The 68,378-nt window shown below is 50.6% G+C and overlaps 4 protein-coding genes and 1 pseudogene across 26 annotated transcripts in view; 3 read left to right on the top strand and 2 right to left on the bottom strand.

The window, feature by feature from the left end:
* Positions 1-12,071, top strand: part of SELENON (selenoprotein N) — a 14,828-nt gene extending 2,757 nt beyond the window's left edge. For both annotated transcript variants that reach the window (XM_037135914.2, XM_037135915.2), the window contains exons 3-12: positions 1,209-1,342; positions 3,771-3,983; positions 4,164-4,288; positions 4,774-4,911; positions 6,207-6,288; positions 6,722-6,910; positions 7,210-7,315; positions 8,336-8,448; positions 8,542-8,643; positions 9,589-12,071. In XM_037135914.2, coding sequence (XP_036991809.2) covers positions 1,209-1,342; positions 3,771-3,983; positions 4,164-4,288; positions 4,774-4,911; positions 6,207-6,288; positions 6,722-6,910; positions 7,210-7,315; positions 8,336-8,448; positions 8,542-8,643; positions 9,589-9,759 — 1,373 coding nt within the window. In that variant the 3' untranslated portion in view covers positions 9,760-12,071. The remainder of the gene's footprint in view (positions 1-1,208; positions 1,343-3,770; positions 3,984-4,163; positions 4,289-4,773; positions 4,912-6,206; positions 6,289-6,721; positions 6,911-7,209; positions 7,316-8,335; positions 8,449-8,541; positions 8,644-9,588) is intronic.
* A 1,598-nt stretch (positions 12,072-13,669) lies between these two features.
* On the top strand, positions 13,670-25,437 carry MTFR1L (mitochondrial fission regulator 1 like). 10 transcript variants are annotated; one of them, XM_037135865.2, is made up of 8 exons: positions 13,689-13,754; positions 16,520-16,580; positions 16,775-16,898; positions 17,393-17,497; positions 20,509-20,618; positions 20,805-21,016; positions 22,140-22,467; positions 24,444-25,437. In XM_037135865.2, the coding sequence occupies exons 3-8, from the start codon at positions 16,875-16,877 to the stop codon at positions 24,547-24,549; spliced, it is 885 nt and encodes a 294-aa protein (XP_036991760.1). In that variant the 5' UTR covers positions 13,689-13,754; positions 16,520-16,580; positions 16,775-16,874; the 3' UTR covers positions 24,550-25,437. The 10 variants fall into 10 exon arrangements, with proteins under 10 accessions (XP_036991758.1, XP_036991757.1, XP_036991760.1 ...); XM_037135861.2 differs by having other exon boundaries at positions 16,712-16,898; XM_037135859.2 differs by lacking the exon at positions 13,689-13,754 and adding an exon at positions 14,442-14,627 and having other exon boundaries at positions 16,712-16,898.
* Positions 25,438-25,538: 101 nt separating this feature from the next.
* On the bottom strand, positions 25,539-33,332 carry AUNIP (aurora kinase A and ninein interacting protein). Of its 4 annotated transcripts, XM_037135846.2 has the most exons (4): positions 33,170-33,200; positions 32,173-32,322; positions 28,813-28,951; positions 25,539-27,280 (listed from the first exon to the last, which is right to left on the bottom strand). In XM_037135846.2, exons 3-4 carry the CDS (start codon positions 28,922-28,924, stop codon positions 26,430-26,432), a joined length of 963 nt encoding a protein of 320 aa, XP_036991741.2. In that variant the 5' UTR covers positions 28,925-28,951; positions 32,173-32,322; positions 33,170-33,200; the 3' UTR covers positions 25,539-26,429. The 4 variants fall into 4 exon arrangements, with proteins under 4 accessions (XP_036991741.2, XP_036991743.2, XP_053516424.1 ...); XM_037135848.2 differs by lacking the exon at positions 32,173-32,322 and having other exon boundaries at positions 33,170-33,332; XM_053660449.1 differs by lacking the exon at positions 32,173-32,322 and having other exon boundaries at positions 25,539-26,140; positions 33,170-33,332.
* Positions 33,333-34,422: 1,090 nt separating this feature from the next.
* On the bottom strand, positions 34,423-46,773 carry PAQR7 (progestin and adipoQ receptor family member 7). Of its 10 annotated transcripts, XM_053660450.1 has the most exons (5): positions 46,298-46,610; positions 45,812-45,874; positions 43,659-43,755; positions 42,636-42,730; positions 34,423-36,502 (listed from the first exon to the last, which is right to left on the bottom strand). In XM_053660450.1, the coding sequence occupies exon 5, from the start codon at positions 36,479-36,481 to the stop codon at positions 35,435-35,437; it is 1,047 nt and encodes a 348-aa protein (XP_053516425.1). In that variant the 5' UTR covers positions 36,482-36,502; positions 42,636-42,730; positions 43,659-43,755; positions 45,812-45,874; positions 46,298-46,610; the 3' UTR covers positions 34,423-35,434. The 10 variants fall into 10 exon arrangements, with proteins under 10 accessions (XP_053516425.1, XP_036991747.2, XP_036991745.2 ...); XM_037135852.2 differs by lacking the exons at positions 43,659-43,755; positions 46,298-46,610 and adding an exon at positions 46,655-46,773; XM_037135850.2 differs by lacking the exons at positions 45,812-45,874; positions 46,298-46,610 and adding an exon at positions 46,655-46,773.
* Positions 46,774-55,759: 8,986 nt separating this feature from the next.
* On the top strand, positions 55,760-56,483 carry LOC119042182 (40S ribosomal protein S18-like; annotated as a pseudogene).
* Positions 56,484-68,378: the final 11,895 nt, after the last annotated feature.

Here is a 68,378-nt window from a genome sequence, read left to right as displayed (position 1 = left end):
ATAGACTTGCAGACACCTGGACCTCCATCACACCTCCACACTTGAAAGATTACAGATTTGGCTCATCTCTGAGCAGGACAAGATCTGAGAAGTCCAGGTCAGCCACTGCCAGTCCAGCCCTCCTCATGCAGATGGGGAAACGGCAGCTCCCAGAAAATCAGGGAGAAGTGTGTCTCCTCACTCCCACCCCAGTGCTCCTTCTGTGATACCAAAGATGGTCTCATTCTGTTTCTTCCTTCATTCACTGCTTCGGGTCCGGCCACCGAGCGCCTCTCTGAGCAGGGTTTGTCGCTTCATGCGGCCTCATGACCGAGTGCTCTCCCTTCCTGGGAAAGCAAAGGAGGCTGAGAGCTCTGCCCCAGATGGGCCAGGAAGTGGCGCCAACCTCAGCTTGGAGCTGGGCTCTGTTCTCCTCTCCCGGTGCCGGTAAATAGCTCCTCTCTGTCTTTGGTGCTGGGGATCCCAGCTGCTGGGCGGGGCAGCTGCCTGCCCACTTGCCACCTTTGGTGGGCCCAGCACCCAGTTCATCTGGGACTCGGTCTGGAGAACACAGGGGAGGGTGACAGTGAGCACGGCCTTTCTGCAGCCAGCCTGGCCTTCCGGAAAGAGCAGAGGTTGGCGTCGGGAGAACTAGGTTTGAGCCTCAGCTCCCTGGCTCGCTGACCCTGAAACTTCTGGTAATAGTAACACAGTTAAAGTTTAGTGTGGGCTTGCTCTCCGCCAGGCCCTCTGCTAAAACAACGTGGATTGTTTAATCCTTGTAACAAGCCACGGGCCAACCGAGCACAGCTGGTGAGGGGTAGGGCTGGGACTGGAACCTAGGCCACCTGGTTCCCGAGCCTGTGAGGAAACTGAGATGCTGGGGTCTCAGCTCCCCGCGAAGAGGGTCGTGGTGACTGGGTTTGGAGTAAAACAGGCCTGGGTTTGAATCCTGACTCCCTGCTACCTAGCTGTGTGACCTTGGGGAAGTGACATCACCTCCGAGCCTCCCAATTTCTCATTCATAAAACAGGAGTTGGTAGTAACACTGTCTGCCTCATGGGAGGCAGACGCTGAAACCCAAATGCCATGCATATTGGTTGTTGCTCCGGCGATTGGTTCCGGCGATTGGTAACTGTTTCCCCTCAGCTCCAAGCTGGCCGCCTCAGCCACTGGCCAGAGTGGAAGCCTAAGGGCGGCCCCCCCCCCCGGCGGTCTGTGTCTTCCAGGGTCAGCTCCCACGGCCAGCTACGAGGAGGAGGAGCTGCCGCCTGACCCCAGCGAGGAGACGCTCACCATAGAAGCCCGGTTCCAGCCTCTGCTCCCTGAGTCCATGACCAAGAGCAAAGATGGATTCCTAGGGGTGAGTCTGGGTGGGGGCGAGCCCGCAGGTGGGGCCACAGATGGAGGGCCACCTGCGCGCACCTTCCCTTTCCTCGTTCCTTCACCAGCTGCCCTCCCTGCGCCCAGTGCACCAGGCCTGGGGGCCCAGAAGTGGGTGTGTTGCCGTCCCCGCCCCCCAGGGGGCGGGAGCAGGAGGGATAAGCACGGAGCCTCTCACCCCCGGGGGAATCTGGGATGGCTTCCTGGAGGAGTGGCCTCTGCCGGGGATTGCAGGAGGAGGAGAGGGGTTTAGCCAGATGAGGCAGGACCGACCCCACTTCGTTGCAGCCGCCTCACTTAGAATCATTCCTTTTAGCAGGTCGGTCTTTTCCCCACAGGCTGTGAGTTTGCTGAGGGCCAGGCCTGTGTCCCCACATCTGAGCACCCCAGACCCCTCGCAGGGGGCTGGGGGGTGGGGAGGGCACCTGACAAGTGCTTTGCTAACCAGCCTGCCCCGAACCTAAGACCCGGTGGATGAGGTCTCAGGCCCATCAGGGGACCTAAGCACCCCCACACCCTGCCTGCCTCTCCCCCCCACCCCCCTCTCCCCCACGCTCCCCCTGGGCTCTCTCTATTCCAGCCACGAGCCTTCTCTGTGCTGCTTCCCCAGCCAGGAATTTCGCCCCACGCCCAGCCCACTCCTCAGCCTTTACTTCTCAGCTGAAGTGTCACTTTGGCATGAACAAAGGCCTGAAGGCAGAAAGTGCCGGGCGGTCACCTGAGGGCAGGGAGCAGGGAGCCTGGACGCAGGGCACTTGGGACAGTGGGCTGGACAAGAAGTTGCCACACCTAGAAGGGCCTGAGTTGCCTGGCTGTGACCCTCATTCTGCAGCAGCAAAACACCGTAGCAGATTTTTAAATAGGACAGCTCCCTGATCAGGTCTGTGCTTCCCGGGATGGCAGCTGGAGCTGAAGGGATGGATGGGAAGCAAGAAGATGAGCTCCTGGGAGGAGGGTGGGCAGGCAGGGGAGGCAGTGCCCATGGAGGACTGACGGCCACGGACGGCAGGATGGGGGCCGGGAGGAGACAGGGTGTGGCTGCTAATGGGAAGTGACAGGCTTCCTGCTGGTGACCAGGAGGCCGGCTGCCATTTGCCCCATGGGGACTGCGACAGGAAGCAGGTCTGGTGGAGTCAGAATTGGAGCAGTTTGGGCAGGTTGGAGCTGAAGTACCCAGGGGGTGTCACAGGGAGGGTCCCATAAGTGGTCTGAAACACAGGTTTGGCCTTCCATGGAAAGCTCCCGGTGGAGATGGGTTTGGTGCCAGTGAGCCTGGAGTTGAGGTTGAAGCTGCCTGAGCAAATGAGTCCCCCACAGAGCAGCGAGAACCCACACTTGCAGGGGAGATAGGTCTGGAGCGGCACCCCAGGCCCACCCAGCCTCCCTCAAAGAGCCCCGCAGAGCCCAGCCCCCCAGCCTGGGAGCAGGGCCCAGCCCCCCAGCCTGGGAGCAGGGCCCCGCACAACAGTGCTGCTGTGAGCACCTGCCTGCTCAGCCCCCTCAGTGGGAGCTCCCTGCTCCTCTCTCTTCCCACCTCCACTTCCCATTGGACCTTTGAGGTGGGGAAGGGAGAGAGGACCTGCTGCTGTCAAAGACAGGGCAGCTCCCTGGCCCCTGAGCACCCCTGAGGGGTGCCAGGCACTCACGGTCATGGGGCTGATGCCTCAGTGGGAAGGAACCCCCCCTGTAGCCCAGAAGGGCAGGGAGCAGCTACAGAAGGTGGTGCCTATGTGCTCCTGGGTCCCACCTGCGCACCAGGCAGGTGTGCACAGGCCTGCATGGTCCCAGACCCTCACTCTCTCCTGCGCATCAGGTAGAAGTGAGGTGGGCACCCATCCACTGGGGCCTGGGTGCTCCCTGGTGGGTGGCCTTCCTTCCCTGTCTCTTATCCTGCTCTTGACCCTGGAGATTTCACCCAAAAGGTGGCGACTGCCTCTATCCACAGGCTCAGCTCCAACCCCGAGCACTACCCTGGTCTGTAGGACAGTCGCCGCCTCTGGGATCAGACTTGGAGGGGGGAAATCATGGGACAGAAACAGGGTGGGTGGCAAGGGTCAGGAAGGCTCCCCCTACCTTCCTGTTCCAGTCCCGGGTGGCCCTCCGGCCCCCCATGCTCCAGTGAGCTGCTTCTGCCTGGACTAGGCCCGAGTGGGACTTAGGGTGCTGCTTCTCAGGTGGGGGGGGGGGCAGGAGGGCTGGGTGGAGATGAGCCTCAGCTCTGGCAGGACGGTGCCAGGCCTGTGGCCGTCACCAGGGCAGGACCCCCGCCCCCCGTACCCCGAGGTCCCTGTGCATCCTTGGCTCATGGGCTGGCTCAGGGCTAAAAAAACTACCTCCACCCACGCATGGGACAAGGGACCCCAAGTTGTGTTCTCAGTGCCCGAGAGCTTCAGCTTCCCCTGCCCCAGGTCTCCCGCATGGCCCTGTCTGGCCTCCGCAACTGGACAGCCGCAGCCTCGCCAAACGCTGTGTTTGCCGCCCGCCACTTCCGGCCCTTCCTTCCCCCTCCGGGCAAGGCAGAGCTGGGCGAGCCCTGGTGGATCATCCCCAGTGAACTGAGTGTCTTCACCGGTTATTTGTCCAACAACCGCTTCTACCCGCCACCGCCCAAGGGCAAGGAGGTGAGGGCAGCCCACGGTGAGCCCCGGGCCCTGCGCCCCAGCCCCTGTCCAGGCACGGCCCCTGCCCATCTGCACCTGGACCCCCATGCCAGCCCTGCCCCACCTGCTGCCCACCTCCACCCCGAACCCTAGGTCTGCAGGGCCCAGCAGCCAGCCTGGGTCCCACTGCCCTTCCCCCAGGTCATCATCCACCGGCTCCTGAGCATGTTCCACCCGAGGCCCTTCGTGAAGACCCGTTTTGCCCCTCAGGGGGCCGTCGCCTGCCTGACCGCCATCAGCGACTTCTACTACACCGTGATGTTCCGGTGAGTGGTCCTTGCAGCCCCACCCTTGCCTCCCACCCAGGTCCGGGACTCCAGGGCAGGGCAGAAGGGCTCAGCAAGGGGAGGGCAGGCCTGGATGGAAGCCCCACTTACACCCTGTGTTCCTGGGCCCTCTGTGCCTCAGTTTCCTCATGTGAGGATCAGGGTACCGGTGACTTGCTCCTGGAAGGAAGAGAAAAGGTGTGGAGCGTGCTTAGCACAGGCTGGTGGCTGTGACTTGTCACCCACACAGAAGAGGGGTGTTTAGAGCTGGGAGGAGGGTCCGACAAGGCCCCGAAGGCAGCCTGTGGACTGGGCCTTGAGCAGGGCGGCGCCCTTGTGCCTTCTCCCTGCCACACACACTCTGCGCGCCCCCTGCCCAGCCCTGTCCCCACAGACTGGCCAAGGGTCCCCAGGCTTTGGAGCAGATATGGGAGGGTGGGCTCCAGCTCAGCAGGGCCTGCTCCCAGATGGGCCTCTTCCCCCAGGATCCACGCCGAGTTCCAGCTCAGCGAGCCACCCGACTTCCCCTTCTGGTTCTCGCCCGGCCAGTTCACCGGCCACATCATCCTCTCCAAAGATGCCACCCATGTCCGTGACTTCCGGCTCTTCGTACCCAACCACAGGTGGGAGCTTTGGCCCGAGCCCCCTGGCTCCAGGATCAAAAGCAGGTGCCCAGAGGCCCCCTCAGTCTCTGGCCATTTTGTGCTCCCCAGAACCACATCTCCTGGGGGAGGCCTGGAGCCGACCCAGGAGTGGGCAGCCTGAGGCAGGCCGAGGGTCCTCTCAGCATCCGACAGTATGTGCCAGGTGCTGCATGAGCCTGGCCCACCAGCTGTGACCCCATTCAGTAGGGCAGACCCTCCTTGAAGCCGAGCCTCCCCACCCCCACAGCACTGACCCCTAACCCCAGCCTGCTCGGGCCACCCTAGGTGCAGGCCAACAAGTGGGCAGGGTCCTGGCCAGTAGGGTCTAGGAAGGCTTCTCGGAGGAAGGGACATCCCCGCAGAGACCTAGAGGGTGAGGAGGGTGTAGCAGGCGGAGGGAACTGCAAGTGCGCTCCACCGCCTGGGCGGCAACCACCGGGCCTCGGGGGAGGGGGAGGGAGGCGTTTCAGGTCTTCTTGATTCCTAAGTGGCCACTTAGTGACTCAGGACAGGGTCAAGACCTGGGCTGGGAGCAGGGAGACCCAGAGTTAAGTCACTCTGCCATGACGCCAGCGGGTTGCATCTGTGGTTAAGACTTTGGCCCTACTGTGCCTCAGTTTCCTCATTTTCTAGATAGGAGGCTGGCAGGAGCGAGAGGATGGTTGGAATAACCTGGGGAGAGAAGGCTGCCCCCTGGGAAGAGTGGCTTCCTCCCTCTCCTTTTACGGCTGGCTCAGCCCAGGTTTCATCTCCTGCCCCAGGGTTGAAGGTCGGGGGTCCTGGACTGGAGGGAACAGAAGGAGAAGGGCAAATGTGCAGCCCCAGGACCAGGCCACAAGGGACTGCTGACACCAACCCCCCACCCCACCCCCAGGGCACATAGTGGTTAATTGTTAGTCCTGGGGCGCCCTCATGTGGCAGATCTGCAGATGGCATCTGGTCAGGTCAGACTTCCTGCTGAAGGACGGTGTCAGGGTTTCAGGTCTCCATGGCGCCCTGAGGAGATGCACTGATGACCTCTGCCTGGAAGAGTCGAGGGCAGTCCAGGGGCCGGGGATATGGAAGCCCTTTGTGAACTGTGAGGGCTGGGCTGGTGGAAGGTGATGCGATTGCAATGGCTCAGGAAGAGCACCCCAGGGGAGAGCCAGGCAGCTCTGAGACCTTGGGTTCAACCTGCCAACACTCCGTGTTCTCATCTGTAAAATGGAGACAGCTGTGCACTTTCAACAAGATCATGTCTGACATCTCCTGGCCACCCTCTCCCCGGCCCCCAGGTCTCTGAATGTGGACATGGAGTGGCTATATGGGGCCAGTGAGAACAGCAATATGGAGGTGGACATCGGTTACATACCCCAGGTGAGCACACGATGGTCCCCACGGATGGGCTAGGAAGGCAGGGGCTCAGCCGCAGGGCTCCGTCACAGGACTTCGGAGCCTGGCTCCGGGGAGGGCCCAGGCAGCCAGGAGCTCCAGGACAGAGCTCTGAAGGACAGAGCTCCCGCAGGCTGAGGCCAACTGTTCCCAGAGCAGGATTCTGGGAAACCACCCATTTCTGCACACGGAACCGACCATCTGCCATGGTCCTCAGATAGCTTCCCGCAGTGGAAGGAGCCCTGGTTGGACACTGGCTCTGTCCCAGACTCACTGCATAGCCCTGACTGGGCCCCGCCCTCCCCTGGACCTCAGTTTCCTCACCTTTGCAATGAGTGGGGGGTCTTTGAGGGTCTCTCCAGGCCCCTTGAGGATTCTTGCCCATCTCTGAGACATCCCTCGCTGACCTCCGTCCTAGATGGAGCTGGAGGCCACAGGCCCCTCAATACCTTCCGTGATCCTGGACGAGGATGGCAACATGATTGACAGCCGCCTGCCCTCGGGGGAGCCCCTCCAGTTTGTGTTTGAGGAGATCAAGTGGCAGCAGGAGCTGAGCTGGGAGGAGGCTGCCCGGCGCCTGGAGGTGGCCATGTACCCCTTCAAGAAGGTGAGGCCGGGCAGGAGTGGGGCGGGTGTCAGGATCCGTGGGGCTGGGGCTGCAGCAGGGAGCAGCAGGCGGGCACAGGGCTCTGGGCTCCGTGTAGGGCCTGCTCCTGAGGCTCCTGCCCTGCAGGGCTCAGCAGGGCCGGGACGGGGGGCTCCCTTAGCTACTCAGAACTCGGGGAGGCATCCCCCACCCCAGCAACACCCCTTCACAGACACACGCGCACACACGGTACATACTCAGCCCCTGAATGGGACCCTGGCTGCACACAGTAGCTTCTCTCTGTCTCGGCTTGGCCCCAGGTCACCTACCTGCCATTCACCGAGGCCTTCGACCAAGCCAAGGCCCAGAACAAGCTGGTGCACTCGATCCTGTTGTGGGGGGCCCTGGATGACCAGTCCTGCTGAGGTGAGGGAGACCCGGCCATCCAAGGGGAGAAACGGGGAACCTTACACTTTGTGGGGTACAGGAGGCTCTAAGACCAATGATCTCCTCTGTTAGAATATGGGGGACTCGGGACTGCACGGGGTAGGGGCTCGGGCTCAGGGCTCAGGAGGTCTCTGTGCTGAGCTCAGAGGAAGATGCTGGATGCAGCAGAGAGCCCAGCTCAGCCATCTCCACCTTAGAAACTGTGGCCAAGTGACTTCCCCTCCCTGAGCCTCAGTTCTCTCAACAGTAGAGGAGGGGAACATGCTCACCTCCCAGAGCTGTAGGAAATGGATGTGTGGGTGCCTGTGCTCCATAAAAGGTGGCACACAGGTGAGATAAAAACAGAAGTAGTGCCAGAGGCAGGGCGTGCATTCACATCATCGGAAATTCACTGAAGACCTGCTGGATGCAAAACTCTTTGGGCGTCAGACAGACGGTGGGCCCCAAGATGAGTAAGACAGTGAGCCTGTCCCCATCGGATCAATCAGCAAGCATGCTGGGCCCCCTGTGCCACGCCACAGGCCGAGCGCCGGAGTCCTGCAGTCAGGAAGTCAGAAGCGGCCCTTGTCCTTGGGGAGCGCAGTGTGGTGCAGAGGGCAGACGTTGGGTGAATAAGTGCAAGCATTGTGAGTGTGTGGTCCGGTGCAAGGCCCAGAGTGGCATGTGGGTGTGTAACTGGGGGATCAGGACAGGCTTCTTAGAGAAAGTGACATTAAGTTGAGACTGAGGATGAGCAGGAGTTTGTCAAGTGACAGGAGAGAGAGTATTTGAGAGGAAGAGCAGGCTGGGCAAAGGCCCTGGGATGGAGCTTTGTGGACCCAAGGCTGCAAGTCCCAGGATGCCGACGAGTGACAGCTGCCACTGACTCAGCACCGCAGTCTCCGAGTCTGCGTTCCACGGCACACAGCCCACGCCATTGCCCGTGAGGGTTACTGCTGGGTGAAGCCTGGGGAGACACGCGGGTGCCTCACACTTCCAGCCGCATGTCTCCCTGAACAGGTTCAGGGCGGACTCTCCGGGAGACAGTCCTGGAAAGTTCGCCCATTCTTGCCCTCCTCAACGAGAGCTTCATTAGCACCTGGTCCCTGGTGAAGGAGCTGGAGGACCTGCAGGTGAGTGGAGGGGAGTTGGAAACAGCCCCTTGGGAGCCCCAAGGACAGTGCTGGGGGCCAGGGCGTCAGGAGTGTGCCCATCTGTCCCCACAGAACAACCTGGAGAACCCATCCCACAAGGAGCTGGCCGACCTGCACCTGGAGAAGTACAGCTTCCCGGTGGAAATGATGATCTGTCTGCCCAATGGCACCGTGGTAGGTCACTCCCTCCACCTGCACCCCAGGGCCAGGCAGTGGGTAGAGGAGGCCACCAGCCGCGGGCACAGACTCACAGACCTCATCAGGCTTTGGGTCTGGCTGCACCCCTTCCTGGCTGTCTCAGCCAGGCTGAGCCCCCGTCATCACATCTGTAAAAGAGGGATCTCGATGCCCAGTCTGCCTGCCTCGTGCAGGCGTCAGGATGCTGCTGCAGGGAAGGGGACCTCAACAGTACTTCGGGGACCGAGGAGCAGTAGGCACAGTGTGGCAGCGGAGTGGAAAGGGGCACAGCCTGGAAGAGAAAGCTCACCTTGGACCACTGCAGTCAGCCCTGGGGTGGAAGGAGGGACAAGCCAGGCCTTGTGACAGGTAGAGAGGACCAGGGACCTCCCCCCAACCCTCCTCACCCCGTCCCCCTGCTGGGCAGACTTCAAGGCCTTGCTGCTCCCCAAGGGCCCCTCGAAGCACTCACGCCCGTCCCCCAGGCGGGTCTCACAGCCGCTCTGGGGGCTAGAGGACCACAGACACCCTGCTACACACGAGGAAGCGGAGGCTCAAATGTCGCCCAAGTAGGAAGTGCAGCTTTGAAAGCCGGCCCGGCCACCTGGGAGCCTGGCATCTCCTGCTCCTCCTGACAGAAGCAGGGTGTGGGCGGAGCAAAGCAGTGGGGGCGGGGACAGGGAAAGTGTGACAGAAGGCGTGGGGTTTCCTTCGCTGGCAGAAGAGGCGTGGAGCATGGTGGTCAGAGGGCCTTGAGAGGGCAGAGGCAGGAGCAGGGGGCAGCCCGGGCCAGGGTTCTGGCAAGGGTTCCGCCTGTCCGCCATCTGCCTCGGGGAGGACAGTTGTGGCCTGAGAGTGGCTACTTCTCCCGAGAGAGGCTGAGCGGACAGCAGAGGGGCTCTGAGCCCGAACGGGCCCCGCCTCACCCAGTCCTTCTCCAAGGTCCACCACATCAACGCCAACTACTTCCTGGACATCACCTCCATGAAGCCCGAGGACATGGAGAACGACGCCTTCAGCTTCTCATCCACCTTTGAGGACCCGTCCACGGCCACCTACATGCAGTTCCTGCAGGAGGGCCTCCGGCGAGGCCTGCCCCTCCTCCGGCCCTAGAGGGGAGGCCCCACCTGGGCCTGGAGGAGCCAGGCTGAGGGCAGAGCTGCAGAGAAGGGCCTCCAGCAACAACGGACAGGCCCCTCGGCCCCAGAGCCGTAGTGGTCCTCACACGTTTCAACGACCGGGCGTTCACACCCCACCGCTCCCAGGCTGCCTGTGAGGTCGGAGGTCAGCTAAGGTGGCTGGCCTAGCTCTGCACCTGTTATGGCTGACAGGTGTGTGAACCTGAAGCTCCAGCTGCCACCATCGGCCCTTTACTACCCACCTGGCTCCAGAAGCTGCTTGAGACCCCCTGACATGGAGTGTGGGGTCATTTCACTAGAGGTCACCCTCTCAGGCACATGGTCCAGGCCCTTGTGGGGTGAAGAATAGGGAGAAGTGAGTGCGAGGAAAACAGGGTCACCCCTTTCTCCTTCCTTTCACCTCTCCCCATAAGGAACACCAAGAAGCCCTGGCGTGGCGGGAGGGGCTCGGGCCAGAGAAGTGTCCTGTTTTTGTCTGGAGCCTTCTTCCTGGCCATCGCTCTAGCTGCCCTCCTGTGCCTGGTGTCCCCCGTGGGGCTGGTCTCAGCGAGAGACAGCCATCTGGAGGCTCTGGGCAGAACCCACCCTTCTTCAGAAGGGGAAACCGTTCAGTCCCCCAGAACTTGGCTCCCAGACCAGTCTATCCGACCTGATGATAGGACCCCCCAACCACCCGGGGACCTGCCAGAGGCCAGCTGACTGGAAAGCTTTTCTGTGAAGCAGGCTGCTGCCCTCAGCCAGGGGTTCCACGGGGGAGTCCCCGAGGCCCAGGCCCAAAGCATCCCGAGCCCACCACCGCAGCACAGGGTCACAGTAGGGCTGCAGGAGCCAGAGCCCTGGTACTGCCTCCCGCCCTGAGACCTCAGCTCCACCGAAGATCGCCCAGCCAAAAGGGCGGAGCCTCCCCAGAGCCGGCACCATCCCAGCAGGCAGGGCGGCCCGACCATCCTGTCCACTGCTGCACAGCTGCTGACCGTCCTCGGCCCCTCTTAGGGCCTTGGTTCATATCCCAAGCCACTGACCACGGCCAGTCTCTTTTTTATACATGCAGAGAAGTGTTTTTATGTTACCTTTCTCACAGTTTGTAGGTATTTTTGATAACCCCAGCACTAAGGAGAAGGAAGGGGCCCAGCCTCCCTCCAGCAGCTGCCCCATGATGGCTGGGTCTGAAATCCTAGGTGGATCCAGTTTGATGTCTTCGCAGTTGCACCTGTGGGAAGAAATACACCGCTCTTCCTTCTCCTGTTTTTTTTTAAACAGTCCTCAGGGGGTCAGTGTACCCTTGCTCTCCACTCAGGCCCACAAGACCCCTAAGGCTTTCGTTAAGGCCCTTGGGGCCAAGCCTGCTCCCCGACCCTACCCCGCGGGGTTCTCTCTTAGACCTGGAGGAGGAAGGCAGGCAGACATTTCCTCAGACACATTCCCAGGCCTTCCATCTGCTGAGCTCTCCTGCCTGCCACTGGAGTAGCCACACTGAACTTTCTCCATTGGAGGCATTTTGTTAAGATTACGTGTCTTTTCTCATTTAATCCTTACAACAAGCCCATGAGGCAGATATTATCTGTTCCCATTTTTCAGATGAAGAAACTGAGTCTCACCCTGGCTGGAGTAGGTCAGTGGATTGAACTTAGACCTGCAAACCAAAAGGTCTCCAGTTCGATTCCCAGTCAGGGCACGTGCCTGGGTTGCAGGCCAGGCCCCCAGTTGGGGTTACGTGAGAGGCAACTGATCGGTATATCACTCATACACTGATGTTTCTCTCCCTCTCTTTCTCCTGTGCCCTCTCTAAAAGTAAATAAAATCTTTTTTTAAAAAAGAAAAGAAATTAAGTCTCAGGGAAATGCAGAGACTTGCCCAAGGTCACTCGTGGCAGAGTTGAGATTCAGCCTGAGTGTTGATTGTGGGGTGTTTTGTTCTACATTGCACCCCTACACTTCTTCCCCGCCTGTTTTCACTGAGGTGAAAAAGAAGTCCTTGCAAGCCGGAATATTTCCTTCCCCTCTGATCTCCAGAGCAAAGGAGCCAGCAAGCTCAGCTGAGTTCTCTATGCCCTGGGGGCCGTGTGCGTCCATGCCCTTCCCGGGAACGAGGGCCCCTGAGCCTTTTTTGGTGCTTCCTTCCAATCGTGGGTGGCAGTAGGTACCGATCACCTGGGCTTTCTCCATCCTCATCAGAGGCCTCTGCCCGGCCTCTGTGTGCCTTGAAGCTCATGGTGGGGGCAGGCCCGCAGCTGCCCTCTTGTCACACCTCTGCCACTTCCCTCACCGGTCCCCAACATGTCCTCTAATAAAACTGGAGAGACAAGGGTGGTTCAAAGTGCCTTTCCCTTGAGTGGGTTGTTCAGTTTCGCCCTTCTTGGGCTGACTCCTCTGTGGGATTGGCTTGCCAGATGGGCAAGGGAGTGTGGTTGGAATGCCTTTGGGGACTATCTTATCTGTCACCAGGAGACTTGAGCAACTTTCTGAAAATAATTTTGTGATGGACCTCATAGTGGAACTTGATATATTTAGAGTCTGATGCTGTGTTGATAGAGTCAAACCCATTGTCTCAGAAACACAACTGAAGACCGGCATTCGGTAGTTTGTTTCTGAAGGAGTCCCCTTCAGGAAAAACATGCAAAGAAAGCAAAGTAGGAAGGAAAAACACTGAGCAGGGACAGAGTCAAAGCCTAGCCTTGGCCTGATTGTGGGGAAAGGGCTCCAAAGCATAAACTGCACCAGAGTTAAACCGGCCTTTCGGTACTGTATCAGCTGCCCACTGACTGGGGGGTAGAGTAACTTCCCAGGTTGGGGCCTCCATTCTCCCTTCTGCAAGGGCAATTTTCCAGAAAAGGGGGCAGCTGTGAGCAGCAGCCAACACAGCAGCTGGAGGATGGATTCACTGGCAGAGTAAAGGGGATCTGGGTGAGGCTCCAAGACAGCATCCACCACATCCAGCAAAGGTCTGCCATTGCCCGGGAAAGTGAACTCGATGTTTGCCAGCCTTGAAAAAGGGCTGGACCTAGAAGTCAACGTCCTTCGAAATATGATGGGGCTCAGGGACCTCTAAGGTCTCTGGCCAAGACCAGCTACATAATTTGCAGGATCCAGTTCAAAATGAAAATGCAGGGCCCCTTGGGATTTGTAGGATTTTTTTAGACCAAAGAACTGCAACCGGGGAGCCAGGCACGGCCACGTGCTGCGGTCAGGAGGGCACGTGATCTAGGCCTGGATGCCATGTACACCAGGACCTGGAGGGTTTGAGTACAAAGAGGGAGTGGGTGAGCGGCCTGGAGGGAATGTGGAAATGTGGGTGGTTTTCTTTCCCAATGCCTTTGGGATCTACCCTACCCATCTGATCAAGTCGCTGAAAATACTGTGTGTCTGTGTAACACATAAAGGCTAAAATAGGAGAAAGGTACAAAGCGCTGGACGGCAGGCAGGAGTCAGGGGAAAAGCCCATTTTTGCTGGAGAGAAGGCAGAGGGTCTTGGCCGATGAGAATTGTGAAGGGGATCAGGGAGATATGCAAGACAAGTTCTGCAGCCCAAGGATCTGGAACGCCAGGGTTGTCAAGTTTGCAGTGGGGATGGGGACCGTGGCCACCACACAATTTGGGGGCCGAACAGCGACATAGTCAGATCTCATACTGCAAAAATCGGATCGGGACTAAAAGCAGCAAAGAGACAGAGACCAGAGGGGCAACATCTCCGAGCTCCGACAATTTTTACCTACGGGTCTAACAGGAGGGACCCTGGTCTCGGAAGGCAGAGCCCCACCGTGTCCGCACGTGCGGCCGCCCACTGCCCCGCCCACTCCCAGGCAGAGCTCGCCCCGCCCCCCCAGCAGCGCGCGGGGGGCGCGGCTCTCTGCGCAGCTGCGAAGGATTGCTTCCGGAGACCGACTAGCGGAAGTGAGGCCAGCTGAGTCTGGGCGGCCCGCCGAGGTAGGAGGGGCCGTGAGGTGCGTGAGTCCAGGAGCTGGAGTCCTAGGTGAGAGACTAGGACCGAGCACCGCTCGGGAGGAAGGGGCGCGGTCTCGTACGAAGAGCGGTGCGGGGTCCGCGGCTCTTGTTCCCGCTGTCGTTCTCGTGGGAGTCGCTGTTGTCCGCCTCATTGGGCGGGGGATTAAGTCCCCAAGGGGTAACTGCTCACCCGAGTCACCCAGCTGCGGTGGCCGAGCTATATACCACCGTAGGCTTCCCGTTTCAGCCGCCGTCCTCAGCGGGCTGGGCCGCCTCTGCCACCTCCTTGCTCCTTCTGGGGCCTGGCCCCGGGCCTGTAGGTCTAGGGACCGCCTGGCCAGCAGCGAGAACTTGGCCGACCTTGCCCCTGACGGGTCAGGCTGTTGCGGGGGGAGGGGAGGCGTGTCCCGGGCAAGGTCTCCCTCCGCACGGGCTCCTCGGCGGGGCTCTCGGCTCAGCAGAGTGCGGCGGCCTCCGAGGGGACTCGGGAGGGATTACACCGGGCCCTGCCCGGCCCGACCCCCCGCGGGAGACCGTGTGTAAACGTGACAACAGCCTCGAGAGGGGCTGTGGGAGCGCAGGGGTGGTAAGAACCAACCGGCATTGGCACGGGCAAGGTTCTTCTAGGCAGTAGTACACTGTGAAGGGGGGGGGGGGGGGTGAGGGCTAAGTCGGAGCTCTCAGCTTTACTTTATTCGTTTTTTAATCGGACCAGTGTTTACATGCTTACCGTGGGCCGGGCTGGCGCTGTGCCTAGGGAAGTCCCTGCCCTGGGGACAAATGGCATCTTACACAGTTAATTACGGAGGAAAGGCGGGGTGCCGTGGCGTGAACAATAAAGGACTTGACTCTCGGGTAACCGGAGGTGATGCCGGAGCTGAGCTCGGAAGAATGATTAAGAGTGAGCATGGGGAAAGGGGTGCAGGTGTTTTGAGTGTGGACAAGGCCTCAGAGGCGTGTTGAGGGGCTGGGAGAAGGCGGGGGGGGGCGGGGGGGCTGAAGGGCAAGCCGAAGACAGGATGTGAAATTGCAGGCCTCGTGGGCTGTGCTGGGTTCCCTCTACTGAGGTTGGGCCTGGTGGTGGAGGGCCTGCAGGAGTCTGGATCTGTAGGGGTTTTAAACAAAGTAACAATATGACTAGCATTGTGTTCTAGAAAGATCCCTCTGGCTGTTATGTGAGACTTGGGCCCAACTGCATCTTTGGAAGTGAAGTTCAGAGAGGAAGTGACTAAAGTGAGAAGTGAAGAGGAGCATTGTTTTGGGGGACTTGGGTCAGGTTCTGACATTCAGCACAGAGCCTGGCACAGGCAGGGACTGATCTGAGGCTTGGTCTGCGCCTAGAAGTTGAGCCCATGTGAAGATAGCAGGATCTGGACCAGACTTGAGGTGCTTTCTACTGTCTTGACCACTGAGTGACCTTAGACCAGTTCCTTCATCTTTCCAGTCTCTCCAGCTTTCTTTCCTTGTGAGTGGTAACTTCCTTCTTTCCAACTTTCTTTCCCCATAAAGTGAATGGTAACTCCTCTCCCAGGGGTGAGAGACTCTACAAGGAAGAGCTTCCAGAAAGCACTGCATTGGTAGTCCAGCCCACCCCTGATCAGAGCCGCTCCCTGGCTACCCATATTTTGCCGTGTATAATGCGCTCCCTTGGCTTTGTGTGCATTATACGTGGATTATACTCATTATTAAACCCATGTATGATGCATTCTTATTTTCCCTCAAAAATTTGGGCAAAAAAGAGTGCATTATACACAGAAAAATATGGTACCTCTCACCCGGGCCTGCCCAGCCCTCATGACTTGACCCCCAGTTAATCTTTACCCCTTATACTCTGCTCCTCTGAGACATCTCTCACCATCCTGTCCTGGACATGTGCTGTTATTACTGTTTTTCTTCCTTCTCCCTCCAACCTGCCATAGGACCTTGAGGCCAGGGGGCTGAATTCACCTGACCACCTGCCTAATGTACCTTTCTGAAGATAATTATGTATTCTTGGCTAGAATTATGTATTCAGGTGCTATCTCTTCTAGATTGTGAGTTCCTTCAGAGTGGCTGTGCCTTCCTCTCTCATGGCCCCTCCAGTGCCCGGCACAAGGTGGGCACCATTAGTGTTTGACGAACAAGGGAATAAGTGAGCTCACTGATTGCATCTGCTCACCATGCAAGGGCAGTTGTGAAGAATCCAGTCAAGAGTGACCTCATCCATCTGTCACATTTTAACAGTTCATTAAGCCCTTTAAAATTCCCTACTTCACTGATTGATCCTTAAGGTGGCAGCTGTTCTTATGCTCTTTTTACAGGTGGAGAACCAACATTTGGAAAGGTTAAGTGACTTGCCTGTGGCTACAAAGCCAATAGGTGGCTGAGCCAAGACAAAAGCATTTGGCTCTTCCCTGTAGCCTAATAGACGAGATTGACTAGAGTGGGCTGTCCATTCTTCTGTGGTCTGTTTCACCTCTCCCCCTATCAGAGGCCCAGTAGTGCTGGGTGGTGCATGCTGGGCTTTTATATCTTATCTTCAAGAATGAATGCTAAAGCTCTGGCCAGGTAGCTCAGTTAGTTAGAGTATCATCCTGATTCCCCAAGGTTGCAGGTTCTATCCCCAGTCAGGGCACATAAAAGAATCAACCAATGAATGCATAAATAAGTAGAACAACAAATCAATGTTTCTCTTATTTATTCTCTCTCTAAAAATCAATAAATAAAAAATTTAAAAGAATGAATGTTGGGCTTGGGTGGCACCTACAATTTGCCTTTCCCTTTAACTACCAGAGGGTTCTATTTCATCTTTAGAAGTTTTGCCTCAGGAAACCAAGGGCCCAGGAGGGGGTCCAGCATTGTCCAAGCTCATGCAGTAAGTCTGGAACAGAACCTTTAAGGGTCTGGATTTGGAAGAGCCATTGTTGGGTGAGGGCAGCTTCTTGGGCTGGTTTTTCTTCCCCATGAAATGTAAGAGAATCCTTGGTGTTCGTCATTACTCTGCAGTGCCCGGTTTTGTGGGACTTGTGCAGTGAACACTGAGTTGCCACTGTGAGGGTTGTTTCACAGGGAGGGAACTCGGATGTTCCTTAAGATGGCCTGATATGAAGGAATCACGCCTCCCGACTCCCCAAGCTGCCTCGTCCTTCAAGTGCAAGAGCTGGTTGAGATGTCGGGAATGGAAGCCAATGTGGTAAGGGTCCTCCGAGGGCAGTGGTGTGGTGGGGAAGGCCAAGCATGGGGCCTGCTGAAGCTGAGACTCTTTAGGTAACCCTTCCTTTCCTCTGGAGGTCTGGAACTGGAGGGAGGCCACCCTTCCACCCACTCCACCAGGCAGAACCCGCTATGATCTTGAGGGCTGTTAGAGAGTCAGTGTGTTTGTGCCTTTCTGTGCAGAGGGAAGGGAGGGAAGCCCACATGATCCCTACACCCAGCCAGTTTCTCAGCCCTTTACTGGACCCTTCCAACACTAATGGTGCCTTGGCAACAGTGGGTATCGCTAAGGTGGTTTGCCACAGTGAAGGCTAACAACTGGGAAACCTGCCCTCACTTATAAATGAGATTTGACTTACCCCACAGGGTGCCCTGTCCCTGGGATTGAGGAATCCAGTCTCCCTGGTAAAGGGGAGTAGGGGAGAGGATGGGAACTCATCTCTGAGGTTGTGGCTGTGGTTCTCTCTGCTCTAGACTATCCCAATCTGGCAAAACAAACCTCACGGGGCTGCTCGCAGTGTAGTAAGAAGAATCGGGACCAACCTGCCACTGAAGCCATGTCCCCGGGCATCCTTTCAGGTAAGTGCACCGGAAGAGCAATGAGATTAGAGGCTCAGAGAGTATGGAAGGACGGTGCTGCTCCAGCCCCAGACTCTGGCATTGCCAAGGCAGGTTCACTTCCTGGTCATTGTTTTTTTGTTTCATTTTGTAAGCACTTACAATGAATGGATCCTAGTCACCATGTCTCCCTGATTGCACACAAACCTGTCACCACAATAGTCAGGTGTCCAGTTTGCTCATAAATTCCCAGTCTTCCATGTTTGACGCCTCTGTGGACTGACTCGGATTTCATCGGGCTCTCGCAGTCGTTTCTGAGAGTGGGCCTCAGGCCCTTGCCTAACCGCATCTCCAGACTAACCAGGTCTGTGCCGTGAGGTGTTTGCCTGCAGCCCCAGTGGGTCCCCACATGGGACACTGCATGCTGTGTGGCTGAGAGCTGAACTGTGCTTTCCTTTACTAGCCCTAAGACTTGGCCACTTAGTCACCTATTTTTAGTTTCCCCGAGGCCCATCTACTTCCTGGGCAGGCTGGGCCACTCCTTTGCTGGGCTCCTTGAGTCTTACCTCTGTCTACAGGGCCTTTAGCACTCACTCTGCAATAGTGATTCTTCCCTGGCCAGTGTCTCTTGAGACCCCTTCTGCAGAGGAAAATGAAGTAGTATTTATTAAACCCAGCTGCCTTCTGCAAAGAACTAATGGTTAAGCACTAGCTTGGGGCTACATGCTTAATGTGTGTGGGCTACATGCTTAATGTCTGGGGAGCTGGAACACAGAACACTTCAGCCTCTTGCCTACACAGAGAAGGCAGAAATATATGCCCAAAAAGGTGTGGGGCCAGGTGGCTCCAGAAATGAAGGAGATGAATTTGTATATTAGATGTTGACCTGCAAAATGTGTGCAGGAGCTGGATCTGGAGTCAGAAGTGGTGTGAGGGCTGGTATTAGAGTCAGGAATGGGGTTGGAAGTGTGTGTGTGTTGGGAAGTGGAGGGGAAGCTGTCCTGAGACCCAGATTACCCAGACTTGCCTAAAGGTCATGCGCAGGATGTGGCTCTAGCTGCCTCACGCATCAGAAACAAGGGGAGGCATAGCTAAGGAATATGGGGAACCTTGGAAGTGCTACCACACTTAGTTACAGTCTCTCTAGTCCTTTGGCCAGATGCTGCTGGGCAGAGCTGATGAAGGGCACCAAAGCTAATCATACTCCCACAGAGTAGGAGTATGTGTGAATACAGGCATACCTCAGAGATATTGTAGGCTTGGCTCCAGACCACCACAATAAAGGAAGCATCGCATTAAAGCGAGTTGTAATCTTTTTTACTTATGGAGGGTCTTGCCTTCAATTTGTAAAAATGCAGCATCTGTGAAGTGCAGTAAAGCGCAGTATATGCTCAGTAAACTCACTTAATTGCCAGTAGCAGAGCAGTGCTCTAGCTTCCCTAAATGGCCCACCTCGGCAGTGGTTCCTGGGTCAGTGGACGATCACTTCACTCCTGTGCGATGCAGGTTCCTTATTTAAAAGCGAGAGCCATCAACTCCTGATCCACCTTCCAAACAGTTCAGCAGGAGCATCTGAATTTAACTCATGTTATGGGGGGGGGGGGGGGTTGAGAAATTACCAGTATCCCTGAATTTGTTGTAAATTACCTTAAATATTATTTAAGGGACTCTTATTTTTCAATCTACCCATATAAAATATTAAATCATGGAAAATAAAAAAGGAAAATCAATGACCTATAGATCACATAGTCATGACACACTAACTTTGAATCTTTGAATGTTTTGGTGTAGTTCTTTCTCTGTGTATTTGCTTTTTGCATTCCCACTCAAAATATAACCAAGTCCTCCTAATTTTCCCTTTAATTTTTAACATAGCGTCACTCAACCTCTCTGTACCCTGGACGTTGTTCATTTGGGTTCAAGGGCTATTTTAAAGAATCTTACTCTATTTCTTTTGTATAATTAATCATGTATTTTTATTTGTTTAAATATTAAAATTATCAAGTTGGCTTAAAACAGTATTGCTATTAACAGAGTAAATCCCAGTCAGCTACAAAGGTATTGAAAAGAGCTGCCAGAGGAAACTTCCTGTGGCCGTCACAGATTATTGATGTCCATGCACCTATATTCCCACCACCAGCGGCTCACAGGCACAGTCACCTCCATTACAGGGTAGCTCTGCCCCTTCCCACTAAAGACCACTTTTTCTTTAAAAGGTCAGATAACAAACATTTAGGCTGTGGGTGGTAAGTGTTGCAACCATTCACTTTTGCAGTTAACAGCTTAAAAGTCACCACAAACACATAATAAACAAATTGGTGCAATTATTTTTCAAATAAAACTTTATTAAAACAGGCCCCATCCCTCCTCTAGAGCACCCTGTTTTTGCTTGGAGTAAACAATAGCCTCATAACTGGACTATTTGTCCTCCATCTCTATGCTCCCATCTATTACAGCAGCAGAGTAATCTTTTATTTTAAAGCTATTTACTTATTTTTATTTATTTACTTATTTCTAGAGCAATGAGAAGGGAAGGAGGCACGCCAGTGTGTGAGAAAAACATCAGTTGCCTCTCGCACACCCCTCAACTGGGGACCTGGCCCACAAACCAGACAGGTTCCCTGACTAGGAATAGAACTGGCAACCTTTCCTTTTGCAGGTTGATACCCAGCCCACTGAGCCACGCCAGTCAGGGCCAGAGTAATCTTTTAAAATTAAAATCTAATCCTTACATAAAACCTTCTAGGGGCTTGCTACTGTCTTAGAATCAAAGCTCCTAATCGACTTTCCAACCTCTTGCAACTCCCCTCACCCCCATTCTCTGTTCCAGCCGTGCCGAACTGTTTGTAATCTCACAAAATCTCTTGCTTCTGGCCTTTTATTCAAGCTGTTTCCAACCTAGAACTCTCCTCTCCCTCCTCTGGGAAGCCTTCCTGACACCCAGTGCTAGATTAGGTGGCCCTCCTTTGTATTTTGCCCAGTCTGATTATCTCTTCCTGATGTGTTTGTTGATGAATTTTGCTTTTCTACAGACCCTGCCCAACGTCTCTGATCTGTGTCTGAGGGATGTGCCCCCAGTCCCTACTCTGGCTGACATCGCCTGGATTGCTGCAGATGAAGAGGAGACATATGCCCGGGTCAGGTAACTGAGGAGCTTCTTCCCAGATGAGGTGGCAGGTGGCAGGGGGAGTGCTTGTGAGAGGCTGGAGGGTAATATCAGGGGGATCTGTGGGCTCTGAATGGCTGCTAATCTTGTAGTGGGTGAAGGAATTTTAGAAGGGGTGCAGTGGCCAGCTGACTCTAATGTACCTGTCTTTCCCTGGTCCAGGAGTGATACACGCCCCCTGAGGCATACCTGGAAGCCCAGCCCTCTGATTGTCATGCAGCGAAATGCCTCGGTGCCCAACCTGCGTGGGTCTGAGGAGAGGCTCCTGGCCTTGAAGAAGCCAGCCCTGCCAGCCCTAAGCCGCACCACAGAGCTGCAGGACGAGCTGAGCCACCTGCGCAGCCAGATTGCTAAGATAGTGGCAGCTGATGCAGGTAGGAGCCCCTGAGTCAGTGGGCAGAATATAGCAGGCTATTCCTCCCCACTGGATTTTGGACAGAATAGTGGTAAAGAAAATGGTCCTTGGTTCAGGGGGACTTGGGCCCAGGGCTTTGGAGTTGCTCTGAGACCTGCTTAGCCTGTAGTACTTCTTAGATGGTTTCTGTCAGTTATTTTGAGCTGGCAGAAACCAACACTCTTTGCCAAGTGTCTTTAAGATCACGTCTTCCATCAGCCCTTAGCAGCTTCCCTTTTCAGCATAAGAAATAAGCATCCCCATTAAATATCTGTCTTCCCTTCCCTGTCTACCAGAGACTGGAAATGGATGGGAGTCTGCCTTCACCAGTGGCATGGACTCCCAACTGGTGTAATATCCCAAGAGGTTCAGGGTTTATTTATTCTCCTTTTTTTTTTTTTTGCTTCTAGTTGAACTCAGCTTCCAAACCTTATCAGTTGGTAGAACACATGACAATTATGGTGTTCTCTTTGATATCTTCATGTATTTAATTCTCTCGTATGCCAGTTTAATAGAGGAATTCACTTCAATTTTCCATTTGTATTTATTGGCTACTTTTTTTGTCATCTGCAAGACAAGCTAATGTTGTAGTGTATGAAAAACCAGAGGGATTCTTAGAAACTTAGAGGCAATTCTATTAAAACTTGGGAAACTAGGGCCACCACCGTCCTGTGTTCTGCTGCAGAATGCTTCTTCCATTCAGCGTATTCAGAGGAGGGTAGTCGAAAGCACTAGCCCAATTAGAGAAATGGACAAATTCAGGCCTTGGGCCTGTCCCAGCCTAAACAGGGCTGTTTCTCCATAGCTCACTGTGGAATGGAAGCTTTTAGGAGCCAAGGTCTTTATTTGGGGCACGGGGGAGAGGGGGTGTTTTGCTCCCCTGGAACACTGGCCAGCCCAGTGCTTCTGCATCTTCTTGAAGTCCTGAGAGGGAAGGGTAGTGGAGGAACCTTCCACTGGCTGACAGATACTGTCCTGGGCTCTTTCAGGATGTCATGGTGTCAGCCCAGGAAATGAGTGTTTGGTAGGCAGTGCTTATGAGAAGATACTGCTGCTGTATTCTAGCCCCAATGTCCATCCATGACTATTGTTTTCTCTTTCAGCTTCAGCTTCGGCTTCATTAACGCCAGATTTCTTATCTCCAGGAAGTTCAAATGTCTCTTCTCCCTTACCTTGTTTTGGATCCTCATTCCACTCTACAACTTCCTTTGTCATTAGTGACATCACCGAGGAGACCGAGGTAGAGGTCCCCGAGCTTCCATCAGTCCCCCTGCTTTGTTCTGCCAGCCTTGAATGTTGCAAACCAGAACACAAAGCTACCTGCAGCTCGTCTGAAGAGGATGACTGCGTCTCTCTGTCCAAGGCCAGCAGCTTTGCGGATATGATGGGGATCCTGAAGGACTTTCACCGGATGAAACAGAGCCAAGATCAGTAAGTATTTGATAAGGAGCTCTGGGGAGTTACTATTTAAGTCACTGGTAGCCAATGATCTAATAGACAGTACTTATATAACCAGTCCTCAGTAGTGGCCACGTGTTACCCCAGTTTGAGGAAAGAGGAACACTCAGATTTGGTTGAAGTGACTTAACGCAACCAAATGGTAGACTAATAGGAATTTTACAAGGTTCATCTAATCCTACTTCTGTCCCCCAGGGGCTTTACCACTTCCATTCTCATACTGCTAGTAAGCGTCCTCTCCATGCCCCACCCTTCAAAGTAGGGTTGCATGATTAGTATCTCAAATTGGTAGACATTTTTTGTGGAAGGAAACTGCATAAAGTTGGGAGTTCCTGCTTTCAAATACAGTGGCCCATTATGCAGACTAACCCTGCAGCTTCAGAGATTTGAGAACAAGGCTTTTTTGAGACTTAGAGGAAGTTCCTAAACCTGGCTGCCAATCCCTCACACTTACTAAGCCCAACCTGTGAGGAGCAGAGCTCTAGCTGTTTTGTGGGGATGTGCGGGAATTTGGGAACTACACTGGAGCAAGTCATCTAGCAAGGAAGCCCTAGTGCTCCAGCTGGAGGCAGCACCCACCTCGCAGTGTTTTCACGTGTGGTCTGAGCACCTGCATGGACACACCAGAGGAGTCTGTCTGCAGCTTCCTGGACGTTGAAACATTGAAGGTTGACATCTAGATTCCAAAGGCCAGAGGCCAGAATGTACAGCTGTATTTGTTAACGTAGATTACAAAATCTTGGGGGCGGGTAGGGAAGCTCTTGTGGGAGGTGAGGGCCCTCTCCTGAGTTGATGAAGGTCCTATTGAAGGGAAGGGCCTGTTGTGCAGGGGCCCATTTACCTTTGAAAACAAGATAAAGTTAAGTGCTCCCTCATTGCTTCCTGGTAGTCGATCCTTTGTGGAAGTCACTTTCACCTTCCTTCTCCGGCTGTAGCCAAGTCAGACTAAGTCATACCCACAGTTCTTTGGTCTCCTGCATTCCCAAATTCAGCTGCTGCTTTGGGGCTGCCTTGAGTCTTTCTCTTCTGGTGTTTCATAGATTGACTCTCAAATTTTCTTTTACTTGCCTCTTGCCCTGTATTAGACCCAAGCCCCTCCTCCCACTTGCATCCTGGGATCTTTTGTCCCTTGTTAATAAGTGGAGATGGGTTAATGACTAAGGATGGAAGGTAGCCCTGCCAATAAAGGGCACGAAAATGTGCCGAGACAAGGCAATTACTTGTTTTTGCTTTCAAGGTTTAATAGTCGATCTTGACCCTTATGAACAGCCTAAGGACTAGTAAAACACCTTCATGAGGATATGTATATATGCATATAAGTCCACCAGGATTTCAAGCAGCTGTTTTCCAGTTGTCTAGGACATTCTTGTATATCAGATCATTTGAACCTACCCCAGTCTGGAGTTGGTTTTGTTCCCACAGGTCCCTTATGATGTGAATATTTTACTGCAAATTCTAGATCTCATTTTTAAAAATCTCACAGCCCTCTTGTTGGGAAAACACCATAGTAGGTAATCTTCAGAAAACCTTTTCCACAGAACTAATAAAGGTCAGAATGGCCAAGAATTATTAGTCACTTCCCACCAAAAGTAGGAGCAGAAGCTTAGCCACCACTGACTAATTCTAACTGGTTTGATGGTCCTTTAGTTTGCCTACACTTTACAGCCATCTCAGGAAATAGTAAAGCATTCTAGTTAAGAAATGAGATCTACAACTAGCTAGTTTGGTTTGGACCCCAGATTCACCATTTACTAAGTAGCTTTGGGAAAATTCATATAACCTCTCTGTGCTTCAGTTCTGTCATTTGTAAAAGAGGATTGTAACAGTACCTGCTTCATATGATTGTTGTGAGAATTAAATGAGATCGTATTCAAAGACAGGAAACACTCCCCAGGACAGAGTGAGTACTCAATAAATTATTAATAATTAAGTTATTACTGTGTCTCTAGGAACCGGAGTTCATTGAAGGAGGAGGACCCTGCTGTCCTTATCTCTGAGGTTCTAAGAAGGAAGTTTGCTCTGAAGGAAGAAGATATCAGTAGAAAAGGAAATTGATAACACTCAGCTCTGCAAACTCAGTTTTGTGCTCCTGGACTTCCTCAATAGCTGCCTTCTTCACCGCAGATGTTTCTGCCTCTCCATTAGAAGTTTTCTGCAACAGTCTTGCTGAAAGCTAGAACTTGGACTGAAAGAGCTGGATTGTTTCCCATACTTCAAATCTTAGCAGAAGCTAAGGCCTGTTTTGAGTTGAGACACCTATTACAGGTAAATGTATAGGTTGGAAAGTTTCCATCTAAAGGCTGAGCCAGGAGTTTCCGGTTTTTCCTTACCCCTGTGTGAAAGTAGGTCCTGAATGACTGACTTCACTGCATTAGACCCCGTAACTGGTCTCACTGGACCTACTGTACAGTGACACTGTACCCAGCTGTCACTTTCAGCAGCTTCCTTGCAGTCAGCCAAGGGAGCTCTAAATGTTTATGTACATGTTCACAGGGCAGGAAAAATCTAATACTGTTCATAATACACCAATGCCCAGCAGTCACCCTCTCCCCTGTCCAACACCTAGAAGTAGAGGTCTGGCCTCTGAACCAGCTGCCGTTGGGGCTGCTTCTAGGAGGCCTGGCTGTTTTTTTTTTCTTAAATATATTTTGTAATACTGTACAACCAAATCTACCCTCCAAGGCCCTGGGGCCTCATTGGTTCCACTGACTGAACTCTTGCTCTTCCATGGACTGTAGTTTAAGCCCAGTAGAAAAGAGAAATGGGGAGGGGAAAGAGAATATCATCTTTCTTACAGGCCCTTGACTTCTCCTTTGCATTGGGACAAGGTTTGTACCCACACCATGCATGACTCAGACACCCTCAGGTCCCTTTCTCTACGGTATGTATTGTGTGTGTTTGGGTTGAAGCACTACCTGACATTAAAGGAAGGATTTGCAGAGATACTGCAGTTGCTGTGTCCATTTCTGAGTTACAATCCCCTGGTGTCCCTTGCAGGTATAAGTTCCTGTTAATTTTACAGTATGTGTACTTTCATTAACAGGATCCTGGCTGTGTCCCTTTCTGTAGAGATTCTGTCCTAAGCTCCCAAAGCAGTTCCATCTTACAACTTGCCCCCTTGGAGCCTCTTAGGTTCCACACCTGCATCACGGGAAACTGCTACCTGATGAGTAAAATCCTGGATAGAACACAGGTCAAGTTAGATTCCTTTGAGATCAGACCCACAGCAATAACATTAAAAAGTTCCTTTTTCAAAAATAAAATTGGTAATGTTTTAATTACCATCAGAGCCAGCTTTGTAAACAGTCATTTAATTGGACTCAGTTTTACAAAGGGAGTTATCTCCTACTTTATAGTATCAGTGATGTAATCACATCTAGATTGTTATCTAGCCCAAGCTTTTTAAGGGAGATGTTTAAACATATAATTTTAAAATGCTGTAAAGTTATCACAAAAATAAAATTAAAAATTAAACTGCCATCATTCTACCCTCTACCTCTCTGTCCCCCTGCACACCCAGGTCAATGACTTACCGCTCAAAGTGTCGGGAATAATGGTCCCAAGCTTAGGTCGAGTATGTACGATTACAGCCAGAGGTTAAACGTATACACGTCTATCTGTAAGAGGCGATGTCTCAGTGAGGCATCTGAAAGAGCAGAAAGGTGGCTCGCTACAGGCTCTGTGGTGGAGGAATAAGGACCTGCCCTGCCTCCCTGGTGGTAACCATAGCTTTGTGCAGAGAATTACCAACCAGCCCTAATTTATGGAAAGGCATGATGCCAACCATATTATCTCAGGTGTCACCACCTGCTTTATTTACATAAAGAAAATGCTCAATAACAGCTTCAACACACACTTCCCCCTTACCCAAACATAAACATAATCCCCATCAACCCCTTCTGAAGATATTTTTAAAAGCAAACGCTGAAAGACATTTAGACTTGGTGCCTGATAACTTGATTGCCCTCAGAGTCCTGGGTAAAGAGCAAATCAGGCTGCAGACATAGCTGAACAGGCCTGGCCTGACACTGAGCCACAGAGCTGTGGGGAAAGGGCCCTAGGCCCTGGTTCTGGCTGTTGGTTATCTCTCGGAAAGGAGCTCTAGAGCGGTGGGCAATGACCCGCTGGCCCTGGGAATCCTCAGTGAAAAGCTGACTCCAGGAGTCCCTGTCATTCTTTTCACTGTCGCAGGAAAACACAGAAACAGGACAAGAACTTTGTTTCACTGCTTCTGCGTTTTCTCCACTCCAGAAGTCTCTGTGTGTTTGAAAGAGGACAGGGGCCTGCCTATTTTCTTGGGCAGACATGTTTCCCAATGCAGACTTGTCCCAGGGCTGATGGCCCTTGCCCCGAGAGGGTTTACTGCATCTCTTCGTGCCCTGACAGTTCTTTTTCTTAGATCCACAAAGCCATTCCCTTTTCCAGGAAGAATCCTTCTGTCCCTCCTTTTGGTCCAGCAAGCAAGAACTTTCCAAGTCCTGGGTGAAGGAACAAGCCAGTGGGTCTTGCTTCTCTCCAGCACAGACTAAGGTATCGGGCTGGAACAAAGACTCAGTCAAGATTGGGGTTCCCGTTCTGTGTTGACCAGAAGCCTGGAGGGACTGAGGAGAAAGTCCACCTTCCTGGATGTCTGCAGGGGTTGAAGTGGCAAAAGGGGGTGCCATGCAATCACCCCCCAGGCCCTGGATCGGATGGTCTAGCTGGGTTGCATCTTTCTTAGACTGTCTGCTGGTCTGACTTTCTGCATGAGATGAAACATTCCTCTCATCACCACCATTTATCTTTCCTACAAAACAGACATGAACAAATATTATTTTGCAGGAAAACTGTTCCCTGAGTGGAATTTAGCTGGCTCTTTCTGAAATCATTATCAGCTATTATCACTACCTAGTGCAGGGGTCTTAAGGCTCTTTACATACTTTTGTAGCTGAGCTTCCTGCTTTCCATCTCTCTGTTCTCTCCTGAATGCTCTTTGTAAAACAGATCTTATCTATTCTTCTACTCCAATATAGGGATGGTTCCCACGACCTACCTAATAAAGTCAAACGTGACATATTAGACCACAGCCTACCTTTCCAGCTGAGTTTTCGTATGTGGGGTTTGTATAACAGAGGGCACATCAGCTTTGCTTTTGTCTTTCATTTAATTTGCTTTCTGCTAGTGAGCCTCACCAAATATTACTCCGGGACATTATCCTTTGAGAAACATGCTCAATACACTGTTTTTGTAAGTCCTCAAGGATATTAACCATTCAACTCTAAGAAACCTTCTGGTGACAGTGTGAAGAACATAGGTTCCCCACTCCCCAAACATGTCACGGTAAAGAGTAAAGACAGATGCCAAATCAAGCAGCAGGAAAGAATAAACAACCACTAGTGTCCGGCCTACCAGTTTTACCAGCTGTGGAATGTACCCTGTTCTGCCTTAAGGACTAATGCTGTGGAATTCACCCCCCCACCACCACCAAATTATACAAAGACCTAATTATAAACAAAGCTGGATTACCTATTTCCTCTTCTATAAGAATTATACTGCAGAAACTATGTTTTGTGAGAGTTCTCAGTTTTGCCTAAGAATTCTATATGGACTGTAGAATCGACCAGAATTTGAAATTTGTAAAATGTTTTTGTAAAAAGTCTGTCTTTGTTAAAGCAAAAAGGTTTTTTGTTTGGGTAGGGAGAGTGCATTTTGGAGGTTTATGCAAAGAAATCCTGGGAATCGCACAAGAGCTGGAGCTCTCCTTCCAGTGCCCTCCTACTAGCAGGAACCTTGCTCTGTGGGCCCCGTGGGCTCCAGCCTGTTCTCAGTCAGCTGGTCCCCCCTGACGTGGGACAGGAAAGCAAAGAACTGTCAAAGGATGATGAGACCCAAGCCAGCTTTAATGACAACCTTTCTAAGAAAAAAGGCATCGATGAACCTTGACTAATTTGAGCTTTATACAAAAATATCAATCTTACATCAACTCATTGTGACCAATCCAAGACACACACCTAACTAAAGGTGAGCTCCCCTGTATACCCTCAACTCCCAAATATACCTTTCCTCGCTGTTCTGACAGGAAATACAAATATTTAATATAAGACTGAGCAAAACAGAACCAGAAAAGTGTTTGTAAAAGCATGTATATATTGCTTTTCAGTGTGATGATTTTCACAGACAAATCTTATATTGAGTTTCATGATGATTTCTTAGTTTCATAACTTCTAATAGGTAAGCTATTTTAACACAGTGCTTTGGTGTCGCCACTTATAAACATTCTGTCATGAAAAAAACACACTCCTTTTTACTTCCTGGGTGCTCCCAGATCAGTCACCATACCTGGCTGCAAGGTGAAGAAGGAAGCAATACTGGTCTGCCGAACGCCTGCAGATGGAGTTCTTTGGGTAAAAGAGATCTTAGCCTTTCTCTCTCCAGGAAAGAGTGTTAGCATTTTGGTGCCTGACTTGATTAAATGTGTCTGAAAATGGAGAGAAAAAGAATAGAACTTATTCACATCAAAACAGCAGCCAGGCAGGAGAAATTCAATCAACATCAGTGACCGCTCCCGCAACGGACCCTTTGGGATCCACTCAGATCCTGCTTCCTAGGTACTTTTTGCTGTATATCATTTTCCACCATTTCCTGCCATATCAATGTTTTTCTCAGGAATCACACATTCCAACTACAGCCTTATCTTTCTTCTTCCTCATGGAAACTGGTCAAGCTAACTAAATAAACAGGATTTATTGAAGGAATTCCAAGGAGGAATTTACAGTTAAAGACAATGATTCTCCATCAGCAGCAGCTGATGCATTTCAATAGTTACGGCATGGGTCTTACCATACTTCCATTTCAGGCCCCTGTATATTATACTTTACAGTATGATTTGGAAGAAGGTCCAGAGAGATTTTGGAAGTGTCAGCTTTTATAACCCTTATTTAGTGAGATTTCTTCTTGTTTCTCTTTGCTTGTTATGAAATGCCTGAGAAGTAGGGAGAACAGTAAGTACTCAAATCAATAAATATTTTACGAAGAAGGTGAATATACAGAAAGGATACGTTCCTGTCTGTTTTGTATATACCTACTCATTATAGTTTCAACGTCAGCAAAGCAGTCAGAAAGTACTAAGGCTTTTCTAATAATACGTGATCAAGCTAAGATGAGCTCCTGTCACTGTACAACTGATGTCACAGATAAGGCTCCAAAAACAGAATGAGAGGGTCACCCACTGAAACTGATGGTTTTCCTCCCACAGTAATCTAAAGACTTAACAAAGTAATCTATGAACTAATATTTGAAAGAAAATACAGCCCTAGCTGGTGTAGCTCAGTGGATTGAGTGCCGGCCTGCAAACCAAAGATTCACCAATTTGATTCCTAGCCAGGGCATATGCCTGGGTTTCGGGACAGGTCCCCAGTAGGGGGGTGTGCATGAAAGGCAATCACACACTGATGTTTCTCTTTCTCCCTCCCTTTCCCTCTCTCTAAAAATAAAATCTAAAAAAAAAAAAAACTTTAAAAAAATTAAAATCTTTTGTGCCTCAATGGACACTATCAAGAAAGTAAAAAGACAACATATAGAATGGGAGGAAATATTTGTAAACCATATTATCTGATAAGGGATCAATACACAATATATAAAGAACTACAACTCAACAAAAAACAACCAACCAATCAACTAAAAAATGGGCAAAGGACTTCCCAAAACTTGATATTATGTATTTTTTTACAAGAAGATGTTATTTATTTTTAGAGAGAGGGGAAGGGAAGGAGAAAGAAAGAGAGACATCAATATGTGGTCACCTCTTGCACACCAACTGGGGACCTGGCCTGCAACCCAGGCATGTGTCCTGACTGGGAATCAAACCAGCAACCCACTGGTTCACAGGCCTACACTCAATCCACTGATGCCACTCCAGCCAGGGCATCATAAGTATTTTTAATAGCAACAAATTAGAAATAACTTTTTGCCATTAAAGAACTGGTAAATATAAATAAATGTATATACAAACTTGCTATGGAATGAAATGTTTCCTCCCAAAATTCTATGTCAAAGCCCCAACCCCACAGGCACAATATGGCCTCATTTGCCCTCTTACACCTTTCAAATCTCATCTACTCTCTGTCTCACTCTGCTCCAGCCATACTGGCCTTCTTGGTGAACTTCAAGCCAAGTACATACAAATCCGTCCACAGACATTCCTCAGAGATATTGAGTGTTTGGTTTGACAAGGAGAATATTCTGAGAAATCCGAACTTAAATTATAGCAGGCCAGAGAGTGGAAGGAAGAGATAAGTAGGGATTAATCAATTAACAACTGCAGAGCAAAAACCAACAAGGCTGCTTACATTCCTGAGTGTGTGTTGGAACTTTGAATTAACTTCCAGGTGGCTATTTCTGCCATTACCCAGATAAGAGACCAGCCAGGGGGAGCGATCACATCCTGTATATGCATGAATTTTTTCCGGACTGTTGCCTGCCGATCCAAAGGAGCAAACACGAGCAAACACGTCTTCCTTACACACTCTGTGCCTATCCCAGAACCAGCCCGACTCCCTTCTTGCACTCCCTTTATCTGTACAATTTAAATTATTTCAAAACAATTTACATCTTCCTCCCTACTACTTGCTGTATAAAAACTCTCGCTGACTCCGGGAGGACAGACATGTTACCTATTCCACCTGGCACTGCTGCAGGTGGTTTTGACTTCATGCCCCAGGATGTGGTCATTTTTTCTTGCTAGCAATAACCCAATAAACCTTTTGTTTTAAAAAGAATTTTCGGCTGTGGAAGTTCAAGTTTTTGTTTAAATGGCTTCCAGACCACCTCAGTAAAGTGATATCACAATTAAGCAAACTGTAATCTTTTTGTTAGCAGAGGATCTTGCCTTCAATTTGTAAAAACTACAACATCTGTGAAGTACAGTAACGCAAAATACAATAAAACCGAGGTATGCCTGTATCCTCTCTCTCCCTCTCTCCCCACCATCTCTTCCCACAGCACGCACCAAGGAAAGGCCATGTGAGCACCGTGAGAATGTGGCCATCTGACGAGAAAGTTCTTATGCAAGCAGACTAAGACTATACTGTCATATTAAGGGATACTATTCCATGTAATGGGATACCATATAGTGTTTAAAAGTAATGGCTCTTTACAAATGCATATAAAATGATCCATAATATGGAATAAGCGAAAAAGCAAACTGCAGAACAATGAATAATATGCTCCTACTTAGAAGAAAGAAAATGTGCATTTGCTTCTAGGTGCACAGAATATCTCTGGAAGGATACACAAGGAAGTCCTGGCCTCTGACATGGGGCAGGATGGTTAGGAGTATTAGAGAGATCCTTTACCGCATATCCTATACATTTTAAATTATGTACTACGTGAAATGTAATACCTATCACAAAAACATTAAGTTAAAAAAAATTAAAGGAGCAGGTGGTTCATTCGTTGTTTCTCAAAAATGACTGTAGTTGTAAGATGCTTTTTTAACAAGTACTCAGTTAAGCAAGTTGTAGCCACCCACAAAAAAAGACCATCATTGATGGTTTACTGTAAATTAACCACCTGGTCTTTACCACCTGGTTGGAGATTATTGCCCCAACTATCCAAATTCAGCAACCTGCCTAATCTCAAATCCCTTCCCACCCGCTCAGTTAAATCTTCCTCGTTAATCCCACATCACAATAAACTCACCTCCAAAATCACATTTCCCTAGAAACCACTCATCTGGGCCTACATTCTGTCCCGTGGAGCATAACAGCACTGGCCTTTGTAGCAGGGAGAACTGGGCTTGAAGCCCTGCTTGCCTATGTAAATGTCTCAGTCGCAGCCTCAGTTTTTCATCTGTAAGCAGAGACAATGGCAGTATCTACTTCACTGTTTTTTTGTGAGTACCTACCATTAGTAAAGCATGTACTTACCCCAGCAAGTGCATCTCTTGTCTTCCCCCTAAGACTTAGAGCCTTTAGTGTTTTGAGCTGCAGTTTTCATGGACCAAATGGCTATTATCATTCTATCTACCACATAGAGTTGCACCAAACAAGAGAACATATCTGAAATACTTAACACAATGCAGAGTATAAAATGCTCAGTAAACATTAAAGACTATCTCATGTTAGTTCCTTTGTAATGACTAACACAGAGCCTTGCATATGTGACAAACCTACGTGTGATTTCCATACCTTCCTATTCGGGCGCACCTGGTTTAGTTACTAACCTGTTTCCTCATTCCCATACATGTGATGATACATACAATGCCCACTGAGTGCTTAATAGTGTATCTGGCACCCAGTGGATGCTCAATAAATATTACGCCAGTTCCTCTTCTATTTTTCCCCTGAATTTCCTGGTCCCCGCAGGATGAGAATTCCCCAGGGCTTCCCCTGAGAAGCCCTTGCGGGGACTCCGCGTTCCTCGGGAGCCTGTCTGCTCCATCAGTCCCCTCGGAACAAATTCTCTTTCCACCCGCCCCGACACACACATCAAAACCTGCTGTCCCAGATCTCCATTCCCTTTGGTATTCCTTCCGGCCCCCTTTTCTCTCCGCCCTCCCCAAACTCCATTTTTCATTCTTCTTCAGGCTCCACTCCCTCTGGTCTTTGAATCCCACAGCGGTCCCTCTCTCAGTCTGGGACTTCACTTCCAGCACTTCACGGTCCCCCAAACACCCTTTCGCGCCCCAGCGTCCCACCTGCACTTTCCGCCTCTTCAGCGCCGCCGCGTCCAGCCACACGCCGCAGGCCTCCTCGGGGTCTCTGCGCCTCATGCCCGCTGAGGAGGCCAAGCCAACCGGACACCGGGTAGAAACTCCAGCCGCCTCTGGAAACCGCCACAACAACCTCCACCGACATTCGGATCTCGCGCCAACTTTGCGGGCGGGGCTACGTCGCGGCCTCGCGAAGCGCTGGTACCGCCTCCAGCGTCAGCTGCGGCCAAGCCCAAGCTCCACCCCTTTCCCTAAGCCCTGCCCGACCGACGCCCGCCCTACAAGCTCATCCTCTCCTGGTGGAGCCCGTTTCCCTTTACGGTGGTCTTCTTATTATTTATGCTCTTTTCATTTAAGGGAAATATGCCATGTGAACGCGTTCGCGACTCTGCATAAGGAACGTGCATTTCCTTTATGCTCAGTTAGTTGTACTTTCTTATTTTAAATATAATAACCACTCCGGAGCTCAGGGTTGTTCCTTGTCTTAAAAAGGAAGGGTGGAGCCTCGGTTCAGATTGAACAACTTCAAAGCGGGGGTCCACAACACTACCCTAAATGGTTAACCTACCCTCGAGTTTATGAATTACTTTCATAATTCAAAGGAACTAAATCCAAACTTAACTATGAAACCACATGAGAGAGGACTTAGAAAATGTTCAAGTGAACACTAAAAACTTGAAGTCAAGAAAGAACTAGCTTCCAGTTCTGCCTTCATGGCTTACTGTGTGACCCTGGATCTGAAAAAAATATATATATATATTTCTTAGTCATTTGGGCGATTTTTTATTTGTACTTCCTAATTTTCCTTCACTGTACATAATATTGCTCTGAAAAAAAAAGCAATATTATAAAAGTTAACATATAGCAGTACTATAAAAAGTTAACAAAATCCTTGTTTGAAGGAATAACTAAAAAATGAAATCTTTGTCAAATTATAAATTTGACAAATTATAAAAAATATAAATTATATTTTTAAAACATTCTTTTAACATCTAAATTTTATTTAGTAATAAAACTGCCCCCCACTTCCCTGCCAAAAAAAAGTTCACACATATAGTGTATAGGTCCCCAATGTCACCTCAGGCAAAGATAAAATAGTCACAGCTCCCTCCCTCCAGTGCTCACTCCCAGGGGATCCAGCCCTCCCCCACCCCTCCAAAAAACCCCACACCATAAGCAGACCTATGGATCTCCCTAGAAGAGGAGACAAAGAACAAAGTGGCAGCTATTATCACAGTAACTTTATTGAATCTAGGACAGATCGGAGACCAGACCACCCCTAGCTCCAGCCCCAGTGAACTCCTTCCATACCTCTAGGCCTTTCTTTGTACAGGTTTTCCCCTCTGCCTGGAATTCCTTCCCTCTTCTGCATCTGCAAAAGTTCTATTCGCCCTTCTCAATCTGAGACCCTGAGGGCCCCAGGCTTTACAGATTATTCCCTCCTCAGTGCTTCCCCTGACAGTTCCAACATGAAAGTCTTTGATCCTGCATTGATCCACAGGGCCCAGTCAGCAGCCTGCCCCTGAGCAGAAGCCCTGAAAACACTAAATGGATAACTGAATTGCAAACAAGGGAACTAGGAGAATGACTGGGAACAGGACATGTGCAACATGGAGACCAAAGCTAGGAGTGGGGCTCAGTGTCTGGAACAGTGACTGAGAGCTATGTGGCACTGGACAAGAATCATTTGCACCTGGCACAATCTTTAACTTTCAGGACTCTGAAGGTCCAAAACTCCAGGCTGAGGTTCAAATAATGATAATTCCTGTGCACATATTGGCCCCGCCCCTTCCTATCCACCAATGAAATCTGGGTAGATGGGAGTTGCTGAGGCCTCCGCTGCCCCTGAACTCAAATCTAATTCTGGCCTAAATTCTACCTTTACCCCCGCCAGATAATCTGGGAGCCCCAAACCAGAGTCCTGGCCCAGCCGACCCTCCCATCCTCATGCCTGGTGAAAGGCAATGGGGGGAGGCAAACCAGGGTGGCCCCCATCTCGATCCCTTTCCCTCTCCCAAGTCAGGGAGCTAGGGCAGGCTCAAGGAAAAAAAAGACTCCGGCAGCTCCAGGCCAATCCCTAAACTGAAGGACCAAGGACTGGCCAATGCCACCCTTGGCAGCTGAGGCGTGCGCAGAGAGTCACCCCATTCCAGACACAAACAACTTTACCAGGCCTTGTTTCCACATGTGGCCAAGACCAAACCCCTTGGCTCCCACTCTACCTCCCTCCCTACCAGCTGCCATCCCCCTTCACTGGGTCTTCTGCTTGAGTCTGCGCCGTACCAGCTGGCTCAGGAAGAATGCAGTAAGGACACTGCTGCCCACGGTGAGCAGAAAGAGGCCAGAGAAGTTGTGGGGCCAGCGGGTGTGCAGTGGCTCATAGATGGACCGCCGGCCCTCATAGTCCAGCGCCACAGCCTCCAGCTGAGCCAGCGTGCACAGCACCAAGAAGACATGGAAGATCTGGTGGCCCTGCCCAAAGAGGTGGCAGCTGCCAGGGAACCAGCGCTCAGGCATGAGGGCCGAGAAGAAGGCAGCAGCCAACAGGAAGAAGACCACCTGGCACTTGTGGTAGAGAAGAGCAAGGTCATCTGCAGCAGGGTTGGGGGACACCAGGATGCGGTGTGCCACCGGGCTGATGTCCAGCACATAGGCCAGTGCCGAGGGCACCTCCTGGCATGTGCGGCCCAGCAGGCCAGGCTTCTGGCTATACTTGTTGTAGCAGGAGCCAGTGCAGGAAAGCCAGGCGAGGAAGGCGGCCATGGGCAGGAACATCGTCTGCACCTGGGCATGCCAGGCAGGCTCAATGGCATAGTAGAAATGTGCCAGGGCACTGCCAAATTGGTACACGGCCACACCCACATAGTCCAGGAAGAAGAAGTTATAATGCCAGAATTCAGATTTGGCCTGCAGGAGGTGAGCCAAGGCACTGAAGAAGAGGTAGGTGAAGGAGGCGAAGACAATGATGAAGAGGGGCATGGCGTGGGGGTCTCCCCGAAAGTCCACAGTCCCCACAAAGATGGCCAGCCGCAGCAACAGCACCAGGGCTGCCAGCAGGTGGGTCCAGACGTTCACTGCCTCGTTGTGCTGCTGGAACAGCGAGCGGAAGTAGAAGCGCCAGGTCTGATGCAGCGGCCGGTAGCCCACATAGATGTATGGCTTCCAGAAGAGGGGTGGCACCTTGGCACGGTCTACTGTGAAGACAGGCTCTGTCTGCACAGATGACGGAGGCTCCTGGTGGTCCTGCCGCAAACTGGGCAGAAAGTGGCTAAGCTTCTGGGCCACCGCTGTGGCCATGGCTGTGAACTGGGCAGGGAGCTGGAGAGGGGACCAGAGCAAAGTCAGGGGTTGCTATCCTCATCCCCTACCCCCATGCCCAGTTCTTACTCCCTCCCCCCTGCCCCCTTATCTCTACACTGAGTTTCGAAAGAAAGGAGTCATCCTAAGGGAGAGTTCAACTCTGACTCGTGATTGTCCTGCTTCTTGGTGTATCCCAAATGCCCAGAACAGTGCCCAACACACAGCGGTGCTCAATGAACATTTGAGGAATGGATTCATGAACGAGGCTCACTGCCTCAGCCATTTCCTTTCCAGTCCAGGCTCCACACGGCAGCCCTGATAGTTTTCTCCTATGTTTATGCTGCCATCAGTGTTCACCTAGTGGCAACAATGACATTGCTCACAGATCAGCTGCCTGTCCTTAGCCCCTTCAGTCCCCACTGACCCTCCATTCCCCTATATGATCTGCTACCTTTCCCAGCCTTATTGCTCAACCACAATGCACTCAGATCCAGCCATAGCCTCACCAACCCCCTGAACCTGCTTCAAATATCCACAGCTTTGCATAAACTGTTCCCTCCACCAGAGACATTTCCTCCTCTTGCCTGTCTGGCAAACTCATTCATCCCTTAAAACCCATTTCTTCTGTGATATTTTCCTGGCTCCCTGAACCTCAGATGATGACTTCTCTACTTGAGTTCCTACCATCAGATACTTATCTTCCAGCCTTTCCACCCCAGCCATGGTTGTTAGTTCAAAAAAAATAAAACCTAACCCCTCACCCCAGTATTCGAGACCCCGCTGTCTGCTCCCACCCTCATTTCCCACCTAACCCAAACGTCACACCCTGTTCCAACTTCCTTTCCCTCCAAGGGCTGCCATCTCCAGGGGATCTCCCTCCTGCCCCTCCCTACATTCCTCTGCGAAACCTATAATGGGTTATACCATTTAGCATTTAAAATGCATTCATTCATTCATTCATGTATCAAACTGAGTGCTCCTCTTCTGCCTCAAGTCCTGTGAATGAATCTCCGGAATTCATACCAGGAAAGGCAGAGTAGAAAAGGATTTGAACCCTGTCCTCAGAAACTTTATGATAAGGTAGAGAACATAGAAAGGAAAACAAATCATAGTGCTTACACAGCACCTACAATGCGTCACTGTTTTAAGCATTTAATTGACTCATTTACACTTCATAGCACCCCGTGGAATTGATCCTATCTTTATTCTCACTTTTCAGATAACAAAACTGAAGCACAAAGAAGTTACCCACTCGCCTAGCTCGGAAGCAGCAGAGGTACAATCTAAATTCTGTTTCTAGTCTTGATCACTACCTGAAACTGCCCTCTGTACTTGCCCACTGGCAAGTGCTATAAATCACTTTATAATTATATGCTATAAATAGTTTTTTATAGCATTTGCCTAGTGCCAGTTGCACTTTATTCAAGCTTATCATTATTCATTAAATCAAATATATATTGAAAATACAGCACCTGCCAGACAACTCTGCTCTATCAAATAAATTCCCTCCAACAAGCTTATTGAACTTAGCACCCAAGTTTTCTATCCATCATTTATCAGATTTTATTACAGCTACTCTTGAACTGCAAGAGGCAAGGAAAACTCCATGCTCTCTACCACCAACAGCACCACAATCACCCCCAAAGCCACTCACTAATTCACACGCAGTCCAAGTATATGCAGGGGACTTGCTGTGCAAAGGCAGCATCAAGACAAACCCCTGCCCTGGCTGATGTGGCTCAGTGGATTGAGCACCAGCCTAGGGACCAAAAGGTTGTTGGTTTGATTCCCCGGCAGGGCACATGCCTGGGTTGTGGGCCAGGCCCCTAGTTGGGGGCATGAGAGAGGCAACTAATCACTGTTCTCTCACATATCATGTTTCTCTCCCTCTCTTTCTCCCTCCTTTCCCCCTCTCTAAAAATAAATAAATAAATAAAACCTTTAAAGCCTATGATGTCACTTAAAAAGAATCCTACTTTGCCATAAAAAAGAAAAAAATTTAATATATCTTGATTATGCTATTATCGTTTTAACCATGTTCCCCCCTTCACTCCCCTCCACCCTGTACACCCCTCCCCCATTCCCCTCCTTTAGTTCATGTTCATAGGTCATACATGTAAGTTGTTTGGCTCCTACATTTCCTATACTATTCTTACCCTCCCCCTGTGTTTTCTACCTACCATCTATGCTACTTATTCTCCGTACCTTCTCCCTACACACGCCCCCCACTGATAACCCTCCATGTGATCTCCATTTGTGTTCCTGTTCCTGTTCTAGTTGTTTGCTTAATTTGCTTTTGTTTTTGTTTTAGGTGTGGTTGTTAATAATTGTGAGTTTTCTGTCATTTTACTGCTCATATTTTTTATCTTCTTTTTTTTAGATAAATCCCTATAACATTTCATATAATAAGGGTTTGGCGATGATGAACTCCTTTAACTTGACCTTATCTGGGAAGCACTTTATCTGCCCTTCCATTCTAAATGAAAGTTTTGCTTAATAGAGTAATCTTAGATGTAGGTCCTTGCCTTTCATGATTTGGAATACTTCTTTCCAGCCCCTTCTTGCCTGGAAGGTCTCTTTTGAGAAATCAGCTGACAGTCTTATGGGAACTCCTTTGTAGGTAACTGTCTCCTTTTCTCTTGCTGCTTCTAAGATTCTCTCATTTTTAATCTTGGGTAATGTAATTATGATGTACCTTGGTGTGTTCCTCCTTGGGTCCAACTCCTTTGGGACTCTCTGAGCTTCCTAAACTTGCTGGAAGTCTATTTCCTTTGCCAGATTGGGGAAGTTTTTCTTCATTATTTGTTCAAATAAGTTTTCAATTTGTTGTTCTTTCTCTTCTCCTTCTGGTACCCCTATAATTCAGATGTTGGAATGTTTAAAGATGTTCTAGAGAAGTTCCTAAGCCTCTCCTCATTTTTTTGAATTCTTGTTTCTTCCTTCTGTTCTGGTTGAATGTTTCTTTCTTCCTTCTGGTTCACACTATTGATTTGAGACTCAGTTTCTTTCCCATCACTGTTGGTTCCCTGTGCATTTTCCTTCATTTCATTTAGTGTAGCCCTCATTTTTTCATCTAATTAGCAACCAAATTCAACCAATCCTGTGAGCACCCTGATCACCAGTGCTTTGAACTGTGCATCTGATAGCCACAGTGCTTTGAACTGTGCATCTGTCGCTTAGTTGTATTTTTTCTGGAGCTTTGATCTGTTCTTTTATTTGGGCAATTTTTTTTGTCTTGACGCACCTGTTTCATATAAGGGGCAGAGCCTTAGGTGTTCACCAGGGTGGGGCAACCCGAATGGCTGGGCTGTGACACTGTATGTGGGGGAGGGGTCCCAGAGGGAACAATTGCACTTGCTCTGCTCTGCCAGATTTCAGTCACTTCCCACAAGCAAAGTGGGCCCTTCTGGTGCTGATTCCTGGGTGGGTGGGCTTGTGTTCATTTTAGGACCCTGTGGGTCTCTCCAATGGACTCTCCTGTGAGGCTGGGAGTTTCTCCCACTGCCACAACCCCCACAGGTGTTTTCAATCAGTGGTTTGAGGCTTTATTTCCCTGTGCTGGAACCCTAGGTTGTGCAGTCTGTCTCACTCCCCAGTTGTTTCTCCCGGTTTATCTCCTCTTGAGAATGTGGGACTGCCCTGTCCGCAATCCAATGCCTCGCCAGGTCCGCCAGCCGCCGCCTTGCTGCAAGTCCTCTCCGCCCGGCTGCCTATCTCTGCCCACCCCCCATCGGTCTGGATGAATGTGTCTTCTCTAACTCCTTGGTTGCCAGACTTCCATACAGTTCAATTTTCTGTCAGTTCGTGTTGTTTTTTTATTTTTGAATTGTTGTTGTCCTTTTGGTTGTGTGAGGAGGCACAGTGTGTCTATCTACGCCTCCAACTTGGGGTGTTGGTAGTCCCCACAAAGAAGAAAACTTTATCCTTTGCAACAGTATGGATGGACCTGGAGAATATTATGCTAAGTGCAATAAGCCAGTCAGAGAAAGACAAATACCATATGATTTCACTCACATGTGGAATCTAATGAACAAACTGAACTAACAAAACAGAGACAGACTTAGATGGAGAACAGATGACAGCTAGTGGGGGTGGGGAGGAAGGTTAGCGGGGAGGGATTGAGAAAAAAGGAAAAAGGACTCATGGCCATGGACAATAGTGTAGTGATAGCTGGGGGGAAGGGGGACAGAAGGGGACTAAATAGTAATGGAAAAAAGATAACAAAGATTAAATTTAAAAAAAACACAAGCCCCCAGCCCACACTCTTCCTCACCCTAGCCTGATTTGCATCTGTAAGCTTCTCCCACATTACAGTTCTGGAGAGCTCCGGTCTGTAGCAGTTCCTAGCCAGTGGGGAGGCAGGTGTGAAAGCAGTCATCACTCTATTGCACAAAGAGGAAGACACAGGAGTCCAGGGCTTCTCCACTTCCTGTTCCCCAGACAGCCTGGCACACAGCAGGTTTAGGAGGCAGACCTTGCTGATGGACTAAACAATGGGGCCACTTCCATCCCAAGCACAAGAACACCCCTGCCCTGCCTCGTGGGTTGGGAAGTCGACCCTGGATCAACTCCTCCCTAAAAGACTGGGCTTCAGCCTCAGCAACCTGGCCTCCGTCCTTGTCTACAACTTTGCCTCCCTGTCTCAGGACCTCAGGGACCCAAAACAGGCCTCTGAAAGCATCTCATTCAGCAACTTTGTTTTACACCGAGGAGATAAGAGCCATGAGACAGGAAGTCCTTTCCCAAAGTTGTCCAATCCAGGAATGTTTCAGTCCCACCACAGGGACAAAGACCAGAGAAGGATGACACAGTGTGGTGGCCTAGTTCCCAGGTCTCCACGATCCGTTATGTCAGCCGAAGGCTCCGTATCCCACTCTTAGCATGTCCCACGGCACTGCAGCATACAGAAGGCTGTGAGCTCCGGGAAGTCCTGCATCAAAGGAGCCTGCTTCGCTTTATTACCGAGCCCGCATTTGCCAAGCTTCCGTAACCAAGGATTCCTTCCCCAGTAATAAGTATATTATAAAGCCAGCTAAAATGTAATAAGTGTTTACTGTATGCTTACTCTTTACAACATTGCGGCAATTAATTTGCATAACTAGCCTGTGAGGTAGATATTATTATGCCCCTTTTGTTGCTGAGGATAGTGAAATTCAGAGAGCTTAGCTTCTTACCCAAGGTCACACAGACACGGAGAGGTAGAGTCAGGGTTGGGACCCAGCTCTCTGACTGTGGAGCACATACCCTCAGCCACTCTGCTACCGCCCTGCTACCGCCTTCTATCATATGTATCTGCATCCCACAGAACTATTACCTGGGAAAATACTGGTCTAAAGCTGGCAACCAAGTCCTTTCCTATGAATTGTTCTCTTACACTTCTAACAACTGTTTCACATCCAGAGACCTCCGTCTCCCCAAGTCAGCAGCTACCCACTGGCTCCGCACCACTGACGCCCTGGCTCACAGCTACCTCCCCCTTCACAGCCTTCCCCTCACCCAGGCACAGTGGGCCCTAAACACAGAATGCAGAGGCCACATACTGAGATGACTGAGGTCCTGCCACCCTATTTCCTTCAGACCTCAGCCAAAGGCCCCCATCCACCTGAATAGGTCCATTTTCAGAATATTAGTACCCATATCCCAACTCCATGGAAAGGGGCCCCAGATTGAGGGAAAGGACCAGGTGGAAGGGTGGGCATGAGGAGGATACCCTCGGGGCAATCTCTGAGTAGAGTGCCCACCAGCTGCCAGACCAGCCTCTTCCAGGCATCCCACCCCCGTCCAGTACAGCTCCATGGCCCCCTTGCACTGCTTACCTAGGGGTTTCTCCAGAGCCAGGGGCTGATGAGTTCTGCTGTGGGACTCGGCACATTTGCCAGATGCCAAGCACTGGGTGGCACTCCCACAGGTGAGGGTCACTAGGGGCAGGGTTTCCAGGGACTGGAGCTGTCTTGTGTGATGTCACCAGAGGGTGGGGCTAGAAACAACTTCCACTCTTGTCCCATCCCCTCCATCACCACTCCCACATTGGTCAAATCCAGGCTAAACTCTGCCCTCCCGGCCAGACCTCAGCTGCAGAAGGAACCTGGCCATTAACCTCCGTATAAAACATTTGCAGATACCAAAGGCTGGCTGAAGAGCTATGACTTACCAAGACCACACAGCAAGGCAGGCACAGTTGGGCTGAGACCAGTTGTCCAGGGCCTGGTTAATGGATATCAGGCAAACTTGGTTGGCTTTTGTCCCCTATTCAGTGGGAATCAGAATAAAAGTAAGTTAGGAATAAAAGAGACAGCAGACGCTATAAAGCCTCATGAAGGAGATGGGCTTCTGATTCAAACAGACCGAGTTTGACGCCTGATTCCATAACATACCAGCTATGTGACCTAAGACAAGTGATCTACTTTCTCTGATCCTTAGCTCCCTCGTGGACATTATTATCTACCTCTTAGACTGGAAAGATTATTAGAACAAAGTTTTAGCACAGTTCAGGGACTCAATAAAGGATTGCCATCATTATTAATTGTCAGTAGTAGTAACTAATTATTAATAATGGTTGTAATGGAAGTATTTCTAGCCTGAGAGACTGGCTTGGGGTTCTCTAAAGAACTCAGTCCTCTTTTAGCGCTCAGGGGCTGGCTCCACTGGGTTTGGGGCCTTTGAAAGTTAACCGTGTCTCTTTAAATATTTACTTTTCACTGAGGGTGCTTCTTGGGACAAGGGGAATTTGGCTGGAGTTTGGACTGCTGGGGACACTGACCTTATGAAATAAAATGTTCTCAGCAAAGACCATTCAGAGTAACCCCTCTGGGTTCACAGAGCCTGAAGCTTTATTCTTGCCCACAGACCCTAGAGAGGTGCCTGGGAAGCGAACTCCCTAGGGAAAGGCCAAAGCCCCAGCAGCCCTCCCCCTGAGCAAGTAAGCGGGAGTGTGAAGGGGAGAAGGTAAAGGACCTAAATGGTGCTAGCAGGTCATCCAAAAGGCATGTGACCTGGCGGGGCATGTCTTGCAAGTCTGGGAGGCTGTTGGGTTGGCAGAGCCCCAGAACTGAAACCTCCAGGGCCCACGTGGGAGTCCGGGTCAGTCTGAGCGCTCCTTCCTCCCCCGCCTCCCACCTCCCTGGCCCTCTCAATTCAAATTCCCCTTTTCCTAAATTGAGGTCAACCTCCTCACCTGCTCCTCAACCACGGCTTGCCACCCTCAGTTCCTCCTGGACTCTCCACCGGATACACACTTCTCAAAGAGTACCCCCAGACCTCTGGGGGCCAAACTAGGGGAAAAAGTTATGGGGATGGGGTCGTACATGCGATCTGGAGTGGGAGAGGACGGGGCTGTACGCGTCCCACAGATTTTACTCAGTGCCTGCTCTATGCCAGGCGCAAGCAGTGCTACAGGGGCAGGGACATGTGGGGAATGAAACAGACAGGCTCCCTGCCCTGACAAACAAACCAAACAAATGCCCAGGGGCCTAGGAAAGTCCAGCCCGGACAGAAGCCACCGAAGTGGTGACCGAGAGAGCTGCTGCCCCAAGGGTGGGTGCCTACTACTCACCTCTGGAAACCATTGCGTAAGAAGCCAGGCTCCCATTTTTATGTGAGGATGGGACTTCAAGTCTGGAACTCACTAGCTATGTGACTTTGCTAAAATTCCTTAACCTCTCTGAGCCTGTTTCCTCATTTAAAATCAGAGGATAATAACTACCTCAAGGGCTCTTGCAAAAGCAAAACAGTCACAGATCCTAGGTGTTGGCTCTCGCACAGCCTGGGCTCCACTATTTTTGTTGGATTCTAGTTTAGGCTCAGCCACTCAATCCCTGTGTGACCTTGGATAAGTCCATTCCTCTCTTGGCTCTGTTTCTACCAATGTCAAGGACAGTGAATTCACCAGTAACTTCCAAGGGCCCTTCAGGCCCTGAGACATTTGTTTTAGGCCCGGACTATGTGCCAGTTCTGGAGCTTCTGCAGTGAACGAAGTAGTTAAAATACCACCTTAATCTCTGGTTTCTCTTCAGATCGCACACATCTTTCACCTTTTTGAAATACCAACTCAGAGAACTAATAGCCCAGCTAGTTAACAATTAAGGGTAACACCTAAGGATATTAATACCCTGACCTCTTGGAGCTTAAAAGCCTCGCTAAATAACACCTAATAATTACAAAGTGTTATTTGGTTATAATTCCAATTCTTTTGCCTCCTCTGGTAGCAAAATACAGCCGACCCTTGAACCACACAAGTTTGAACTACGCAGGTTCATTTACATGTGAATATCTTCAGTCAATACATACGGTACTGTAAATGTATTTTCCTTACAATTTCTTTAATAATATTTTCATTTCTCTAGCTCATGTTATTAAGAGAATACAGTATATATAGTACATATAACATACAAAATACACATTGATCAACTGTTGATGTTATTGGTAAAGTTTCCAGTCAATAGTAGGCTATCAGTAGTTATGGTTTTAGAGAATCAAAAGTTTTTAGGCAGATTTTTGACTGGAGGGGGCTGCGCCCCAACCCCCTCCAATGTTCAAGGGTAAAATGTATTCAATGTTGCTTTTGTAGGCTCTGATTGTTCAGCACACTCCCTTAAACTTTCTCTTGCCATGGAAAGCAAAGTTTAGCCTCATTAAATAAAAATAATAGTAAGGCCAAGACCTGTGTTAATACTGGGGTTGTCAGAGGTAAACTCTCTTGGGGCATCCTGACAAGGATGACATAGTATAATAAGATTAGGCACTGACATGAATAATTTACAGCTGCTTGCTTTTTACAAAGGACTAACATTAATAATCTACAGTTGCTTGCTGGTTACAACCTTCTCACCCTGCATCCGAGCCAGTGGGTGTCAGAGCTCCAGAGGCAGGACGGTGGAGCACAGCACGTCCATCTCACTTGAAAAACAGTTCTCCTGCCCTTTATCCACTGCAGCCAACTCCCAGGCACCCAGGGGGTGGCCAAAGATTATACAAGCAGAGTGTTCATCCTGGCTGGCAGCAACTGGGTCACCTCCCTAAATGGAAACCAGTTCCCCAACTCACCCCAATGTGTTGGAAATGTCCTTCCATAACTCCCAAAACTGAACAGAACCCATTTTCATTTTTTTGTAACTGTACTTGGCAGGGGGCTCTCCGTTTGTACTGAAAAGTGTGATCAGAATGAAATAAATCACTCTTAAAGGGATTCTTCCATGGAGCTCACACACACAGATGCTCTGAAGACAGGGAAGAACCTGAAGGAGGAATGCTGGCCCAGAGAGGCTGGGTGAGCTGGCTACAGTCAGCCAGCACGGGATACAGAAAAGGGCTCTGAGTTTCATCACTTACCAGCCACAAGTTCTGTGGTCAGGAGAACTGAGGCTGGAGAGGGTTGGCCTCTCACCCAAGGACCTAGAGGTGGCACAAGCCCCAGGACAAGGCTGAGTCCCTCTCAGACAGCGTCCCAGCCCACCCACCCAGGCGCAACCAGGCTCTGAGAATCCATCAAACTCTCAAACCTCCCGGCCATGACCTGACCTGGCCACGCACTCCCCCCATCAGGCCTGCAGGGGCTGTCCCTGGGAAACCTCTGGATCCTCAAAGCCTGCAGGCTTGAGGCAAATGCTGTGGGCGGTGTGCGGCTCCATCTTCCCCCACCCTCACTGGGTGAGGGGAACTCCCATGCCCTCCTGACATCAAGGGCGCTTCCCCAGCGCGAGGGGCCCAGGCTCCTTTGGGAGCAAGAGCCCCTCTGAAGCCCCCAGCACTGCTGTTCCCACCGTTCCCGGTTTTCCAACCGGGACCTCCTCACATTACCCAGCTGCAGGTACTCACACCCTCTTTTGGCCCTAGAGCCTCCCTAGATTCCTTCTCCGTTGGAACTAGTCAGCTCCTCTTCCCCTTCTGCCCCTAACTCCGCCCACTTATCCCGGAGATGGTCCCCTCGGCCTCAGCTCCTCCTTCCTGCTCCCGCTCCCTCCACAGTGGTACCCCCATCCCAGCTGATTTCCGCTGGCGTCAGGAGATGCCCCAGCTCCAGCGACGCTGTCCTGCCTTTCCTTGCTCTCTCCCCACGTGACCCTCCGCACACCCACGCACTCCAGTCCCTGGGCTGCCCTTAGGACCCCGCGCGCCACAGGAGCGCTCCAGCTGCACGCCACCCGCCCCTCTGACTGCGCCCCAGCCGGGTACCTGCAGCGGCGGAGCCAGCGGAACTGGGCAAGGCGGCCATGCGCGTCTCTGGCTCGGAGTGCGCAGATAAGGGAGCAGCGACAGGGTGGCTGGCGGCCCCACCCCGAGCCCGGGGGGAGGGCCAGGCAGCTGCGGGCTGCGAGCTGGGCAGCTCCTAGACTCCTGGCCCGGCCTCCACTGGTGGAGACCTGGATGAGCGCCAGCTTCTCCCGACCACGGCCACTTGTTGCAGGAGAATGCAAGAAGGGTAACACACCGGCGGCGGAGACCTGGGAGCTTCTGCGGTTACTGTGCAGATGGGTAGAGACCCAGAGAGCAGAAGTTGTTGCCCAAGTGCCAGGGCTTGGTGGCGGTGGCACTGCGGGGGCTCCGAGTGCGTGGTTCCCACTTCCAGCAAACTTGAACCATTGGCTCTTGAGTCTGGGCCTTGTTGATTTTATTCCGAGGGAGCAAGTTGTAACAGGAACGGGACAAGTTTCCCAGCTAGAGCTTGAACGAGCCCCGAAGCCACTTAAACCCACACACCCCACTCCTCCCTAAGCTACCCCTGCTTAAGATAATGCCTGGCCTTCCCCATCTTTATCTCTGCCTGGGGAGCACCGTCACCTCTGCCACCCTGTCTTGTTCAAGTTCCCACCTGAAGCCCTCTCTGTTGAGCAGCGTCCCCCTGATCTGCGCAGGCCCAGGCACGTTGTTTGGACCCATATTAAAGCACCGCCTTGTTACTACTCCCTAGTGTAAGTCCGTTTCCCCCAGGAGTCAGAGCGTCTCAAGAGTGAGGGATGCCTGCACATAGTAGGCCCTCGGTAAATATTGGACTAAGAATGGCAGTGGCTGTCCACTCCTCAGGTGTGCAAAGACCTGGCCCAGGCAGCATGGGAGACATCCCACCGCATCTTGGGAGCACACAGTATGACTGATGGAGGGCAAAGAGAAGACGGCCCCCTGAGGAACGCTGCTCTGAGCTCGGGGAGCGCTGAGTCCACTGGGAAAGAGAGCGATGGAGCTTGGTGACAGGACCCAAGCCCTGGTCCCACCCCTGACTTGCCGTGTGACCTTGGGCAAGTCTCCTTGTTCTCTCTGGGCTCCAGTTTTATGAAGGTAAAATACCAAGAGGAATACCAACCCAACAGGGCTGTTAGGAGTGAATTAAACGGTGGATGCAAAGGTTCTTTGTCAGTTAAGATGTACCCAAGGAAGGTATATTTCTTTACTAAAATAAAAAGTGTATAAACATAATATAATAGGAGACAGGTCTCTACTTCAACAGGTTCAAACAAACCCATAGAATTAGTTAAATCTCCATTACCCATGGGGATAGGAAAAGTGACATTGAAAATCTAATCATTTAGAAAAGGTAAGGTATAGGAAATGAAAACAAGCAAGGACATTATGGAGAGTATATTCTATAAGAGGGAATGTATTCTATCATAGTGAATAAAAATTTGAAACTTGGAAGGTGACTTGGATTCAGCTTCCAATTTTGGAACTCCTGCTCTCTACTGGGTTTACTTTTAAAACTACGGTTTATTAAGCTCTTCATATGTGCATCGACATGCCTTAAGCAGTTGCCATGACTACCCCCTTCAATCCACACAACCCTATTAACCCATTGTACAAATTGGGAAACTGAGGCTCAGAAAGGGGATGCGGGACTGTTATACGATCTCATTAACTTCGTGTATGAGGGGAGTGTGCTGACCCCCATTTTATGGATAGAAAAACTGAGGCCCAGAGGGGAGAAATGATATATTCCAGGTCATACATCCCCTGATGTATTCAGACTCTGAGAAATGGACCTGAAGTTGTGCTTGGGGAGAAATGTCAATTAACCATTCAACTTAGCTGTGGGTATTTGAGAGCTGAATGTTAAAAATCACAGAAGTAAGACAGTGACCAGTCCCAGCCCAGTATACAGCCCCTCACATGCACTGTAGGCCCACTGGTGGAGGTAGGGGGGCAGGTCTGTCATTATCTGTTTGGAAACAGGCTTGGGAGGATGCTCTTGCCCAAGGCCACTCACTTGGCCAGTGGCAGGCCGGACCTGAATCCACTCCCTGTCTGCTGCACAGTACTGCTATCAAGGGGCGAAACTGGGGCCAGGACGCTTTCTTCCCTGCCCTACTCTGCGGCGACTCCTTTAGCACAGCCAAGGGCACCCCTCGTCCTACCCTCCCCCTGCGCCCCCAGCATAGGCCCCGGGTGAGGTGCAGTGACTGCACTGCTCTAGGAGCCCACAGCCCCATAACCCTCCAGCCCTGGGAGGGGAACCTGTTTAACAACCTGTGCATCAACCAGCTGTCCCCCACACCCAGGTCACAGGTCCTGCCCTTAGAGGAACAGGGTCTGCAGGGAGACTGGGTTTGTGCACAGGCCTAAGTCAAGCACCAAAGGAGTCAAAAGGCTTCACAAGTCAGACCATCGGGAAGGGCTGCAGTGGCCCCAAAGTAAGAGGAAGGCTGAATGCGGGTACCTGAGGTGTCCCGAACACATCGCTGTCTTTCCCCCCAAACGACGGCATCATTCATTGGAGGCAGCAAAGTGCTAAAGTATGTAAGTGTATTCTGCCTGGGTTCACATCTTAGCTCTACCACTTACCAGCTATGTTACCATGGGCAAGTTATATAACGTCTCTGGACATCTACCTCTTCCATTCTAAAACACCATCAGTAACACCTGCCATATAGGGTTGGCATGAGGAGTAAATGAAATAAGACATGTAAAGTGCTCACAGTGCCTGGCATATAGTAACTGCTCAGTACATGCCAGTAATTACCCTGTTTCAATTCTTTATTTGCTCCCTGTGCCAGTTGGCGAAGAAAATAAACGCTTGTTGTAAGTCTCCAGATTTCGAAGTGACTTGTTACGCAGCATTATTGAAGCAATTCCTGACTCGTACATATAGCAAAGCCAGGGCTCAGGCCCAGACAGTCTGACCTAAGACCACAGCTTCAGCCACGCAGGGTGCAGTGAGAGCACAATGTGAGAGGGACTGACTTTCTGCAGAGATCCATTGCCTGCAGGCCCCTTACGGTGAGTCTTACAGGATGAAGAGGGGTTCACCAAGCCGTGAAGAGGGGAAGAGGTTTCCAGCAAGAGGGATCAGCGTGTGCAAAGGGACAGAGGTACGAGTGATGGGGAAGTTTAGGGAATGAGCCACTATGTCTGGGGCTGCAGCACAGGGACCTGGTGGCAGAAGATGGCATTAGAAAGGCAGGGAGAGGGTAGAATACAGAAGGCCTCACCCAGGTGGAGGGTTTTATCCTGAAGGCAATGTGAAGGCTGGAGTTAGAGGCTAGAGAGGGTTTTCTTCAGAGAGATTTGGATGGGATGGGGTAGCTTTCCTCTCATTTCAAGCCTTGTGAGGGGGCCTCAAAGAGACCAGTCAGAGCGGTGGCGATGTCCCCTGGAACTCAGTGGTCTGGTGTCTGACTCTTGCCTAAGAATCCCAAAGGGCTGGCTGGCAGAGTGGAGGGCAGTGGTGAGAGGGAACCACACGCCCACATGAGCGGGCCACCTTGTGTGTGCTGCCCCCAGGCCAGAGGTGGGCCACAGGACAGGGTCAGTCTGGGGTGGCCTCAGATCCAGCCCAGGAAGGTCTCCTGAAGGGACAACGAGGCCCCAGTAGAAAGAGACCATAGGCATTCTGGGGTGTCCTGGGGTTGGGGGAGCCATCATAAGCAACTGGCTGGTGGAGGCCTCTCTGCTCTTCTCAAGGGATGTCCAGATGGGAGAGCCCACCCTGACCATCCTCAGTGTGGCAGACACAAAGGACCACGCCCTCTGGGCCACCTCAGGTTTTAGCCCAGCAGTGAGGGACGGTTCTAGGCCAGTTGATCCCAGCTCTACCCCGAGCACCACAAGGCCTGCCTCCAGCCTCTAGGCTCTCTGGGAAGCTGAAGTCAGCCTCCTAGTTAGTGCAGAGAAGTGCAGGCACTTAACCCCTGAGAACAGCCCCCACCCAGTGGTGCATCGAAGCTGTTGGAGAAAGCCCCCCAGCTTCCCGTCCAAGAGGAGACAGCATGGGAGAGGCAGTCCGTTTTACCCCGGCCCGGAACCCAGGCTCCACTACCTAAAGCAGCAACCTGGACGACGCGTCCTCCTCTGTGCCTGGCCTCCTTCCTTGCCTTGCTCTCCCCACTTCCTCCCTTGGCCTCCGGGAGTCACCTCCCAAACAAGCCGTGAGCTCCCAAGTCTCTGCCTCAGGCTCTGCTTTGGTGGAGACCAGATCGAGACCTCCAGGGAAGCGCCCTGACCCTCCAACGAGAAAAAGAGTCGGCCTTAAATCCCTGCCAAGCCTGGAAAACATGAATACTAGCTCAAGACAGTATTCTGCAACCTCCCGTCTCCACTTCCTGAGAGACCTGGAGGGGTCAGAACCACAGGGGGGCAGGGAAGAGGGGCGGATGGGCTCAAGGGGCAGAAACAGAGAAGAAGCCAACCGTCCACTCCTTTCCTACTCGACTCAAAGTTGCCGACATATTCCTACCTCTTTACCTTCGCCCTTGATATTTTTTCTGCCTGGGAACTTGCTTTGTACCAGAAGGGACCAGCTACATAATTTCTGGGGCCCTGTACAAAATGAAAACACAGGGCTTTGTTCAAAATTTAAGCATCTGAAGGCAGAGACAGCAGAACATTAAACCAAGCAGGGGACGCTTCCGAGCGCAGGGCCCTGTGTGTCTGCACAGGTCTCGTGGCCATGCAGCTGCGCTGGCTCCAGAGGACTGTCTGGCTGCCCCACTTCCCTTGGTTCTCTGTTTAAATGTCACCCGATCAGGCTTTCCCTGACCACCTATATAAATGGACCCCTGACCCACCAGCACCCCATCCTACCAGGAATCTTTGAATAACCCTTCCCAGCCTCATTTTCCTTCAGCACCCGACACCCGTCTAATTCTTCTCACCAGAATGTCAGCCCCAGGAGGTCGTCAGTGCTCACTGGTCACCGCTATATCCCCGGGACTAGAAGAGTTCCCAACACACAGAGGTAAATGGAACACAGATGGAGGGAGGGAATGGGGAAGAAAAGGCATCTTTGCACATGGGGCAGGCCTAGGCTGGGGAGCGAAAATCTTTGAATAGTCTGAAGTTGTGACTCTTACTTTCTCAAAATACTGAAACCATTTCATGAATTACAGCAATTGGAACCTTTTCCAAAAAAAGTCTGAGAGTGACCAGTCAAGTGATGGGCCCTGTTCCAGGTTTTAACCAAGGGACGAGAAGACCAGACCTGCAGAAAGCAGCTTTAGCTGTAAACGGGCAGTGGGGGCAAAAGACAAAGCTCTTTTATTTTGTTCAACCTGTGGGCACCACATGCCTACGTGTGCCCCCTTGCACTGACATAAATGGAGCGACCGCCCAGGTCCGCTGCCTTCCTTTTCTACTTAACTGTTCTGGGAGATCATTCTGGCATGCACGAGAATGTACGTGCACGCAAGGCTTCCTCGCTCCCATTTATGGCTGAATGGTTTCACTGTATGTATGGGTCAATCTCCCATTTATGAACATTTAAATTGTTTCTAGTCTTTTGCTTATGAATAATGCTGTGATGAATGACCTTCCCCTCAGCTACATCATTGTGCCTGTCTGTGTGCCAGGATATTTGTACAATGCAGTCCTAGAAGGAGAACTATCAGGTCAAAGGGAATCTTGGGAGATATTGCTAAGTGTGCTTTGCATTGGGCTAATTCACACTCCTGCCAAGCAATGTACAAATGTGCCTGCTTCCCTTGCTGCCTGAGTGTGGTGTCCGCCTTTTAATGTCTGCCCATTCTCTAGGTGAAAGACGTGATCTCAGCTTTCTTTTATCTCTCATTTCTCCTATTATGAGTGAGGCTGAATGTCCATAAAACACATGGTCTTGACTGCAGCAGAGTGGAAGAGTGTCTCTCGGTTACTGCGGGACCCATGGCTGCCTGTGGAACAACTGCAGGTGGCTGTACGTGATCCAGGAGCACAGGTCATTCCTGAGGACATGGCCAGTGTGGTGGACTGGATAAAAGCCATTGTTTACCCAGAGCAGGCAGACTGTCCATCTTCTGCTATTAATGCCAAGTAGGCCACCCAAGTAGCTTTCTAGGCAAGCCATTTTGGACTGGCTCTCTGGTGACCTGATATTTACCTGCTGACTATGCTGTTACTCAAGTCATGGTAAACGCTGAGAGTCAAGTATTTGGTGGCCAGCACTGGTGGCCGTCACGCAGAGCCTCTAGTTTGTGCCCAGCTCTCTGCTCAGTCCTGGGAAAAGGGAAGTAAGTTACATGTTGTCCGTACCCTCAACTGTCTTCCTGGTTCCACACAATCGGCATGATCCTTTTGGGGGAAACACATAATAGTCACTTTTAAAAGCTCCAGAATATCCCGCCAAGAGAAGAAAACATAATTTGCTAATTTCTCCACAGTTGCATATTCAGAATATTTTTATTTTTATTTCTTTCTCTTTTTCTTTCAGTATTAAAATAGCATTGCACCTAGCCACATTAAAAAGCAGTATAAATACCAAGGATTAAATATAGTGTAAGATTGTACAATAAAATGTACAAAACACAGCTGGAAGAAATTTTAAAAGATAAAACTCTTCGGGGAGATAGTCTATGCTCATGGATTAAAAGACTCAATATTGTTAAGACGGCAATTCTGTCCAAATTGATAACATAGTAAATACAATCCCTATCAAACTCCCAGCAAGCTTTTTTTTTGCAGAAATCAATACGCTGATTCTAAAATTTATATGAAAATGCAAAGACTCTAAAGTATTCAAAACAATTCTGAAAATGGAGAACAAAGTAAAGGACTTTCACTTCCTCATTTCAAAAGATAATATTGAACTATGTAGCCAGAGTACTGTTGTAGTGGCATAAGAATAGACACATAAATCAATGGAATAGAATTAAGAGTTCAGAAATAAGCCCTTACATTTAAGATATAGTAACTAAAAGAGAAAAGTTGGACTTATATTTATTTATTTTTAAAACATATTTTATCGATTATGCCATCATAGTTGTCCCATTTCTCCCCTTCATTCCCCTCCCTCCTGTACACCCCTCCCCCCACGACCCCCCTTTAGTTCATGTCCATGTGTCACAAGTTTTTTAGCTTCTACATTTCCCATACTAATCTTGCCCTCCCCCGTGTCTATTTTCTACCTACTGTCTATGCTACTTATTCTCTGTACCTTCCTTCTCCCCCCTTCTCCTCCTCCCACTCCTCTGTTGCTAACCCTCCACGTGATCTCCATTTCTATGTTTCCACTCCTGATCTAGCTGTCCCCTTAGTTTGCTTTTGTTTTAGGTGTGGTTGTTAATAACTGTGAGTTTGCTGTCCTTTCATTGTTCATATTTTTTATCTTCTTTTTCTTAGATAAGTCCCTTTAACATTTCATATAGTAAGGCCTTGGTGATGATGAATTCCTTGAACTTGACCTTATATGAGAAGCACTTTATCTGCCCTTCCATTCTAAATGAAAGCTTTGCTGGATAGTGCAATCTTGGATGTAGGTCCTTGTCTTTCATGACTTGGAATACTTCTTTCCAGCCCCTTCTTGCCTGGAAGGTCTCTTTTGAGAAATCCACTGACAGTCTGACGGGAACTCCTTTGTAGTTGACTGTCCCCTTATCTCTTGCTGCTTCTAGGATTCTCTCCTTCATTTTAATTTTGGGTAATGTAATGATGATGTGTCTTGGTGTGTTCCTTCTTGGGTCTGCCTTCTTTGGGACTCTCTGAGCTTCCTGGACTTCCTGGAAGTCTATTTCCTTTGCCAGATTGGGGAAGTTCTCTTTTATTATTTATTCAAATAAGTTTTCTACTTGTTGCTCTTCCTCTTTTCCTTCTGGTACCCCTATAATTCGGATGCTGGAACATTTAAAGATGTCCTGAAGGTTCCTAAGCCTCTCCTCATTGTTTTGAATCCTTATTTCTTCCTTCTCATCTGTTTGGTTGTTTCTTTCTTCTTTCTGGTCCACTCCCTTGATTTTAGCCCCGGTTTTCTTTCCATCACTATTGGTTCCCTGTGCATTTTCCTTCATTTCATTTAGTGTAGCCTTCATTTTTTCATCTAATTTGTGACTAAAATCAATCAGTTCTGTGAGCATCCTGATCTCCAGTGTTTTGAATTGTGCATCTGATAGGTTGGCTGTCTCTTGGTTGCTTAAAAGTATTGGCTCTGGGGCTTTGAGCTGTTCTTCTTGAGCCATAATGTTTTTGTCTGTTCATGCCTGTTACGTATGAGGGGCAGAGCCCTAGGTGTTCACCAGGGTGTGTCAACCCACCCCGCTGGGTTGTGATGCTGTATGTGGGGGCAGGGTCAGAGAGGGAGCAATGGCATTTGTTCTGCTCTCTCTCGGATTTTAGTCCCTCTGCCACTTCCCACAAGTAAATTGGGCTCTTCTGGTACTGGTTCCCAGGTGGGTGGGCTTGTGTACCTTCTAGGACCCTGTGAGTCTCTCCAACAAACTCTCCTGGGAGGCTGGGAGCTTCTCCCAGCACCTCAACCTCCAAAAGTTTTTCCAATTTATGCTTTTAGACTTTATTTCCCATCGCTGGGGCCCTGGGTTGCGTGGTCTGTCTTACTGCTCATTTTTTTGCCTGGTTTATCTGCATGCAAATGCATGTCCACGGTCAGCCAGCTGCCTTGTGAGCCTTACTGGGTTTGCTCCTTTTCTCCCTGCACCCAGGTCCACTAACCACTGCCTTTTCCTGCCCCAACCCCTCTCTACTTGCTGCTAATTCTGCCCCTCTTACCGGTTTGGATGAATGATTCGTTGTTGTCAGACTTTGGTACAGTTCAATTTTGTCTGTTTTGGTTGTGTTTTTGTTTCTAAATCTTCGTTGCCCTTAAATTTGGTTGTGCGAGGAGGTACAGTATTTCCACCTACACCTCCATCTTGGCCAGACTTATATTTATATTTGCAAACTGAGTTAACAACTCAATAAAAAGATAAATAATTCAACATTCAATTGAAAATGGGCCAAGGATCTGAATAGATTTTCCCCAAAGGGGATATGTGATCGGCCAATGTGCGCATGAGAAGATGCTCAGGATCATCAGTCACTGGACGAATACGAATCAAAAACACAATGAGCTTTAACCTCACGCACACTAGAATGGTTATTAAAAAAAGAAGTAAGCATTAAGGAGGTGAGGAAATTGGAACCCTTGTACATTGCTGATGGGAGTATAAAATTGGCACAGCCACTCTGGAAAACAATTGATCAGTTAGTTTCTAATGGAACTAAACATACTTGTGACATGACCCAGCAATTTCACTCCTAAGAGTCTACCCAAGAGACCTGAAAACATACATCCACACGAAGACTTACACACAGCCCTTCCACAGGAGGCCTGCCCACCGCGGCAGCCGTGTCTCCAATGATTCCTGAGAAGTTCCGGCACATTCATGAGTACTCAACACCGGTATCGATGGGTGTTGGAAGGTGGCCTTTGCGGTCCCTGCAGTGGAGATGTGGGGGAAATGGTGTGGGGAGAAGACATGCTCAGTGGTGTTGAGGAAAGCAGACACTGACCTCACCAAAGGTCAGCAGAGCTCGCAGCGGATGAGGTGGAACGTGTGGTCACCATGACGCAGAATCATGCCAGGACAAGGGCCCAGACTGGTTCTTGCACACACAGAAGGATGTGAAGGATGGAAACCACAGCCAGGTCCTGGTCAATGGTCTGGACAACGAGCTTCATGAAGACCTGGAACGGCTGGAGAAAATCCGGGCCCACAGGGGGCTGTGCGACTTCTGGGGTCTTCGTATTGGAGGCCAGCAGACCAAGATCACAGGCCGCCAGGGTTGCACTTTGGGTGTGTCCAAGAAGAAATAAATCTCTAGGCCATGTCTGTTCATAAATAGTTTATGTACCTGTGGAGAAAAGAAGACTTATACACAAATGTCCATTTAGAAGCATTATTCATAATAGCCCCCAAAGTGCAAACAACCCAAGCATCCATCACTGATGAATAGATAAATAAAATGTGGATGTCCATATCAGAAACCAGAAACCTTTTTGGCACCAGAGACTGGTTTCATGGAAGACTGGGAGTGGGGGTGGGGGTGTGCAGAACGCAGGTGAGCTGCACCAGCTCGCACGCTGTAGAGGGTGGGACAGGGGTGGGGGGAGGCAGGAGGCAGAGCTCAGGAGGCAAGCCAGCTTCCCTGGGGGCCGGCTCTTGACAGGTCACACTGGGGAGTTGGGGGCCCCTTCCATAGCCTATTGCTTGGCCATGAAAAGGAATGAAGCCCTGATACATGCTATAACATGGATGAACCTCAGAAATGTTATGCTCAGTGAAAGAAGCCAGAAACAAAACAACATATATTGCATGATTCAATTTATGCGAAATGTCCAGAAAAGGTAAATCTATAAGACAGAAAGTAGACTAGAGAGTGCCAGGGGTGGGGGTGAAAATAGGCCAGAGAGATCTGTGGGGTGTTTGAATGTTCTAAAATTAGGTTGTGGTGATAGTAACTCTATAAACTTACTAGAAGTCATTAAATTGTACACTTAAAAGAGGTGAAGTGTATGGTATGTAAATTAACGTCTCAATAAAACTGTTCAGAATAACATTGCAATGGACATCTTTAAACAACACTTTGAAAATGTGTATTTCCTCCCTATACAGAGGAATTCATCTTTCAGACTTGCTGCCTGACTTACTCCCTAAGGCTGAGGACACACTGGAGTTTCCCGCTTGGAGCTGAGACCTCAGATCTCTTTGCCAACTGGCTACGTCCAGCAGGGCCCTTAGAAAGGAGAGGTATTTTACAGCTCAGGAAACTGAGGCCTAGAGAAAGGGAGGGCCTTGCCGAGCCTGCAAAGGTGTTTGGTAGGAGTTCCATCAATGTCCAGCACAGACTGGCTTCATAATATAAACAAGCACCAGAGGAACCAGTCAGTGGACAATGGCTGTGGCAGCCCCTCAATTTGTTCTTTCCAGAGCCTCCTGAACTTCTCTGGAGACTTGCCCTTGCCTAAAACGGTCCTGTAGCTTTTCCTTCTTGATGCAAAGCAGTCTCATCTTCTAAGTCTTAAAAAGTTCAGTTCGGTTCATTATCTACATTTTCGTGTACTATTCAGTCTAAATCTTCTCCCCTCTGGTAGCTCAAAGAGGGGTAGAAAATTCGTCTTTGTCTGCTGTGGTTGTGACCGGGCATTAGTGTCTCTGGGTGCGGCAGGTAGCTAAATGCTAACTCTGTCCCCGGGGGGCTAATTTGGGGGCATTCCCAAGAGAACACCCCACCAGGGGCCTCGCCCTACAGTCTCAGGCAGAGTGGCAGCACTCTCTAGCTGATCCCTTATGCTCCCAACTGGGGACCTGGCCCGAAACCCAGGCATGTGACCTTGATGGGGGACTCAAATGTTGGAAAATTTTAGTTTCAGGTAATAAGCTTAGCGATCAATGTATGTGAAAAGCTATTGCTTCAGGAACTGAAGGTATGACCCACCCTGACTCCAGGAGGCCATACGCAGTTCCACCTTTGTGCCCCGGGAGGACTGCCAGCAGCCGAGATCGTATCTGAGCCAGTGTATTCCCCGGTAAGATGCCGAAGACACAGATAAAGACCACCGCCCCGGGCCCAGGTGAGGGAACGCTGCAACTTTGATCTGATTGACTTTCCCCTGAATTCCAAACCTCTTACCTACGCTTCCTTTCTCCTTATAGAAAGGGGTGGTTTAAAATGTAATTGAAGACAGTCTGTTAGGGTACTAACCTGCCACCTTCTCAGATCACTGACCATCTGAACAAAGTGCCCATAAAGATTCAGTCCCTGTCTCAGCTTATCAGGTCTGGTAGGTGACAGGCAGCACAGCATGAATGCTGGGTTTTCCAGTTTCACTCTGACTGGGAATCAAACCAAGACCCCTTCGATTCGCAGGCCTACATTCAATCCACTGAGCCACACCAGCCAAGGCAGGGTGAGATTTCTAAATGTGTAGCAAAGTCTGTGACGGGTACAGGGCTCGGGAGGGAGGGGCAGGCATCTCTGGAAGTCTTCTGGGCGGCAATGGCAATGACAGAGCCTGAGGGAGCCTGAGGTTCCAGAGCCTAGGGCACTGGGCTGGCCCAAAGTGGCACTTGGGAAAAATGAGTTGAGGGAGTGTGGAAGGGTAGGAAGGAGGGAGCCGAAGAGAAGCACCAATACCGGGCAGTGCACTGAGTTTGAGTCCATTGTTACAAACTTGGCGGGTGACCTGGGGCAAATTGCTTCCCGTCTCTGGGCCTCAGTTCCTGCATCTGGAAAAGGAGGGAATTGAACGGATGCTGATGGAAGATCCTCTGGCTCCAGGGCTGGAGGACGCCCCAGGCCCACGGGCTGGGGAAGCCCAGATGGGGTACCTGGTCTGCGGCTCAGTAAATAGATGCTGCCTGTCCTCCAGTCCAGGCAGGGGGTGGTCATGGTGGTCCACTGACCCTGGCCCTCCCTGGACTTCCTGGCCACTCTGACACCCTGCCAGACACAGTTCATGGAAATTTCCTCTTAGTCCCTCCAGCCCAGCAGGGAACGTGGCTATTTTTCCATTTTCAAGTGGAAATTCCCACCCACCACTGACGGCTGGTGGGAGTCACAGTGCCTTGGAGCTGCAGGCAGAGAGCATGGCTATGGTGGGGAGAGACCGGCCACGTGGGGTGCGCCAAGAGCCCAGGAGCCTCCTTCAAAAAGTACTGATGGAGCACCTCACCTACTGTGTGCTGGGACCTGTTCCAGGTGCCAGGGACACAGGACAGCACGGTCTCTGTCCTCGGGAACCCCACCTACTAATGGGGGGAAGGGAACAGGTGTGAATACTGTGGATAAAATGAGGCGGGGTAAGGAGACAGGGCATGATGCCAGGGGCTATTCAGAGAGGGTGGACAGGGAAGGCCTTGCGTCAGGGTGGACGTGCATGTGTTCACAGGGGCAGCAAGTACAAAAGCCTTGAAACCGAGGTCTTGGCCCGCATTCTGAGGACAGCAAGGGGAGGAGTATAAGGTGATAAGATCAGAGAATTTCCTTCAAGCGTCTCCGGGTGTAAGAACTCTGGCTTTGATATTTAGTGCTACGTGCTCACCAAGGGTTTTGAGCAGTGGGGTGGCAGGATCTGACTTACACAAATTAATTAACTTACCTTATTACCCAGGGCTGCTATTTCTGTCAATATCAGTGACAGGCTTCTTCTCTCAGTCTGGTGGTTCCAGCTTCTCTAGGCCAGGGCACATCATACTTGAGGATGAACTCATACAATCAACACTGTGCAGTTGCATCATTTGGAGGCATTTGCCCCCATACCAGACAGGGAATGGGCCCAGCTCCTCCTCCTGCTTCTTTCTGACTCACGTCTGCCTGACAGAGGTTGTGCCATCAACTGTGATCTGTTCCTGGGTTCTGTGGGCACCCCAATCGTCAGGTCCTTTCGGATGTCAACATTGTGTTTTGGGATTCAGTCGAAGCTGTTTCATGAAATGCCACTGGATTCCAAGCCCAGGGCAGAGGGCTAGAGGAGGTGCTGTGGACATCTGGACCTCTTGATGCCAAGGGCAACCTCCCGCCCATCAGAAGCTCACAGGGAGGAAGAGGAGGGCAGCAGGGGTGTCTGCTGCTCCAGGTGCAGAGTGACAGAGTGCAGATTCCCCCCCACATTGCATACCATTCCCTCTTCGTTGGGGCCATGCCGCTGTAACCTCTTTTTGTCAGGATTGCCGTGAGGTGAGGTTGTCCCTCAAGTCTTGGTCAGCAGACAGACGCTGGCTCGGGGCAGGGCGTAACCCTCACTAGTGGCCCCGAGGGTGGAGGCACTCCAGAGCCCACGGGCATCCTGGTGGCCACACGGGGAGGCCACACCTGGGTGGCAGCACATGTGGGAGGAATTGAAGGTCTCAAACCTGATCCGGGTCATCCTCCCTCTGTTGGCCTTTGAGTCCGTCGGAGGTTTGGTAAAGAGAACAGGGCATTCCTCGGGCAACATGGAGCTGTGGGGGAAGGTATGATGCCAAGTCTTTCTCCTTGTCAGCCAGGTTCAGTGGGGCACTTCGAGGTCAGGATGCTGCTCTTGCTCTGAGCTTATCACCCACATATCTGTCCTGCCCCGTGTTTACGAGGACACTCTGGGGGCATCGTTCCTACGAAAACCAGCTTTGCACATGCCAAAGCCAAGCTGGTGACAAGTGCAGCAACTGCATCTTCCATCTGCAAGAGGCTGAGAGGGCAAAAGCATTGGGCAGAGTGGGCAGCCTGAGCTCAGAAAGTCACTGGGTGGATTAGAGAGCACACTGCAGGAGGGGCTGGTATGGAGGCTGCCCTAAATATCCCAGTGAGTGACACAGCCACCCAGACAGGGGAGGGGGAGGTGAGAGAAGGGGTTGGCATCTGCCTGGCTTGTCCTTCCATAGTCAGGTCATTTAACCACCCCCATCCCTGCAGGACACACGCATGGAACCCCACGGTTATCATTCTTCTCATGCGTTCATTCTATCCACAGCAGGGAGTGGCCAGACCTAGCCTGCTCATTAGCCATTGGTGGCTCCCCAGTGCCGACCAAATCAAACAAACCCCTTGTCCTGGCTGACAGCCTCATGCCTCCCTACTCCCTCCTACTCCCTCCGCAGTCTAGTCACCCCCACATGGGGTCACCTGGCCTCTCTCAACCTTCTGTTTGCTGCTCCCTTTGTCTGAAACACCCACCACGGCTTGATTCCTGCTTCTCCTCTGGGACTCCCCTCAGGGGTTGACTCCTGCAGGAAGCCCTCCCTGACTGGTCCCCATCACCTTGGTCTGACTCGGTCGCCCTTCTCTGTGCTTTTGTTGGCCCCTCTGGTACCCTACCAGCACCCGTCACACTGTGATGCCTGTTAATTTTGTCTCCCTCCAGAGCTGGATGTGTTGTTCTGTGACTTGTCCCGCATTCCTAGCACTTAGTGCAGAAAAAGTTTCTCGAAAAGTGGGATGAATGAATGGGGGGTGTCAGACCCTTGTTAGGTACCTGGAATAGAGGGATGAACAAAAGACATAGTCCCTGTCCAAAGCAAGGAGAAGGGGGAGATCAGAAAGTGGCCTGTCAAAGAAATGACCAAAAGGGGTGCAGGAGAGAAGGGCAATGAGGTTCCCCGGGGGGTCAGTGGAGTTTCTAGAATCTGAAATCCCTGTGTTCACATTCCAGCACAGCCACGTATTCATTGTGTGAATGGGGCTAATAATAACATCTCCCTGCAAAGTGGGAATAATGATAACACCTCCCTCATAGAGAGGAACGCGGCCCCAGGTCTGGTTCATAGAAAAGGTGAGAGAAAGCTGTTGACCCTTAGGCTCTGCCAACATAAAGTTTGGGTGAGGAAAACAGACACGCCACATTCCACCCCATCGCACTACTGTGCTTCAGACCACCTCGGATCGAATGAAAATGCACAGCCCAGGAGGCAGGTCTGGCTTCTCGATTACGACAAAGTGTCAATTCCTTGAGGGCAGGCGTTTTGCCTGTTTTACTCACCGCTGAATTCTCAGCATCTAAACAGTAGGTGCTCAATAAGCATTTCTTGAAGGAATGACTGAGTTCTGGTTCATCCTCCAAGATCTCCAAGTCAACATGACTCCAGAGCCATAACTAACCACATTCAACAGCAGGCACTGAAAAGCCACAAAACAGTGGCTTGAACCAGTAAAAGGATTAACTTGCTTCCCACAAGAACCTGGAGCTATTGACGTGGGGAAACGAAGTCTTTGGAGCCACCTCTGGAGCCGGAATGGTCCTGTAGCCTCCTCCCTGCTCTCTTCCACTTCCTGTTACAAATAATAAAGGTCATTCGTACTGGGAAGAAAAGAAGAAGAAAAAGGAGAGGGTTAGGCAGTCGAAGACTGGTGTGTCGGCTCAGCCATGTTATCAAGGCCCCGGGCTCCATCTGTCTCCCTGCTCCATCCTGTGGCTTTCACCCCGATGATCACACAGTGGCTGCGGTCTGTCTACATGCAGGAGGGCGGGAAAGAGCAAAAGGCAGAGAAGGGGCCAGACAGGTAAATACTGGAAAAAAAAAACAACCCCGAAAAACCTTTCAGTCTTCTGTTTTAAGGAAGAGGGAGAGAACTGATACGGCAGGCAGCAGGGTCTGTCATGAAGGCTAAATGGAACCACAGCTTCTCTCCACCCCGATCCCCCACCACCACGACGTTACTCCTCAAGGCTTCTTCATCTGAGTGCAAGCCATCTCCATTCATTCAGCTTCCAAGTGGAAAATCCAGGGGTCATGTCTCTCCATCCTGTTGACCCTACCCTGGTCCAAGCCACTGGCATCTCTCCCTCCCAAGCTCCTGCTCCTCTTACATCCATTCTCCTCCTTTTCAAACATAATCTTCTCATGCCACTCCTGGCTGAAAGTCCCCAAAGGCCTCATATCATGCACAGAATATAATGTGACCCCTTGCACTGGCCCGGAGGCCCACGTGGCTGGGCCCTCCTTGCACAGGACCCCCTTGCTCACCTTATCCAGCCACATGGACCTTGTCTGTGCTCCATGCTCACACCTGCTGGTACCTGCTCTCCAGTCTTTGTACCCGCTGTTCCCTCTGCCAGGAACATGCTGCCCCCTACCCACCTTCACCCCCTGCCACAGCACTGTCTGTTAAGTCACCCATTTTCATCCTCTCCATTGCACTCATCATAACTTTTTCTTCTTTCTCTCCCGAATGTGAGCTCACAAGGGCAGGGGTCTTGTCTGCTGTGTGCATAGCCATGTGCCCATGGCCTGAAACTGTGCCCGACCTGTATTTGCTCAACAAATGAATGAGTGAATGACTGAATCGAGAGGCTTGTTTAGGGTAATCCTGTAGAGGATCTTCCTGATCTTAGACATCTGAAGAGAAAGGGGAGGAAGGAGACTGGTGGGAGGGGACATAACACCCGAGATATAAGCCAGAAGCTGAAACCTGAGTGATCATCTTCCCACCAACAGCCAAACCCTTCTCCCTGACTGCCCAGTGACTCTGCCGCCAGAGCATCTCTGGGATGGGAGTCGGAGTCCGTCTGGGAGGACAGGAGGGAGGAGGAGCGCTGGCATATTGACGCCGCTGACTACAGGCCAGTGTGGGACCTGACCATCTGGGGAACGGAGCTGAGCACACCGCCTGCTGAGTCTGCCGCAGGCCAGCTATGGGTCAGAGCTGTAACCTCTCTGGATCTGTTTCCTCATCTGGAAACCGGGATAAGAACGGTATTGACTTCACAAGGATGTTTTAAGGCTTCAATAACATAGATTATGTAAAATGCATGTACAGTGCACAGCAAATGGTAAGCGCTCAAAACACTTCGGCCGTAAAAGAGACACAGAAAGGAGCAAGAAAGTGCAGAGAGACAACAGAGAGAGGGCTGGTAACCCAGGGGAAGCCCAGTTCGACATGCCAGGAGTTTGTCCCAGAAAAACATACAAAAGTGTAAAGCATCCACATGTTAGCACTCCCTTCCCAAAATGGACTTTTGAGTTCTTCTGGTTCAACTCCCTCATTTTACAAAATGTTCTGAGTCCCAGAAAGAACAACAATTTCTCTAAAATGCCCAGAGAGTTGGCAAGAGTCTAGCACGAAGAGATGGCCAGCTGGGGAGGGAGACACTCAAGGGGGCTAGTATGGTGGATCATGTGCCCCTGTTGTTCTCAGTCTGGAGAGAGTGTCTGCCTTCCTGTCCCCTCATCTGTAGTGAGGGGCAATGGCAGACTGAGAAGGCCCTGCAGCTGGCAGGAGGAACATTGGACAGGGAAGGGCAGGGGACTGACTTGTCGTGCCCATCCCCCGAGTGCCAGGCTAGCTGCTTCATTAGGCCCAGCAAAGGCCCATTTTCTAGATGAGGGTATGGAGGCCCGAGTCCCCTGAGGAGCGAGCTACTACTGGAAGCCCATTCTGTGTGACTCCAAAAAGCTCTACCCTGCTTCTGCCTAGGAATCGAAAGGCCTGGATTTGTGACCACCACTAACTGGCTATAAGTGTTTCGCAAGCCCTTTGTTTCAGGATTCCAGTTCTTCCTCTAAACAAGGAGGGCAGACACGGGGCCCTTCCAGCTGGAGCTGACATTCTTGGAATTCTAAACTAAGTCGTCCCAAACTGCCGGGGCGGAGTCAGGAGGAAAGCCTGCCAGGACGCCCTGCAGCCGCTCATCTGGCCTTCTCGCCCCGGGAACCCTGCCCAGGGAGCTCCTCCACCTGCCCAGCCCTGGCAGCCGTGCCTCTGGCCCGCCCTTGCAGGGGGGTGCCCCCCCCCCACTCCTCAGCCCACACCACTTTCTTCCAGGAAATCTAAACTCAACAGTTTGAGGAAATGAAGCCAAACAATGTATCAAGCCCTTCAATTAGATGCCTAATTCCCCCCAAACTCTGAGGCTTTGGGAAGCCCACAGGTCAAGATTTAAGCCAGTGCTTCTTAAACTAAATTTAAAATTTTTTAAGTGTAATGCTATTTGTACTTTATTAAGTGGATTTTTTAAAGGGTTTATTTATTTATTTTTCAGAGAGAGGGGAAGGAAAGGAGAAAGAGAGGGAGAGAAACATCAATGTGTGGTTGCCCCTCACCACCACCACCCCCCCGCCGCAGCTGGGGACTTGGCCCCACAACCCAGGCATGTGCCCTGACTGGGAATCGAACCATTGACCCTTTGGCTCAAAAGCCTGCACTCACTCCAGGGAGCCACACCAGCCAGGACTTAAACAATTTTTTAAATCTGATAAGGGTTATACTTTCGTAAAAATTAAAGAAATACACTAGATCATGGCAATGGTCACAAAACATTGTGAAGGTACTGAATTGTGCACTTAAAATGGCACATTTTATGTTATGTATATTTTGCAATAACAATTTTGTGATGAAATTAAAAGATGCAGCTTTCCGTGTTGCTAGCGCTCTTGCAAACGTGGTGAATGTTCCCAAAAGCTGCGACACTTTCTGGGATTAAGTGAGGCGAGCATCATCAGTCCCAGAGTAATATGGTAGGTGAAGGGCAAGGGTCCTCTGTGCACACAGGACAGCGGTGTCACAACAGGAAGCAGAGTGGACAAGGCGGGCAGGCTAAGCTGATTTTCCACACAAAGGCTAAAACCACAAAGACGATTGTGCTGAGGTTTGCCTATGTCGAGCCCAACTGCAGCTCTAAGAGAGTGCTGGCTATTAAGAGATGTGGGCATTTTGAACTGGGAGGAGATAAAAAAAGAAATGGCCAACGATCCGTATTTTGGATCTGAGCTCCATATTTTGTTTTATTACATGACAATAAAGTCTTGAGGATATGTTCCCTTAAAAAAATAAAAAATAGCCCTGGCTGGTGTAGCTGAGTGGCTTGAGCACCGACCTGCAAACCAAATGGTTGCTGGTTCAATTCCCAGTCAGGGCACATGCCTGGGTTGCAGGCCAGGTCCCCAGTAGGGGGCATGTGAGATGCAACCACACGTTGCTGTTTCTCTCCCTCTCTTTCTTCCTACCTTCCCCTCTCTTGAAAAATAAATAAGTAAAATCTTTAATAAAAATAAAAAATATTTAGCCCTGGCTGGCAGAGCTCAGTGGATTGAGTGCAGGCTGTGAACCAAAGGGTCGCCGGTTTGATTCCCAGTCTGGTACATGTCTGGGTTGCAGGCTAGGTCCCCAGTGGGGGCTGTGTGAGAGGCAACCACACATTGATGTTTCTCTCTTTCTTTCTCCCTCCCTTCTCCTCTCTAAAAATAACACATAAGTAAAATCTTAAACAAAAAATATTTATATAGCCCTGCCTGCTGTGGCTCAGTGGACTGAGCCCTGGCCTGTGAACAAAAAGGTCACAAAAAATATTTATATAGCCCTGCCTGATGTGGCTCAGTGGACTGAGCCCTGGCCTGTGAACAAAAAGGTCACAGTTTGATTCCCAGTCAGGGCACATGCCTGGGTTGCAGGCCAGGACCCAGTAGGGGGCACACAAGAGGCAACCACACATTGATGTTCTCTCCCTCTTTCTCCCTCCCTTCCCTTCTGTCTAAAAATAAATAAATAAAATCTTTAAAAAATACATTTATATAAAAGATGCAAAATACGCCCTGGCTGGTGTAGCTCAGTGGATTGAACGTGGGCCTGTGAATCAAAGGATCATGGTTCGATTCCCAGTCAGGGTGCGTGCCTGGGTTGCAGGCCAGTTCCCATCAGGGGACGCACGAGAGGCAACCATACATTGATGTTTCTTTTCCTCTCTCCTTCCCTTCCCCTCTAAAGATAAATAAATAAAATCTTTAAAAGATGCAAAATACCAGTCTTTGTTAGGATTCAACAGACCTTGTAGGATTGTTATAAAAGTTTCTAAATGCTTTCTCTCGATTTCTGTGCTTACCTCCCGCAGACCAGTAACGGCGTGTGCTGTGGACTGGCAGCGGTCCGAGGACTACTCTTTGATAGCACAGATTCAGGCTGCTAAGAGGGGGGCTTGGGCTTTTCAGAGCCCCTCAGGAGACTTTCCAGAAGGAACAATTCTCCTGCATCCCTGCTCCTCCAAGCAGGCACTTCTGGGTACCAGGCTGGTCTGTCCCAAACAGCCTCAGGCCAAATGATGCCGGACCCCTGCTTCCACCCCAGTCTGGCTCCCAGGGCCTTCTTGATGCACATTGTTATAGTGTCCTTATCAATTGCCCCTGATAAGCATAGGGAGTTGTGGGGTGGGGTGAGCTAGGGCAGAGCAGCACAGGGTAGAGGTGTACCTTCTCTGCCTCTAACCCCCATACCCAACTTCGCCCAAGTGTCACCTCCTACAGGAAGTCATCCTGGGCCTGCAGGATGAGAAGCCTGTCTGTGCCCCCACCTCATAGCAGAGGTCTGCCTGTGTTTGCATTGAATAATTGATATGGTCAGTTTGAAAGTGGTACCCGCTCCTCGGGGGGGTGGGGCAGTGTCAACATGTCAACAAGGGGATGACCAAAGTTCAGGCCTTGGCTGGGTGCCTGTGCAGCGTACAGTCTGCACAGCTCTGAGCAGTGGTCTCAACAGTTGGCGCTCTGGCCCAGCTCCCCGAGGCTGCGGGGGCCTGAAGAACAGGCATTGCTTGGGGACATCACATCTGGAGTATAGTAGTCTCTGCCTTGCTGAGCAGCAGAAAACAGTTGGATTTTTTAAATTGAGGTACCTAAGCTTCTAATTTTAGAAATTCTACCTCCAAAGGTCTGACGAGGATCCTGGGTCTCTGAATTTTGAAAAGGTGCCATGACTCTGATGCCCACCTGGTGTCTGGCCCATGAGAGGTGACAATGGGCATCGCTCATAAAAGTGCAGTCTGTCTGTGGAAGAGGCCTTAGGAATGTCAGGGGAGTTTACTTTTTAGTAAACTGCTTACTGTTTATTATATGTTTTGTGCTGATTGGACTTCAGACCTAAAAAAACAGTATGACTGACTGATGGGCATGGCAGTCATCTCTGTCAGTTACTGCAAACTCTAGGCCTACAGCAGGCAAGGGCCCACAGTCTTTCGAGAACACAAGTGGGTGGTCCAGAGAAATGGGAAGCTGTAGAACCCACGTCCTACCTCAAGGGGGCAGCAGCTGCCCAGAGCATGCTGATTGTGTGATGGTGAGTCTGGGAGGGTAGTGTGGCCAGATCTTCCAGTTTTTCAAGATAAACCTGAAATTGGATTTTCAAGTGGAATTCATTATCAAGTAACTCAAAAATTTACAACACAGCATGAGCCCAACACCACATGCCTCTGGACTGACTCTAGCTGCAGGCCACCTACGGGTGCTTTTAGATCTAGGAGGATGCCAGG

Source organism: Artibeus jamaicensis, unplaced genomic scaffold (assembly GCF_021234435.1).
Source record: "Artibeus jamaicensis isolate MK-2021 breed Jamaican fruit bat unplaced genomic scaffold, CSHL_Jam_final scaffold_847, whole genome shotgun sequence".
Classification (NCBI taxonomy): domain Eukaryota; kingdom Metazoa; phylum Chordata; class Mammalia; order Chiroptera; family Phyllostomidae; genus Artibeus; species Artibeus jamaicensis.
This window is presented reverse-complemented; position numbering and strand designations above follow the sequence as displayed.

What these genes read in the sequence shown, in the direction of transcription:
- MTFR1L (XM_037135863.2), top strand. Translation starts at nt 16,875, where the DNA reads ATGTCGGGAATGGAAGCCAATGTG. An exon ending in GATAGTGGCAGCTGATGCAG is followed by an intron (nt 21,017 to 22,139) that starts GTAGGAGCCCCT and finishes TTTCTCTTTCAG; the next exon opens with CTTCAGCTTCGGCTTCATTA. An exon ending in ATGAAACAGAGCCAAGATCA is followed by an intron (nt 22,468 to 24,443) that starts GTAAGTATTTGA and finishes CTGTGTCTCTAG; the next exon opens with GAACCGGAGTTCATTGAAGG.
- AUNIP (XM_037135848.2), bottom strand. Translation starts at nt 33,244, where the DNA reads ATGAGGCGCAGAGACCCCGAGGAGGCCTGCGGCGTGTGGCTGGACGCG. An exon ending in TGAAGAGGCGGAAAGTGCAG is followed by an intron (nt 28,952 to 33,169) that starts GTGGGACGCTGG and finishes CTCCATTTTCAG; the next exon opens with ACACATTTAATCAAGTCAGG. An exon ending in CTTCTTCACCTTGCAGCCAG is followed by an intron (nt 27,281 to 28,812) that starts GTATGGTGACTG and finishes TCTGTTTTGTAG; the next exon opens with GAAAGATAAATGGTGGTGAT.
- PAQR7 (XM_037135852.2), bottom strand. Translation starts at nt 36,481, where the DNA reads ATGGCCACAGCGGTGGCCCAGAAGCTTAGCCACTTTCTGCCCAGTTTG.